Here is a 72,089-nt window from a genome sequence, read left to right as displayed (position 1 = left end):
CGGAATAAATCTTACCACACCACAATCATAAACCACTTGCAGTGCTACAAACATGCCCATGGCATTCATACATACTCATAATCCCTGCTCTTCCAATACTCAAACCATGCCTCCAACCCCAGCATGGAAATAACACAATCATATATATTCACAGAGCAGGCAATCATATGTTCACAGTCATATAAATATTCACGGAGCATATAATCATATAGTCAAGAACCAGGCTCTATCAGAATCTCATGCTCCCTAATACAATGTGCAGGTAAAGCATTCACATTTTATTCAAACATCTATGCACATAGCTACAGAAATATTTACCATTCCTTGAGTGAAGCTATCTTCAGTGATGAGTGTACATGCCCAGCTTGTCTTCAGGAACCATAAACCTTGGGTCGCTCTGATACCAAGTTGTAACGCCCCAAACTCCAGGGACCGTTACGGTGTGCCTTGTAAACAGTGCTAAACTCGCTAACCGAGTCATTTGGGCAAAATCATGAACTAAGTATGATTAGCGGTTTAGGGAGTAAAAACTTTGGTTAAGATGTAACGTTTCACTAGAACGTTTAATATATACATTGGGATCCCGAAAATATAATTTCAGAGTCTATTACAGAAAATATTTACAACAGGCCGTTTTAAGCGGCAAAACAGGGTTCAACCCTAGTTCCACTTTAAACCTCGGTCGTGGCGGACGAGCAGCTGCATATGTACACGTCATCACCTAAGCTCTCCAACTCAAAGATGGTCCAACTTCCTCTTGCCTTTACCTGCACCACGTAGCACCCGTGAGCCGAAGCCCAGCAAGAAAACACCACATAACATGATATAATATCAACAGATAATATGACGTAATATCAACAGATAACATGACGTAATATCATCAGGTAACATGATATAATATCAACAGATAACATGATATAATATCAATAGTAATTGTATTGGTTATTCAGGACCAACAGCTTAATCAAATAGGTGACAATAGCCAAAAGTCACAGAAATGGGTACAACTCAATTGATAGGTGGTTCCTTCATAAGCTTGATCAGGATAGGTGCATGGTGATAGTCACCAACATAACCATCCTCCTGACTCTAGAGTTGTAACTAAGGACAGCGTCCCCCAGCCATGTGACAAACAGTCACCGGGGTCATATACCTTGGCTGAAATCATCTGGTCTTAGACCAGGTAAGCGCTTATAGTTCTCATTGACCTTCCGGTCGGTCCAGCACTGATACCCTATATGGGTCATCCAATGCCGACCTCGATTAGATCTAATCTCCATTTGGCCCGGCGTTCACAACGCACTGCCACTTCTGACTGTTGGGTCGGTGAAACTCGACCAGTGTTCAGTCCGTTGTGAACTTAACTAATAAGTCACAGCTTCACAGACGGATCTGACACCATTGCCGATTCTGACTAATAAGCCAGCGCCATACACAAGTAAGCCATGCCACCAAACATATATCACATATCCAATATCCATAACCAAGGCATTCAGCATGCTTACTTAACAAGTACTAGTACAATTAGGTCCATGCACAACACAGAGGCTCAAGCTCTGAACAACATCATACCCAGTATACAAAGCATGTCCTAATCACATCTTTCTCGTGCATCACATGCATCATACTCAACAATCCAACATGCACCAATAACCGCCATGCATGTCACGTTCAACAATTAACCAACATGCATCAAGAATAGCCATGCATGTCATACTTAATAATCAACCCACATGCATCAAGAATAGCCATGCATGTCACATATACACAGGGTGCAGTTTTCTTACCTCAGATTCGAGCTAGAATGATTTAAAGAACAACCCTTGAGAACGATCAACTTTTAGTCCTTTAGCGGTCACCTAGTCATAACCAAATATAAGATATCATCAATAAAAATGATCAACATAAGTTCCCAAACCAATATCTAGCCTCCGGGACATCAATCCCCACTTAACCGGGTACTAGGTACAACCCCGAGGCCTAAGGATTGAATCCCCAAGCTTAAAACACCATTTTGGTCAAAAATGACCTTAAGGGCCGCAGCCCTCCCCAGCTGCACCGCGGCGCGCCCTCAAACAGAGAGGGCCTCCCTGCCAGACGCCAAGGGCCGCGGCGCTCAACCCAGACCAGCAAAAAGACAGCACGCACCTGAATCTTTTCCCTGCGTTTTCCCTTGAAACCAGCCCTTCATACCTGTCCCAAACTCCAACATAACACCTAATTCAACCACCAAACATATCTACAACTCACCCTCACCAAAACTCAAGTCAAACATCAAGCAAAACCACCTTGAATCCAAACTATCCCCAACAAGAACATAGGCTGAAAACCAAAAGGAAAACAGAGTATGGCCCAAACTCAGGTTCAATTCCTTACCTTAAACCGATTTGAATCCTTCCCAGTGGCTGAACTCAATCTATAATCCCCAAGCTTTAACTCCCTAGCTTGCTTCTCCACCTTGAGCTCAAAACTCCAAAGAAGAGATGGTGAGGGATGGTGTACGGGTTGAAGATGAAAACCCCTGTTTTGGCTCTGTTATTTCTATAACCTTCTACAGCCAACTAAAGGATAATATAAATCCTTCCAAATGACTAAAATACCCTTAAGTCATTAAAGGCTTCTAAAACCATTCCAAGGGTAAATTTGGTACTTTCCACTTACACCGTTAATCATAATTAACGCTTCTCAATTCCCGCTAATCTCAATATTCCCAAATACCAATAAATCATACCCCATTACCCTTTAATTCCCGGTAACACTCTAATCATTAAATTCACCCCGAGACTCACCCCGAGCCCCGGACTTAAACCCGTTATGACTAGACCGAACACTTACATCTCATGATCGTCTCATGCCGATTAGCTCGAACCAATCCACCTTATAATGTGGCTATATTAATTAATCACAACCATGCACCCAAAATATACAATTACGCCCACAGTGGCCAAATTACCAAAATACCCTTATAATTAACACATGAGCCCATATGCATGCATTCACCATCATATAATAATATAATTCACGTAAACATGCATATAATCATTAAATATCATAATAAATCAATTATGGCCCTCCCGACCTCCTAATCAAGGTCCTAAACCTTATTAGGAAATTTTGGGCATTACATATGGTTTCTTTATGTTTGGTTTTATGAGTTCCAATCCCGCTCTTGTCTCCAATATTCTGGTTTTTGGTAAGGAAAATTAGATAGTTTAGTATTATGATCTAGTTTATGTTTATATGATCTAACATTCAAGTACAATAAAGAGGTAAGTGTGTCTGGACCTAAGGTGTCCAATGATGTATGACGGACTATGTCCAGTAGGCTCGGTTGCCAAAACTTTATGACGGACCTATGTCCGGTGTATGACGGACTTTTGTCCGGAGCTTAATTGCCACCCATGTATAAACACTTATCTTTTTATTATATCTAACTTGTTATTATGACCTATGACCTATAGTTATGATTTATGATTATGAGTATGACTTATGACCTATGACTTATGATTTAGAGTATGATTTATGATTTATGACTTAGATTATGATGTAGAATTATGACTTAAGCTATGATATGACCTAGTGGTTTGTGTGTTGTATGGCTCTTGTGAATTTATGCTATGTTTGATTATATGACTAACTTTTGTTTGTATTTTCCTTACTGGGCTTAGAAGCTCACTCCTTATGATGTTGTTGTTTCAGGAAATTAAGGATAGAAAGGTCGGTGGCGAGTGGGGACCTAAGAGCTTCGTGATGTACTCGTGGGGACCATATAGTCGAGGAAGATCAAGCGGGCCTATTTTTTTATAAAAGCATATTATTATTTTTAATTTTTATTTAAATGTTGCTCATATTTTTTATGTTAAGGACAATTATTTTATTTTTGTAAAAACCATGGATCTATGTCATTATTATCAAGTTTTTATTTAATAAAAGAGCAATATTTACGATTATGACCCAACGCTGTGTTCTCGATAATTTATGAGAAATTAGGGCGTTACAACGTACAATTTTAAACCTTGTATTTTAGCCGATTACCTGTTTTGACCTTTTATTTTAAGAAATTAACTTTTGGACCTCATGTTTTGTAAAAAGTTTTTTTTCATAATAGTGTTCATTGTATAGCAAACCTCCTGCATGATTTCGATAAATTATGAATAATTAAAGTGTCAAAAATAAAGTAACAACTTGTTGTACGCATACTTTATTTATTTATTTATTTATTATTTTGGCCGATTACTCATTTAAACCCTTTATTTTTAAAAACTGACTTTTGGATCCTATGTTTTATTAAAAGTTAAAAATATAAATAGATATATTATGTATTTATTATTATATATATTCTTAATTGCCATCTATTATAATTATTATTAAAATAAAAATGGAAAAAGAGAAAATAGATAGTTCAAATTTAAATTGTATACATAGGTTGGTTGTTATTTTGAGATTTTTAATTTATTTTATTCTCTTTATACGAATATTCATTAAAAATAAAATTGAATGTGTATTGGTTAGGATTTTTCAATTTTTTTAAATTAGATATTCAATTGGTTTTATTTATTATGATTTGTCAATTTTTTTAAATTAGATATTTAATTTGATTAAATTTATGCTTGTATAGATTGTACATAGATTATTTAATCAAAATAAATATATATAATCAAATTTAAATCACATGATCTTAAGATATGAAGTGTGTATAGAGTAAATAAATGATTTTTAGTAATATTAATAATATATTTTATTAATAATAATACGTTGATTAGTTTTTTTTAGATTCTCATGATTCAAATGCTATTATGGCCATTGATGCAAATATGCTTACATTTTTTCTTTTTTTATAGGATATGCTTATTAATAATAAATGTACTAGTTACTCTTTTTACATTCCAATGCAAAACAAAATTACTAACACAAAAAAATGGAAAGAATTTATCTCTTTAACAATAGAAAAGGAAGCATAAATATAAATATAAATATAAATAAAAAATCAAGAAATTCTTGTATTACTAAATAATAGCAATTATGTTATTACTTTGATTTAAATATTATCTTCTAAATATCTTATTTATTTTTAAACTAATATGGTTTTAAGAGATTTTAGAATATCATATCATCTCCTCTGAATTTAAGTTACATTAAATAAAATAATACATATATAATATTTGAATTATTTGTAATTTAATTTTTAGATAATTTATGATATAAGATATTATAAATATCTTCTTACAATATAATAAACATTTAAATTTAGTTAAACATTTATTTGAAATTATGTTACATTAAATAAAAAAACCATCATATAAATATAAATATATACCAATATTCTCAAAAGTCATCACCATGGCACACAAATTACAAATTATTTACACTATATAAAGAACTCTCATTCAATATTGTCCTATGCTTGCAACAACTTTCAAATTATTTGCACTATATAAAGAACTCCCACTCAATAGGTACCTGAACTTAGATACTAAAATTTTCCTAATTGTTGAATGCATTAGATTAGCCTGTGACAAAAACACACGGTATATTAATTAAATATAAAAAATGATAATATAAAGAGAACTGAGGAAAATTTTTTTGATACAATCTTCTCATTTATAAAAATCATATTCATACTAATTAATTTTTCATTATGCTACTCTAATTGTTATCATCTAATTATCTTTATTATTGTTTAAGCCAAAAAAAAAGAATACTACATAATGAAAATTGTAATTGAATGAGATTAGAGAGAAGAGAAGAAAGAAAAAAAGAAATTAGAGGAAAAAAAATATGATTGTCGTAGAAAAGGTTTAAAATATATATAAAATCACGGAAATATATTTATATATAATATTAATAATTGAAATAGTAATTAAATGTTAAAAAAATAAATAAAATGAACATATGGTTACAACATATCGTATGTTAATGAATAAAAAAATAAATCAAATGAAACTATCATCTGAAATGGTTATTCAATAAAAAAAAATTAATCAAATGAAACTAACCATTTGATATTAATATAACCCTCTGTAGCATCCATTAAAAAGAAGAGTATATATTAATATATTAATTGTAGTAATAATTATTACTTTTGTATGAAAAAAAGTACGTACGGTGTAATATATCATTAATTTATGACAGACTCAGCTTGCATTTGCTGGTCGACGGCTACTATATATAATAACCATTATATTTCATAGATTAAGCTTTATCTTACCTATTTTATCAAACGGTATTTAAAAATGTAGTATGATTTAACAGAATTTGGTATGCTTTAACAGTTGTTTATTAATACTTTAACATAATTTGTAATTCAGTCAAGCAATGCAACAGTTGAGAAAGATACAACTTGTTAGAAATTTATATAAAGAGAATGGAGAAAATTAACAAACATAATAATATATTATTAATTGAAGAACAGAAAAAATAAATACAAAATAATAAATTATAAAACTGATAAGTGAAAAGAAAGCCGAGGCACGTAAAACACGCCAATCTTAAAGCAAATTTGAACTCATTTGGAGAAGACAAACATATTAAAGGGCAGAAAATATTTCAGATTTTTGTTTGTTTTGCCATTCAATCAATGTTGATTAGATTTCTTTATATATGTTTTCACTATCTTTTTACACTACCAATTTTGTTTATGTATGTATATCTTGTCAACTATATATTTGCACTGTTTTCGGGCAAGGTTAATTATTTTAATTTTGATATTTATAATACATTGTATATATTCAGTTATTTGCCACATTTATTAATCTTGCATATTTTGATTAACATGTATAGTATATATACATAATATATGTATTTTATTCACTTATTTAATTATTTTATGCATGTTAATTAATAATATATATGGAAGCATGTATACTTAGTATGTTTAGTATTTGATTTTTTATATTAGTATGCATAAGTGTATTTATATTTTTTTTTGTCCTTTATATATATATATATATATGCCTGGTATGTTCTCGTTTTTTTTACACATATATTTCTTGGGATACATATATATACCTTATATATACACATAAAATTATATATATATATAATGAATATATATTTCTTGGTATACATATATATATATATCATATATATATATATATCATATATATATATATCTTATATAGATATACAATCATATATATATGTATATAATTGAATTTTTTTTTAATGCATGTTATTGCTATCATTACCACCATATATGAGTTATTGATTTATTTTGTCTTACAAAATATAAATTTTAGTTAATAAACACGTTAATTTATTTATTCTATTGCCATTCTCCATTAAACTAATTCTGTTACGAGAATTATGATACAAATATTGATAAATTTGAAATTCTATAAGCCATTCTACTATATTATACACATATGCATAAAATTCCATATGTACAGTTACATATATATATTTGTTCGCTGCCTTAAACTATAATATCCATGTATTTATATTTGTTTATATATTAAATATATTATGCATGCTATATTTACATATTATGTTTAATGGATATGTAGTTTCCATATGCAAATTTATATTGTTTTACGATATAAATTTATATGTACTTATTTCTCCAAGTATTATGTATTAAATCAGATATGGCTGAAAATATGGATGTCATTGCTACCGGAAGCATTGAAGGATCTCCCCGAACTCCAGCTTCAACCACCAAGGACCAATCTAAGGGTCAGGCTATGCAAGTTTCGGTACCATTGGTACCAACGGTCTCAACGATTCTTGTGAACCATAATGAGAAACCAGATAAGTTCACTGGGGTGAACTTCAAAACGTGACAGTAGAAAATGCTTTTCTATCTGACAACATTGAATCTTGCGAGATTCTTAAAAGAGGATCCTCCCTTTATTGGAGAGGATGAAATAGATGTGCAAACTCAGCAAGCAATTGACGCTTGGAAGCACGCTGAATTCCTGTGTAGGAATTATCTTCTGAATGGCTTATCTGACACTCTGTATGGTGTGTACTGTGTGAAGAAAACAACCAAAGAATTGTGGAACTCTTTGGACCACAAATATAAGGCTGAAGATGCTGGCGCCAAGAAATTCTTGGTTGGTCAATTCTTGAACTTCAAGATGGTAGACTCCAAGAATGTGATAAGCCAAGTGCAAGAGCTTCAATTGATCATCCACGGGATCCATGCTGAAGGAATGGTTTTGAGTGAATCATTCCAAGTAGCTGCAATTATTGAGAAACTACCCCCTGCATGGAAAGACTTCAAGAACTATTTGAAGCACAAGCGAAAGGAAATGAGTGTTGAAGATCTCATTCTCAGACTTCGCGTTGAAGAGGATAACCAAGGTAATGAGAAGCGAACCTTGAATCCTAATGCTGCCAAGGCAAACTTGATGGAGCATGATAGAGGCTCAAAGGGGAAGAATCCTAAGCACAAGCAAGGGCCCAAGTTGGGACCGAAAGGTGGAATTGCAAAGAAGCCAAAGTTCCAAGGGAAGTGCTTTAACTGTGGCAAGATGGGACATAAATCATCTGAGTGCAAATTGCGCAAGAAGAAAGGCAATGAGAGCTATATGGTAGACGCGATATCCCAAGAGGTCGCTGAATTAGACTTATGTGTCGTGGTCTCTGAAGTCAACCTGGTGGATGCGAATCCAAAGGAATGGTGGCTCGACACTGGAGCTACTCGTCATATATGTGCAAACAAGTCAGCATTCTCTGATTTGACTACACTGGAAAATGGAGAGAAGCTCTACATGGGCAACTCGACAACCTCTGAGATAAAAGGGGAAGGAACTGTGTTCTTGAAGATGACGTCTGGAAAGAATGTCAAGCTGCAAAATGTACTGTATGTGCCTGACATTCGTAGGAATATGATATCTGGAACTCTGCTGAGTGTACATGGGTTCAAGATGGTGTTTGAATCTCAGAAAATTGTACTCACTAAAGCGGGTGTTCCTATTGGGAAGGGTTATGTAAAAGAGGGCATGTGGAAGATGAATGTAATGGCTGTTAAGCCAAATGCTGTTATTGATAATAATAAAGCTAGTACTTCTTCTGTTTACCTTCTTGAGTCTTCAAATTTATAGCATGATAGACTAGGTCATGTTAATTATAATTCTTTGCGTAGATTAATTAACTTGAATCACATACCCACGTTCAATATTGATTCAAAACATTAGTGCGAAACTTGTGTAGGAGCAAAATTAACCAGGTCATCGTTCAAAACAGTTGAAAGAGACACTGAACCCCTTGATTTAATTCACAGTGATATTTGTGATTTAAAATTTGTTCAAACAAGAGGTGGTAACAAATACTTTATTACTTTTATTGATGATAGTACAAAGTATTGTTATGTGTACTTGCTAAAAAAGCAAAGATGAGGCTATAGAGAAATTTACTTTCTATAAGCAAGAGGTTGAAAATCAACTTAATAAGAAAATTAAGATGATAAGAAGTGATCGTGGTGGTGAATATGTAGAACCATTTAGTGAACTTTGTACACAAAATGGAATCATTCACAAGGTAACACCACCTTATTCTCCTGAATCCAATGGAGTGGCAGAACGGAAAAATCGCACTTTAAAAGAGATGATGAATGCCATGTTATTAAGTTCTGGATTACCGCAGAACATGTGGGGTGAAGCTATTTTGTCAGCTAATTATCTTTTAAATAAGATTCCCCGAAAAAAAGATCAAAAGATACCATATGAATTATGGAAAGGTAGACTACCTTCATACAAATACTTAAAAGTGTGGGGATGTCTGGCTAAGGTGATTGCACCATTGCCAAAAAGAATGAAAATAGGTCCAAAAACAGTAGATTGTATTTTCATTGGTTATGCACAAAATAGCAATGCATATCGATTTCTTGTACATGAGTCTAAAAACCCGGACATTCACAAGAATACGATAATGGAATCAAAGAATGCATCATTCTTTGAACATGTATTTCCTTGCAAAGATAATGGGGTTGGACCAAGCTCTTCTAAGCGAACATCTGAAACGATGGATGATCGAGAACAAGAAGAGGAAACTGATGAAGTCCAAGTAGAGCCAAGGCGAAGCAAAAGGGCAAGGATAGAAAATTCTTTTGGACCAGATTTTCTAATTTATATGATAGAGGCAGAACCTCGAACATAAAAAGAAGCTGTGAGCTCTATTGAAGGTCCTTTTTGGAAGGAAGCCATAAGGAGTGAAATTGATTCCATCCTGCAAAATCATACTTGGGAACTAGTTGACCTTCCTCCTGGATGTAAACCTTTAGGTTCCAAGTGGATTTTCAAAAGGAAAATGAAAACAGATGGAACAATTGAAAAGTACAAGGCCCAATTGGTAATAAAAGGTTACAAACAACAAGAAGGCTATGACTACTTTGATACTTATTCTCCGGTGACGAGAATAAATTCTATCAGGATGATTTTGGCAATTGCTGCATTGCAAAATCTAGAAGTCCATCAAATGGATGTAAAAACTGCCTTTCTAAATGGAGATCTTGATGAAGAAATATACATGGAACAACCCGAGGGTTTTGTAGTTCCAGGAAAAGAAAGGAAAGTTTGCAAACTTGTTAAGTCACTGTATGGACTTAAGCAAGCACCAAAGCAATGGCACGAAAAATTTGATAGTGTCATGATGACAAATGGATTTAAAATCAATGAGTGTGACAAATGTGTGTATATCAAAACCACAAATGAGGGATACATCATTCTATGTTTGTATGTAGATGACATACTCATTGTTGGAAGCAACCAACGAATGGTTAAATCCACCAAAACAATGTTAAACTCAAGGTTTGACATGAAGGATATGGGACTGGCTGATGTAATTTTAGGGATAAAAATTATAAGGACGCCAGATGGACTCAGTTTGAGTCAGTCACACTATGTGGACAAGATACTTGACAAATTCGGTAAAGATGATTCTGGAATTTCCAGAACACCAATTGATGCAAGTCAGCATCTATCCAAGAATAATGGTGAAAGTGTGTCCCAAGTAGAATATGCTAGAGTAATAGGAAGTCTAATGTACTTGATGAGTTGTACTAGACCAGACATTGCCTATACTATAAGTACTTTGAGTCGATTCACGAGTAATCCAGGTGTTGAACACTGGAAAGCAATTGCAAGGGTACTTAGGTACTTAAGGTATACTCGTGACTATGGGCTAAACTACACCAGAGATCCAGCTGTGCTTGAAGGATACACTGATGCAAGTTGGATATCTGATATTCATAACTCAAAAGGTACTAGTGGATATGTCTTCACTCTAGGTGGTGCAGCAGTTTCATGGAAATCTTCGAAACAAACTGTAATCACTAGATCTACAATGGAATCTGAGTTTGTTGCTCTGGATAAATGTAGTGAAGAGGCAGAATGGTTACGTAATTTCCTAGAGGATATTCCAGATTGGCCTAAACATGTGCCTTCAATATGTATATATTGTGATAATCAAGCAACAATTGGCAGAGCAAAGAATGTTCTATATAATGGCAAGTCAAGACATATACGTCGACGACATAATACCATTAGACAATTGATCTCAACTGGATTTATCTCAATTAACTATGTGAAGTCAAAAGATAATATTGCGGATCCGCTAACCAAAGGGTTAAATAGAGATCAAGTTGAAAAGACATCAAAAGGAATGGGACTTAAGCCCAGAAGAAATAAGGTAGATATAAAGGAAAACCCAACCTAGTTGACTGGAGATCCCAAGATCTAGGTTCAATGGAACAACCTAATTATATAAACCTTGTAAGATCACTGTGGGGACTAACCCTACTCATTCTGTTGATGAAACAGTGATTCCCGTTGTGAAAAAAGGATAAGCATTAAGCTTTTAATGACCCTTATGCGTCGGAAGTCCGAACGAGGCAATGCGGGATTGTTCTTAATTAAGAGGTCACCTATGTGAGAGAGAAGTGGGGCCGCTTCAAAGGAGAATTGTGGAGGCTAAATTCTCTAAAACCTCTCGCAGAACCAGGCGGATGTTCATGGCCAAAATGAACATAATCATGAGAACCGATATGATGCCAGGAAGATATCTGTGTGAGATATATCATCATTTACATCAACAGCAGATAGTTCAAAGACATCGCGTCCACTGATCAGCTAGTAAGGTAAATATATTTTCACAAGGGAAGGTTCAAAGGTTAACACCCACCTATCCTATGCAGGTATCTACCGTAGAATTCTATCACCGTGTTGAGTCGAGTCGAGTCTTGTCAATTCATTGTGAGTCTTTTCTCTGTGTATTCCTTATCGTTGATCAATTTCATTCATGTGGGGGATTGTTGGAAAAATTATATTTTATATATAATAAATAGCCAATTTAGGCTAATGTGTGAATTAAAAATTGATGCCTTAAATGTGGTCCATTGATAGCTGCTAATAAATGCAGACTTGGTCAAGGATGTAATCATCGTAATAATGGTGAATATTCTTATTGATATCAGAAATTATGGTAAAGATTGTGATTGATCAGTATCACTAATTTTGTGGGATTTTTGGCATTAATTCCCTTGTGTCCACACTTGGTATTCCACCCCATATGAAGCCTATAAAAGGAGGCTTCACCTTTCATTCTAGACACACCAACAAAAAGAGTCACTCACTAAAAAGCTCTCTTGTCTTCTTCTTCTTTGTTTTTCGTAAGTCTTAAGGTGATAGAGTGAAGGTATTAATCCGAGTTCGCTGGAGTAGTGAAAGTGGTGTATTCTTCTACTCGTTAGTCGTTGCATCCTGGGAAGTGGTTGCTCACGTATCCTCTAACACCAATCAGGTAGAGGGAGAAAATCTGCTTTAAGATTGTTAGAAATTTATATAAAGAGAATGGAGAAAATTAACAAACATAATAATATATTATTATGTTTGTTAATTTTCTCCATTCTCTTTATATAACTTTCTAACACAGCCATTGCCATAAGACACAACTATTAGCATTCGTAGACACAATAAAAATCATCTCATCTATTTATGAATCCTAAATTAAGACAATTGTAAATTTGAGACATAAGTTCTTACAATATGCTATTAAACTTGTAGAGAAGGTAAAAAATAGATTTACATAAAAATACAAATTTTACCATTCATTTTCAACAGCTGAGAAGACTAAACACTCATCTATTGAACTATTTTTCTCTTTTCAAGGATGTTAAGGAATACATTGTGATTTCTTCTTTCAAGCTTTGAAGGAAAATTAAAAGATCAGTAAAATTTCTTTCTATATAGTTGAAGCATAATAATAGTAGTTCAGTAGACAAACCGCATCCAATATAATATTTATGCCAAAACTAACTTAAAATTTCCAAATACTTTCGTAAAAAAACAACGACAAAACATGCATTATTTAAAAACATTTCTCAGTATATGAGTTTGCATGATCCAATTGCAAACATATACTGAATCTCTAGCCTCACCAACACCACTAGCCCCCTCATACACCCACTAAAATCGATGTCTTCCTTAACTTTAGCAGTTGACTGAATCAAATGAAAAGAATAAAAGAGATTTAGGGTAATAAAATGTCAGAAAAACCTAATATCAAAAGTGGTTTGTCTTACCTTTGAAAAATAGATAAACCTACTAATTCCTAAAGAAATAATCCCTTCTATTCTTAAAGAAAACATTTACCTTATAAACGACCAAATATAACTAGGGATCCATCGATTAGAAAAAGAAATAGAGAGATAGTAAGTGAGACTTACCAGCCTTGAAACCATCAATCCTAACAGTGAGCGATACACTCTATTCTTGAAAGAAAAAAAAATTAGAAGTCGTCCAAACAAATAAGATGTGAGAGTGAGGAAGTGAGCGGAAGAGAGAGGGTGGCAAAATAAAGACAGTGTAAGAAAATATTGAAGAAAACCCTAACAAAATGGTGGGCTTGGGATTTTGTTCCAAATATAATTATCTATCTTAATTAATCGTGTATTTGGAAAGGGAAAGAGAAAGAGTAAAAAACATTATTGTTTTTAGAGTTAAGAATAAATAAAATAACACCCTTAAATGCTATGTATAGAGGATATTTTTTTAAAAACGATACTATCTTAACTATAAAGAGTGTGCTTATTTAGGATTTATATATTCTTAAATCATTGTTAGTGTTCTTTTAAAATTTTGTTACGTAAGAAAACATATATACAACTAATTAAAAAAAGAGCTCCTAAATATTACAAATATCATTATTATTTATTTATATATAAATTTTTTATAAAACACAACAACTTACTATCCAATTAATTTATATATTTTTTCTCTCAAACCCTAGCACATCCCCCTATTGCTCATTATTTGAATGTTTTTATGATCAATTTACTAATATTTTCCTTTCAAATGTTCAATTTCAATAGTTATGTTTCAATAGAGATTTTGTTTAAAATAATTATGGCGAATGAGGATTGGTTTCCATATTAGAGTAATATAGAGATTATTGATTTGAATCTAAGTGCCTACATAGTTGGAGAAGATGATAAGCACTTAGGGCAGAGTTGTCCCGTGTGTTTAGACAAATTTGAAGTGGGAACGAGTTGTGCACATATGCCTGAATGTATGCATTTGTTTCATATTGATTGCATTGTTAATTGGCTACGTCGTAATCCATCTTGCCTAGTTTGTCGATGTCAAATTTTTTTTTTTTAATTCGGTTATAGCCAACTATAGGTTGATGTGATATGTTCTTCAATCAGCAAACATTGTAAAAATAGTGTACTAATTTAGATTTATATTTCCAAATAGCTATTTTATTTTTTATTTTTTAAAAAGTAGCATTTATATTATATTAAAGATTGGAATTGTCGATTGAAAAAGATGCTGGACACATCAAATAAAAAACATCACTAAAACTACAAATATAATGTTTCATGAAGACATTTTTTTTAAAAAAATCTACAAAATTGTTATAATTTGTTAATAAATGTAAAGAGCAACCGTGAAATATAAAACCCAAAAAGACAATATAATAACGACAATTTATACTAACAACTATAGTGATAATAAATTTTAGAATATATTGTTAATTATGTCTTGTTTTTCTACAAACCTACCCTAACAACTATAATGGTAGAAAAAATTATAATATATTTTTATTTATGAATTCGTTTTATAAATCTTAATTTTTATCCACCCTTCTTATTCCAGTTTAATTCCTGTCAAATCGAGAGTGAAACCAAAGTAACGGTGGACAAATTTCTAATACTCTATAAAATGTTAGTTTATTACTTTTATAGACTTTATTTTACTATATATAGTGTATGAAAATATAATTTTACGTAAATTATGCTTATATTTTACTATTCAAAATATATTTCAACAATTTACGTAAATAAACAAAACAACTATTGCATATCATGTTATCATTTGATTATTTTTGTAAATAAATTTAAGCAATATATGTTATTTATTCATTTGTACTTCATTATGCATAGATTTCCACATCAAATGAGGCAAATATTTCCTCTATTAACATAATGAGAATTGGTAAGCTAATGTTAATAATTATTTACAAATAATAATTGTTATCCCCGTTTCCTCCATCCATTCGCGGCTTCGCACATTGAGTCCATGGGCCACCTTGAAGGGACTTAAGGCCCAGATCACGCCCAATAGACGAGGAAGGAGTGAGTCCCGACGGCCCAAATATCAATAAAGCCCAAACGTTATCCCAGAATGAAAGTCGAGACCATGAAGTTGGCATGATTCATCTTCCTGGACCCCTCGTATGGTGTTGTTCGGGGTGCGATAAGGATATTGTTTCCTCCAAATCTAAAAATGGATCAGGACGGTAGCAGATGAACCCGGGCTCTGGTAAACGAACCAGAGCCTTGGTAAATGAAGAGGGATGTTAGTAAACGAACCTGAACTGGGCAACCAGGTTGGGCGTGATAAGTTGTCCGCGATATCGACATCGCTCCGAGAACGATGGAGTTTTGTCCCCATAACTAACTTGTAGAAGAGGTTACATACGGAATGTACGCTGTTATTTCAGAACCGTACATCCACCACTCTCACAGATCCTGTCCCCCAGATCTCCTTAGAAGCCCACGCGAATCAGACTGAAGTTGCGTACTGCTGTCAGTCTTATAGCGTGGTTACACTAAGGCCGGCCTAATGGGCCCTGATTAGTGCACTTTATTTATTAAAATCCTTTGTATTAAGCCTCCATCAGTGAGCAATTAGTGTTTATACCCTTATTGGGCCCAGATTAGTCCAGCCCAAACCCGACCACTCAACTGCCTATAAATATGAACAGTTGTGCACTGTGGAAATGATCTGATTTTTCTCTTGTAAGCATACACTCTGCTCAAATTCAGAGAAAAACTCCATTACTAAAGCTCCTTAAGCTCTAATACAATTGACTCGTGGACTAAGGCTCTTTAACGCCCCAACCATGTAAAATCCCTTATGTGATTATCTCTAATCCTTTCTTCTTAAGCTCTCTTATCTTTTATAATTATAGTTTCTGAAAAAATCGGTAAACAATAATAATAATAATATAACCAGAAATTTTTTAAATTTGAAGTTATTTTATGTAGACAAGGATAAACAAACTCAAAAAAGAAAGCTTTATAGAGATTTATCATAAGAAAAGAAGGAGTCACTTTGTAGAAGACGGAGAGCAAATTATGCGAAACAAAAAGCTTCAAGAAACAATGTAATTCGTATAAATGAATCCACATCAATTAGCCATGATGATTCTAAAAGATTAGCAGGTGCTTCAAAACAAAAAGCTTCAAGAAACAATCTGATTCGCAATGAAAGAAGAAAACTTAATAGAGATTTATCTCAAGAAAAGAAGGAGGAGCTTCGCAAAAGACGGAGAGAAATATATGCCAAAAAAAAGCTTCAAGAAATAATTTAATTCATATAAATGAATATACATCAATTGGCGATGATGATTCTCCACGATTTGTGGGTAGTCCTAAACAAAAATCTTCATTAAATAATCCAAATCGTAAAGGAAAAAGAAAAGTTCATAGTGATTTATCAAAAGAAAATAAGGAGGATGTCCGTAGAAAATGAAGAGAAATATATGCTAGAAAAAAAATTCAAGAAACAATATGATTCATTTCAATGAATCCACATCAATTGCGCATGATGATTCTAATAGATTTGTGAGTGGCCCAATGGCTATATGGAATGCCTGTGAAGTCTCTATCACTAATGATTATAATGTTAGTGTTAATATCTTAGAGACCAACACATCTATCAACAATGATTCTGAATTTTCAAATCAACTATCGACAATGCTTAGAGGTAACAAATCAATACATTAGTTGTTTAAAATTTATACCATTAACTCAATATGAGGTCTTCTTGTTTGTACTACATTTTAACTTTCCATTGCATTAGGTGGGATGCAACAAAAATCTATTGTACGATCTAGAAAACTATTGGAGGTCGTACCATCTAAACCTTATTTGTTAAAATTAATGCCTAGATGCATACATTGCAAAGCAAAGCAATCCCACATGAGACAACAGGCTTTTGTTGTGGTAATGGAAAGATTTATTTAACCACAAATGATGTACCTAAACAACTTCTTGATTCGTTTACCGGGAACACAAATGAATCCATACATTTTAGGACATACATTCAATCACAAAAAATGTGTTATTTTTCCAAACGGTTCCAAACCCTCCCAAATGATTTTGTAACTCCCAAAACACATTATTGGAGTTAAAATCATATCTCTAATAGCCATATCACATATGGCTTTATGAAATTCATCTCAATATTGTGTAACAACAATTTACACAATAAAGGGTAATATTTGGAAGTTACAAATTTGTAACACCAAATATGTTACATTATTTGGATATATCTAAATATTGTAACTCTCTATTATATGTTACAATATGTAATACACTTTGTCACATTTATTTAATCTAAAACATTATATTATAATATAATATAATTTTACATTATGTTATAAAATAATATAACAGTAATGTCCTGTTTGTAGGTGTAGTTCTCGCTGTAACTGGGAGCCTAATCAACCCAGTTGGGGCGAGACCTTCGCCAGAAAAACCATAAATAGTTTGGTTTCATGGCTCCAGGTCCTTGACAAACAATTTCATTCTTTCCAGTGAAGACTTGTATAAGATGTTGACCGAGCTTCCTGTGTCAACCAATACCCTCTTAACCATCATGTTGGTGATTTGAACGTCAACGACCAACAGATCAGAGTGTGGGAATCGTACGTGTTGGGCATCGTCCTCAGAGAATGTTATCAATTCCTCCTCTGTTCGAGCCTTCTTTGGTGCTCGATCCTCCACACATCATCTCGATGTCCTGGTCGTGGCGTAAGGTTCGAGCGTATCGCTCCCTTGCCTTCCCACTATCCCCGGCAAGGTGTGAGCCACCACAAATGGTGAGTAACGTACTTGCCACAGGAGCTGGCTGTAAAGGTGGCGAGCGTTGGCGTGCAGGCGCCTGCTCATTGCCACCCTAAGCCTCTCGCTGAGACCCTCCTGCGGCTCACACGTATCTCCTTAGATGTCCCTGCCTGATCAGGAACTTAATCTCGTCCTTCAACTAGTTGCACTCATTGGTGTCATGTCCGTAGTCGTTGTGAAAATGACAGAATTTTGTGGTATCCCTCTTGGAGATATCCTTCCTTATAGGCGTTGGTCGCTTTTAAGGGACATTGGCATTGGTCTCCTGGTAGACCTCTAACCGAATTTCGGCAAGGGTCGTATAGTTGGTAAATCTCAGCTCATATCTATGGCCTTTGGGGCGTTTATTGTCAGATGTTGACGGCTCATTACCCGCCCTTTTTCCACCATTCCTGCCATTTCCGTTCCCGTTGCCTTTACCATTGCCATTGGGTTTATCCGACCCGTTGGCGACCTTGGTGGGTTCTTCCTTCGGTCCCTTATCTTTCGTAGGCAATTTCCCCTCATTGGCAATCGCGTCCTCGAGCTTGATGTATCAATCAGCTCGATCCAAAAACTCCTGGGTACTCTTTACCCCGTTCTTTCTTAGGCTGTTCCAGAGGGGAGATGGCGCCTGACCCCGGCAGTTTGGGCCATCATCTTTCCCTTGTCGCCCACTATTTTGGCTCCAGTTGCTGCTCGCATAAAGAACTGGACATACTCCTTTAAGGGCTCTCCCTCCTTTTGGCGTATCTCCACTAGCTGGTTGGCCTCAGTGGGATGTACGCGACCCGCGTAGAATTGTCCGTAAAATTCATTTACGAACATTTCCCACGATACTATATTAGTAGGAGGGAACTTAAAGAACCACTTCTGGGCGGGGAAGATCCTGCAGCGGGCATCATTCGACACCTTCTGAATATCCATTTGTATCTCAAATTTGTTGACATGAGATACTGGGTCTCCGTACCCATCAAAGTTTTGCAGTACTGGCATTTTGAATTTGCTGGGGGTTTCTGCCACAGCAATCCTCTGCACAAACGAAGTGCCTCTCCTCCGGTCGTACTCTATGTGGGATGTTCGACTCCCGACCAGCTGTTGTACTGCCTGGTTCAGAGAATCAATTTGAGCCTGAACCGCATCTGAGATTGCTGGGGTGGCTGGTGCCGGAGGAGCGTACTCACCATGCCTTTCACATCGGTCGTTGAGTATGTCCCTCAAGTCATCATCCCTGCGCCTTTGCTCACTGGCGCCCAGCCGATCAAAGATGTTGTGCTGTCGGGGTTTCCCCCCAACGTTATGGCTCGTAGGCCTATTTTCTCTAGGTGGGGGGTTTCTGTCTCCACCTCTTTCTTCATTCCCCCGACCAGCATCCTTCATGCCAGAATCGGCCTCATTATAGTCATGGCCATCTCTAAACTGTGGCCGACTATGGCGCGATCGGCTGGTCACGCTGTTTCCTCCTCGGGCTGGCATCTCCTAAGCATCAGGGGGAGGCCTGCGCTGGTCGTCGGGTCCCTGTGCATTATTATGTCGTGGGGGGACCCTGACCGCAGAGCCTGACTTGTTATGCCTTCTATTGGCAGAAGGACGTTGCCCCCTGCTCGGTGGATTTGGCTCTACGTCCCCTGGGCGTCTAGGCCTGCGGGGCGGTTGTCCGGCCCTATTCTGCCTCTGGCTCTGGGGATTGCAGCGACCAGCTTGAGATGGCGATTGCTGCTCAGGATCCCAATTTGGGACATCATCTTGAGCCACAGGTGGCTGCTCCGGCCTTTGAGGGCTTGCTGGCTGGAGTGGAGGACTTAGATTAGGAGCTCGATGTGGTGGCGCATTCGGTGGCTGATCCGGTTGAGAGGCCGGCGCAGCTTGTCGTCGAGCCAATTGAATGGCTACTTCAAGAGTGGTCGTGGCATCCCTCTACCGACGGTCCATGTCCGCCTGTCGCTCATTCAGCTCCTGGCGCTGACGCTCAATCTCCCTTTGCAGCAGCGCCAAGGTCTCAGCTGCATTCTCTTGATTGGCCCTCAGATTGGCCAATTCATTCTGCAACACCCCCAGTGCTGCCCTTAGCATCCCTGAATCTAATTCCTCCTCATCAAATTCTAAATGTGGTTCATTCTCAGCCACATTTGGAGGAGGAAGTTGAGATGATGCAGCGCCAGTGGTCTGTCCAGCTCTCTTGGATGTTTTCGCCATTTGATTTTCTTAAAGCTTTTTTATCAATCTCTCAATGAAAGCACCAAAATGTTGACCATTGATTTGGCCAACGACACGGAGTCAAAATAGCGACAAAGAAACAAAAAGGCAATCAAGATTGGAATCAAATGGTAAAGAAGTGACAAAAATGATTAATAATGGTTTGACCCCAACTATGTGGTAATAACCTACATCCACTTAGTGATATTATTGATGTTGAATCCCAATGCAGTGATCAAAGAACTAGGGTTCTTGAGTTTCACCAACCTTAAGAGAATTACAACTTTTTGGTGGATAACCACACTATGCTCTTTCTCTCAGTATTCAGATTCAAAGTTCAAAAAGTCTCTTCCTTGAGCCCTCTCATGCATATTTATAGGCTCAAGGGGGTTACCTGGGCCAATGAGCCTTAATTATCCTTAATATCAGCGTATTAAGGCAATAAAGAGAAAATATAATAAATGTAGTTATTACAAGATTACATATCTTTAAAGGAAATAAACCGAAGCATGCGACCAGACTGGTCGCATCTAATCGCGAGATCTGATGAAGCAATAAAGATCTGGTCGATAGGCGAACAACACCCCTTCACTTTGACGCTACCACATACCAACCACGTGTTATAAATTCTTGCCACGCCATCAGGAACCATTTTGGGGTAAACAATTATATATTCCAGTTGGTTTAACATCCAAGTATCTTAAAAAGTTTTAAAAAAATAATACTATATGAAAATATTATCAAATTAGTTTCCAAATATTATATCGTCCATACAAAAAAAAAATTACAAAATAAACAAAAAATATAACGTGCAAATTAGTTTTCAAAATATTATATATTCCAGTTGGTTTATTCATATTTGTAGTATTTATATTTAAAAATTACATAATTTTCATAATATATATTAAATGATGTGAAATAATTAAAATATATAACATGGTTTTAAAAGAAATTACTATGAAACATTATTTTTTATGGTTTAATAGAATTGGTATGGTTTAACAAAATTTGGTACTTTAACAGTGGTTATTCACACTTTAACAGAATCTGTAATTCAGTCAAGCAATGCAACATTCGAGAAAAGATACAACCATTGCCATAGGACACAACCATTCGCATTCGTATACACAATAATAATCATCTCATCTATTTATAAATCCTAAATTAAGACAATCGTAAATTTGAAACATTAGTTCTTACAACCTGCTATTAAACGTGCAGAGAAGGTAAAAAATAAATTTACTTAAAAATAAAAAATCATTTTTTTACAAGTTTACTATTCATGTTCAACAATTAAGAAGACTAAATACTCATCTATTGAACTATTTTTCTCTTTCCAGGGATATTGAAGTAATGCACTGTGATTTCTTCTTTAAAGCTTTGAAGGAACATTTAAAAGGTCAGTAAAATTTCTTTCCATATAGTTAAAGCATAATAATAGTAGTTCAGTAGACAAATATCGTCCAATAAAGTATTTATGCCAAAATTAATTTAAAATTTGCAAATACTTTCGTAAACTAAAATCCAAAACAAGCATAATTCAAAAACATTTCTCAACATATGAGTCCACGATCCTGTTGCCAACATATTCTGAATCCCTAACCTCACCAGCACCACCAGCCCCCTCATACACCCACTAAAATCATTGTCTTCCTTAACTTTAGCCACCAACTAAATCAAATGAGAAGAATGAAAAAAGATTTAGGGTAATAAAATGTCAGAAAAACCTTATCAAAAGGGGTTGGGTTTACATTTGAAAAATAGACAAACCCACCTATTCCTAAAGAAAAAATCTCATATATTCTTGAATAAAACATATACCCTAAGATGACGAAAGATAGAAGGAAATAGAGAATAAGTGACCGAAGATACAAGTAAAAATATAACCAGCGACCCACCGATTAGAAAAAGAGAGAGAGTAAGTGAGACTTACCAGCCCCAAAACCATATTCAGCCATCTCCAAACAGTGAGTGATACACTCCATTCTTGAAAGAAAAATAACCCCTTTAGAAGTTGTCCAAACAAAACAAATGTGCAGGACGGAGGAAGTCAGCGAAAGAGAGAGGGTGGCGAAATAAAGATCATGTAAGAAAAAATTGAAGAAAACCCTAACAATTGGTGGGCTTGGGATTTTGTTCCAAATATATATCTCAGGTCTTAATCTTGTATTTAGAAAGAGAAAGAGTCAAAATCGTTATTATTTTTAGAGTTAAGAATAAAAAAATAAAAACAAATAATATTCTATTATTTTTCGTATAACACCCTTAAATGCCATGTACAGAGGATATTTCTTTAAAAACGGTATTATCTTAACTATAAAGAGTGTGCTTATTTATGATTTATATATATATATTATTAAATTTTTGTTAGTTGTTCTTTTAAAATTTTGTTACGTAAGAAAATACATATATAACAAATAATTAAAAAAAAATAGTTTTTAAAATCATAAAAATATGAGACAAAATCGGTCAACCCTAATTTTGTTAGTTATTCTTTTCTAATTTTGTTCATAATCCATATGCAAGCCAATAAGAGATGCATATTGTTGACTGCCTTTTTCGCTATCAACGTTTACGAAAGAGATTAAAGAAATAGCAATATGAACACAAATTTTTATGTGGTTTAGGTTATAAAAGAACCCTAGTCCACGAGTTATTTGTATTAGGGAGATCGCTAGCTTGTATTTACAAGTTTTTATAATATCTTCTCAGGCAGCGTTTAGATTGCTATGAGTCTCGAGTCTTTCCTTATCAAAAGTCCAACCCTTTACAATGAAACTTCCAGTCCTATTTATAGTGGCAGGGTCATTAATGTTAATCATACATAACTAATGCCCATTCCTCTCATAATTAAGGGATTAATACACTTCAATGCATTGGGCTGAGATGAACGAAAGATACAACCTAAGCGGGATTTGCGGGGCCCACAGCAGAAAGGTAATCACTTTATGGGGAACATGCCCCTGGGACTGTCAGGACGTGCTGCACATATTTCCATGTCATGCGGCGTAGTGGGCATGCGAATTGTCGAGTCGTACCTTAGCAACCCTATTGATGGATCGCCCCCAACAGTAGCCAGACAATCTTCTGACTCTAAGGACCTGCAGTCATTGACACGTTGCTCCACCTCCTCGACCTGAGGCCTAGAGTCTCGGGCCTGGGAGATAACCGAGACACCACACTAATAGCCTTAACTGCCCGAGCGGGAAAAACTCTTTCTCCGAGACTGGAACTCGACGATTGCCTTACCAAGGCGAGGCACCCACTATCTTCCTTGGACTCTTCCTAAAATAGGAAAACCCTTTCATCGACTACAGGCCTCGAGGAGTAACAAGCCTCGAGTATGCCCGCATGCCACGTAGTCAGTCACCAGGGACTGCCACGTGTTGTTCACTAGAAAATACGGACAACACATACATTAGTTTAAAATTCATTCAAAAATAAATTGTAATGTGCATTATCATATTTATAGTGAATGTTAGTTTTTAAAAACATACTATTAAAAAAATATTTAATTGTATTAAAAAAATTAATAATAAAAAATATAAATAAATAGAGTAAAAGTATATTAAAAGATCATAAATATTTGAATTATTTCTATTATCCTTATTAAATATACATTAATAAGTTGTTTCTATAATGATTCATTTATATCTATATTTTAATCATGTTATTTCTTAATTATAATTTATAATTTACTTGTATAATAAAGATAAAATCAAAATATGTATACTATAAATTTAATTTTTTTTGTCAAAAACATAATATATGTACTATAGTTTATAATTTAGTATAAATTTTCATGTTTTTTAATATTTAACTATGTTAAAAATATATATTTCTAATTTTAATTAAATTTAACAATTTATAATCTTATACATATAATATTTATGTATTTCATAAAAGTTGAGAAATAAACAGCATGATGCACACATCAATAAAGGATATTGATCCAGCTACAAAAGACTGAACAATCAAGATGATAGTTTCTGAAAAATCAATTCTACGAACAAGCCCACAAAAGCAATTGAAATATCAAAATTTAACGCTTATTGATAAATAGGTAAAATAATTATTTTCTTCACTAATTTTAAATAAAATATTTATCATTTCCATTATTCATTTAGAAATAAAATATATATATTATACCTTAATAATCTTAATGTATTCTTATTTTTGACACAGGGAAATAAAGTACAATTTATAATTTTTGAGTCTGATATCCACACTTGGGAGGATTCTTTAAATGTTTACCAATCATATTACATTAGCAATACACGTGTTACACAAGCAAATCCTCGTTACAAAATTGGAGACCATCCATATCAATGGACAATTAACTCGAAGACCAAAATAGAAGAATTAGCAGAAAATGACGTCCATGTACAACAACCAAAATATGAATTAGTCAATTTCAAAGATTTGGAGCCTTACAAAATGACACCTGAAAACATAGGTAATCTAATTTAATTTTTGTTATAATAATTTTACTCATTTTTATTGCAGATTCGTTATCGAATCCCTAATATTTGAAATTCCAAAATACAGATATATTAGCAATTGTAATAAAAATGAACTCAGCTAAAGATGTAACGACAATGTATGGAATAAAAAGAATCCAATAAATATATCTCATTGATAAGAGGTAAGCAACAACCTAAAATAATTCAATTCTTTAAATACATAAGAAATATATATTTTTATTTAAATATTAACTATTTGAAATTTTCTTAAAATTTAGTTTCAATCCAATTTGTTTAACCATGTGGGGTCAATTTTTCAAATATGATGGCGAAAAGATATCTGAAATTATCGATGAAAAACCAATCATATTAGCAACAAACATATCTGTCAAATCATACAGAGGTAACTATTATAAGTCACAATCTTATAAATTATATGTAAAAAAAACATATACTTTTTCATTAACATTATTTCATTTTGAAAGAGGTTTAACTTTGTCAACAACTTCATCGAGTAACTTTACCATAAATCCTGCACTTCCACAAGCAACAACAATGAGAAAATGGTAATTCTTAAATACATATTGATTAACTTTTAATTAATTAAACCTAATTACATTATAACATTTTCTAACATTTATCTTTATTTTATTATTATTCAGGGCAGATAAAAATAAATTAAAAATAAGAAGTATTATTGCAAGATCTTGTACATATCCATCTGTCTCCCTATCGTCTGTTGGGATTCGTGAAATTGTTAAGGTTGGAAATATTGCAGATTTGATGAAAAGCTTACAACCAATTGAGGTAAAGTGATTTTTATTACTTTCCAGTAAATTAAATGTATACCAACATTTTTACTGACTATTCCACATAAATTGATGTAGATAGCAAAATTCTGAATTCAAGGAAAAATAATTCTAACAAACTCAGCGCAAATATTCTACTACATATCATGTCCTGCATGTAACTCGAGAACTTCAAAAAAATACAACGAAAACTTTTTTTGTAAATGTGGAAGTGAATCAATTGCAACACCACAGTGTGTATTTAATAATTTAAACGTTTTAAAAAAATGTATCTTCTTAAAATAAACCAGTGCTTAAATGAAAAACATATCAATTTCAGTGTCAGGACATATGCGGAAATCAATGAGAACACTAGAAGCATATTTGTAATTATGTTCGACTATGTAGCAGAAGAGGTGTTGGGTTGCTCTGCAGTATAATTAATAGAACATTCTAAAGAGGTTTGTTGTGTTTTTAAAAAATCAACCAAAAAAATGTTCGTATATAACAAACAAATTTCAGTAATATCATTTTTCAATACTAACATAAACCTATAAAAATTACTTCTCAGGAGAAGAAAGAATATATTAAAAGTGTAAGCAAAAAATTGTCAACAAAGAGTTGGACAATACAAATTTACGCTGATCCAGAAAAGCTAAAGAAACAAAAATATAAGAATTTTAATGTCTACTCTATTCAAGAATTGCAACCAGAGGAAATAGTTGAATTTTTGTCTTAACTTATAAATTAGCTAAACTAAATATTTTAAATATCAAGAGAAAATTTTCCTTTTAATACCATGTAATATATTTTAATTTTTTTTTTTGTTAACTTTGACGGAATATTTTTATATTTAACAGAATATTCTTATATTTAACGGTAGATTATAAACATAACTTAAACTTAAATAAATAAATAATTAAACAAATTAAAATAGGATATTTTTTAGATATTTTACAAGAGTTTATACATTTTTGGACCCTGTATTTTGTCCCATTACCTGTTTGGACCCTGTGTTTTGACAAATTATTTTTTGGACCCTATGTTTTGTAAAATGGTTAAAATAGAACCCTAAACTCAATTTTGATGAAGAAAAAATTGAATATAACAACACAGTTTTTAAGCAAAATAATTTTATTTTTGCTCTGAATTGTTAGTTTGGTAAATTATTTGTGATTTAAGTTGAGAAAACATTGATCAAAATCGGATTTATGGTTCTATTTTAACCATTTTACAAAACATAGGGTCCAAAAAGTAATTTGTTAAAACCAAGGGTCCAAACAGATATGAGATAAAACACAGGGTCTAAAAAGGTATAAACTCATTTTACAATTATAATTATTTAAAAATAATAAAATCATATATTTAATAACTTAAATAAAATTTAATTAAACTTAAACTTAATAGCATATTAAAATATAATATATAATATTTTGTTGTCACTGCAAAATTCAAAAACTAAAATAAACATAAACTAACAAAAATAAATTAATTAATTAGTTAAAATATAATATTTTTAAGATATTTTATGATAATTTAAATAATTAAATCATATTTATTTAAAAATAATAAAGGCATACATATCATTTTTTTTATCTTATTAATTTGTGTGATAGTTTGTTTTTTATCAAGTGATTGAAGCTCTTTTTCTTCATCAAAGGACATTGTAAGATACATTAGAAGCTAAAAATAGTTGATGCATGTATACTATTGTTTACACTATGACTTTTTTTATTCTTATTTTATTTCTATTATTAATTTCTTTTTAAATATTATTGTATTATATATATATATATATCATGTAGTCATATAAATATATATATATTCAACGTTGTGTTTAGATATCATATATGTAAAGATTATTAATATAAATATTTATATATACTATAGAACTATAATTCATTCTATTATATATATAAATATTTTATTTAAAAAAATAGTGAACCATTTTTTATTAAAATTATAGACAATGTTTAAAATTTTAAAACTAAGCATACGTGCACTGTATGTTGCTTCTACCTAGTATATATATATATATAGATAGATTATTTAATTATTAATTAATAATCATAAATTTGAAAAAAAATATTTAAAAATATAAAAAAAAATTAAATAATTTTAGAGAATCACATCATTTCTTTAATACTCTCTTTTATATAAATATATAAATTATTAGGCCACATGCCACCCCCATCTCTGGCTAACCCTACAGAAATATTATATATATATATGGAAGACTTCTCAATGGTTACTACCCATAGATGAGTACTAATAATTATGGTGTGTGGCAATATAGTGACTTGGTATAGGACTGAGCATAAAATCCGAAAAACCGAAAAAACCGGATAAACCGACCATCCGAACACCGAAAAAATCGAAACCAAAAAAACCGCCAACGGCGCAAACCGCCACTGTTCGGTCGGTTTGGAAATATTGTCCGAACGGAACCGAAACCGACCGAGTACTATTATATATAATAATATAATATTATATAATTATTAATTAAAAATTAAATAAAATCTGTTTTTTTTATTTTTACTAGGGCATCAGAGAAGAGTCTCTCTATCTTTTCCTTCTCTACGCACGGCGCAGGCGCACAGGTCTCAGCCCCCTACTGCACTCATCCTTCCTCCCTCCTGCGACTGCCCAAACGAACGGAACAGCCCAGCCCAGCCCAGCCTCTTCCTCATCTCCTCGTCTGCTCTTCCTCTCTGTTTTGCGAACGGAACGGACTGAGCACGTCTCAGCGGCAGCAGCACTGCCCAGCCCAGCCCACTCCGGCGCGGACACAGTGCCTTCCCTTCCCACTCCGGCGACCACTTCACGGAGGTATGCCATTATTGTATTATTATATATATATATATCATTATAGATTCGTGAAAACAGATTGACATATATTATATATATATATATAGATGAGCATAATCTTGAAGTTGTTAAACTTAAATATACTGCTTTAGCTGAGCATAATTTAGAGAAGAAGAAGAAAAAATAAGTAAACACTTCAGCGACCTTAAAAATACTGCTCAGGACCGTGTTTAGTTGAAATGAAAGAGTAAAAAATTTGTCTGTATGTGTACCCTTCAACAACCTCAGTGAAAAATGAAAGAGTGACATATATATATATATATAGATGAGCATAAGTTGGGCTAGAGTTTGCCCCAAGAGTAAAATCAGATTCCATGGATTAATTAGATTCAGGTGTTTGTTCTAAGCTCTTTGGAAGCTTATTTCTGTTCTTTCTCAAATGCTGAGTTTGTTTGAATGAAATTGTGTAATATTCCTTAATTTTACTTCGGTGAAAAATTGCCTTTTAATTTTCTTATCTTATAGTTGTCAACATTGTATATGCTAGCTAGTTTTGTTGAATATATTGAGATCAATATAAGGGTAGTGTAGCTATAGCCGGTAGTATTATTATATATATAGAGCTATAGCTATATAGCTAGCTAAGAGTAACTTTCAACCAGCTTGTAGTGAGTGAGAGATGAGTCTTTTCTTTGCACTTTCTTTATGGCTTTGGTTTGGTTTGTTGTCAACATTTTAGAACAGAATAAAGAATTAAGGAATATTAGAACACTTAATGAAAGAGTGAAAACTTGAAAGTGAGGATCTTGTAAAATTTGCAGACATTTTTATTGCTTGATGATGGCCACACGTTTGAGGTATTGATGATGATGATGATGATCACCATCATTCATTATCATCATTTTTATGCTCTCTTCAATACCCCTTTTACTGATTTCATCACCCTTTTAATAAAACTGTTTCACCTTAGCCCCATTATGAATTATGATATCACTGTAGTTGGTTGATGTTGAATCTGGAGTGATCTTATTATTATAATTAATTATTATCTCCCAAAGTAAAATAGAACAAAAACTAATACATAAAAAGAGAAGTAAATTTATGTTCTCAAATATAATGTAGTTATTAGATGCATCAATATGTAATTATAATATATATATAACTACAGCATTATATTTTATTTTTCGAAGAAAAAAACATTATAATGACATAGTTATATATATATATTTAATTGTAAATTAAATATGATATTCTTGTATATATATGCACATTAATAGTGTCTTCAGCGCTATTCTTAATATTCAAGCTTGGTCTTGGTTTTGATCTTAACCTTATTAGCTTGCCTTTTATAAGCACTAGTGATCCTCCAACTTGATAGTCATATAATTGAATAAACTTACTTATATTTATTAAAATATAGATAAATTATAATGATGGAATTGGAAGTCATCAGCTTTTGCTTCCTCAATTAAGCAAGCATTAATTACTAATCTCTGTTTATTATTTTATTTATCACTAATCGGTCCTATATATTGTGTATGTAGTTCAATAAATGACGATTTGTGAAAAATATATAAAATTGCCAATTATATACATATACAAAGACTTGTCCTTGAATGATCATAATAATCATGCCTTGTTATTATGTTTTATGAGCACATTCATATTATGTTTTATATTTGTTGCTGAAATTGTGTTTATAAATATGTAAATAGATCGTTAATATGGATAACGAGGAAAATTTAGAAGGGATGATGGGGGAGTGGTTGGAGTATGCTGAAACTAATTTGTCAAGTTCTGATGGAGAAGAACAAGCGAAGGAAAGGAAAAAAGAGAACGTACGAAAGAAGAGGAATGATCAACAAAATCAAGATAAGGAAAAAGACAAAGAGACCGAGAAAGAGGATAATGAAAAAGAAAAGGAGAAAGAGGTTGAACGACCAGAAAAGAAGCAAAGGGTTGGAAAGAAAACATCGAGCGTGTGGGATCATTACACTATGTTGCCTGATTGTGATCCTAAGAAGCCAAGAGCTGCTTGCAATTATTATGGCACCGATTATGCGGCTGATACAAAGTTGAATGGGACTAGCACACTATGGGCACATGTGGAGAGAAAATGTAAGAAGTCTCCTTTCAGTGACTGGGTTGAGCAAAGTAAGAAGCAACAATCAACTATGGATAGATTTACTAAAAAGACAACAACCTGCAATGAAGAAGAAGTTGCTTCAAGTGGGCTGCCGCTAAGGTTTAATCAAAATGCTGTTAGGAAAGTGATCGCCGAATATATCATTATGGATGAGTTATCCTTTAGGCACGTGGACGGAAAAGGATTTCAAAAGCTCATTAAACATTTCTTTCCCACATTTCAGTTCCCATCAAGATTTACTGTTGCGAGAGATATTTACAATGCGTTTATAGATCAGAAGAAAGAGTTGAAGTCGATTTTGGTGAAGCACAGAGTGTCGTTGACCCCTGATTGTTGGACATCAATCCAGAATATTAGTTATTTGTGTTTGACTGCACATTGGGTTGATGATAATTGGAAAATGCAGAAGAGAATTATCAACTTTATTCAAGTTCCTAGCCATAAAGGGGACTTGGTGGGGAAAGAGTTGATAAATTGTCTTAATGAGTGGGGTATCTCCTCAGTTTTTGCAGTGACGGTTGACAATGCCTCCTCAAATGACGTTGCTCTTAGAAAATTGAAGGGGCACTTGTTGGACAAAGACAATACCATTCCATTGAATGGCGAAATGTTTCATATGAGGCGTTTAGCTCATATTTTGAATTTGATAGTAACTGATGGGTTGAAAGAGTTGAATGATGCAATTTCAAGCATTCGAAATGCGGTGAGATATGTCCGGTCATCTCCAGCTAGACTGAAAAGATTTAAAGAAAGTTGCAAGGATGCAAACATTGAATCAAAAGCCTTGTTATGCTTGGATGTGGTTACTAGGTGGAACTCCACCTACTTGATGTTAGAATCTGCTATAAAATTCAAGAAGGCTTTTGAGAATTTGGAAGCAGATGCGAACTACACAAAGTACTTTGATGAAGAAAGAATGGATGGCCTACCAACCAACCTAGACTGGGAAAAAGCAGTTGTATTTGTCGACTTTTTGAGGAGATTCTATGATCTTACTAATCGATTTAGTGGGTCATTATATGTCACATCCAATCTATTCCTTCCAGATATTTTGAAGGTTCAAGCTGATTTAACTACTATGGCTTCTAATCCTGATACTTTGTTAGGGGCTATGGCAGTTAGTATGAAACGAAAGTATGACAAGTACTGGGGAAGGATTGAGAAGCTGAATATGTTGACATTTATTGCCAATATCCTTGATCCAAGGTATAAATTAGAGGTTGTGAATCGTGGTTTAAAATTTGTGTACACTTCAAGTGAGGCTGAAAAAATGATAAAGTTGGTGACAAATACTTTGGCACAGCTATATGCTTTTTATAAACAACAACAACCATCTCAAGCTCAACCATCTCAATCTCAGTCTCAGCCATCTCAGCCTGTTATCAATTCCACTACAGAATCATTTCGTCAAGGGCAATTACAACTTAGTGATGATATTGAAGAAGATGATCTTGAATACTACTTGAGTGATCGTCGTGAGAAACTTGATCCTACCTTTGATATTCTACGATGGTGGAAACAGAATGGATTCAAGTATCCAATAGTTGCGCGCATGGCAAAAGATGTATTGGCTGTTCAGATGTCTACAGTAGCATCTGAATCAGCTTTTTCTACTGGGGGAAGAATCTTAGATTCATTTAGGAGTTCCTTATCCCCGAGGATGGTGGAGGCTTTGATTTGTTCTAAAAATTGGTATACTTGTGAGTCTGAAGAGCCTGTTGTGCTTCGACAATACATGGATGAGATTGATGGTTTAGAGGCATGTGAACAAGTTTTTCCAGGTATTTATTTACTTAATAGATTATTCTAATTGAAATATTATATATATATTATAGCTTATTTGTATTAATTGAATATTTGTCAGGTGATGGCTCGTGTATTACCTACCTGAGAATCTTGGCAGTGGGTCTGGGAGTGGGACCGATAAGAACAATTGAAATCTCAAGGTAACTAGTTGAATTCTAAGATTGTAGTTTAGTAGCTTTATTTCTCTAAAAAGCACCATGTAGCATGTGTTATATATACATTATAATTTTATTCTTTCTTTTGTCTTAGGAGCAGGTGGTCATGGTTGCTTGATGCAGGCCATGAAATGAATGAATGCTGGATTTTGGATTGGACTTTGTTTTCTATCTATTCTTTTAAAATTTGAACTTGATTTGTGTTGTTGTAGTCGATTAGACTTAGATTTAATTTGTGTTGTAATGGACTATGGATGGACTATGGACTTTAAGTTTAAACTTTAATCATGTGTTGAGATTTGTGGTTGTAGTCTTTTGGTTTTAAATTTTAATTGGGTTGTGTCTTGGATTGAACTAATAGATATTGGAGTATTAGACTTTTGATGATGTGTTGTGATTTGAGATTATGTTATGCTCTTATGGACTTTTAATTATGTTTCAAACTTTAAAATTTGTAAATGTAATTATGTTCTATATATTTATGTTTTAAAAACGCACAAAAATGGATTCCAACAATCCAAAATTTTTAATTTTTTAACTAAACCTAAAAAAAAAAAAAAAAAAAAAATCAATTCGGTTTGGTCGGTTTAACCGACCAAACCGCGGTCCAAAACGGTCGGTTTTTTTTTAAACTGGTTTGGTTCGGTCGGTTTTCGGATTGCACCAATCCGAACCGAAAACCGAATTCTGGATTTTTTGTTGTGAAAAAACCGCTCAAACCGACCGTTGCTCACCCCTAACTTGGTATAACAAGTCACCAACAGGTCATTTTGATTAATTTAGTTATTATTTTTTTTATCATAATTAATCTTTATATAGAAATTTTAATCTTTACATAGAAATTGACATAATTTTAATTAGCCAATATGTAAGTCCATATTGCTTTTTTAATCTCTGTTGTGTGATCAAATGTAATACTAATATTGAGACCATTATATCATGTTTATATTGAGACCATTTTTTTTATTTCTTCATTTATTATCTTTATTTTTTTCTCATATCTGCATTTACATTTTTCTTTGTTTTCTAAATGCCTTTTCAGAGACTCTAATTCATTTCTCATCTCTTTGAAATCACGATCGATTCGTTTCCTCCATTCGATATCGAATTCCATCAAGAATTTCTATTAGAAAGAAGAAGAAGAAGATTATCACTTAAAAAAAGGTTATAAATATGTTATAATTTTTTTTAACAATTAAAACATTTCAAAATTCTATAAGAAAGAAAAACAAACAACAAAAAATGATTGAATATCTTACAAGAAACACTTTGAAATTGAAGCTTCCTCGCGTAGATAGTTAAAAAAAAAATTGGACATTTTTCACTAAACAAGATTTTCATGAAGATGAATGGTTAAAAAGATAATGAAAATAAATAAATAAATATATAAAATAAAAAAAATTGGAAATTTTTATAGTGTCAATTAATTTCGAAATTGTGGATATATTTATATAAAAGAAATAAAAATGGGTTTATACTTTTTTGGATCTTGTGTTTTGTCCCATTACCTGTTTAGACCCTGTGTTTTGACAAATTACTTTTTGGACCATCTCTTTTGTAAAATAGTTAAAATAGAACCTTAAACTCAATTTTGATAAAGAAAAAATTGAATATAACAATACAGTTTTTAAGTAGAATTATTTTATTTTTGTTCTGAATTGTTAGTTTGGTAAATTATTTGTGATTTTAGTTGAGAAAACATTGACCAAAATTGGGTTCAGGGTTCTATTTTAACTATTTTACAAAATATAGGGTCCAAAAAGTAATTTATCAAAACACATGGTCCAAACAAGTAATGAGACAAAACACAGGGTCTGAAAATGTATAAACCCTTACTAAATAGGCAAGTGATAAAGATGATAAAAAAAATAAAAAATAAATAAATACAAAGAATTTCAAAATTTAGTTTAATTAGGTAATAAATATTAGTTTGAATGATAATTGTCACATTAATTATTCTTGCCAAAAAAATTAGGTGATAGTTTATTTCAAATAAACATTTATGTAAATTTTATTATTTAATGTTTTATTATAGAAAAAACCTATTATTAAAAATATATTGATTTTTTTAATAAAAACTCAAAATAACAAAAAGATGTTTTAACAAATACTATATTTATATACGATATGTTAATGAATAAATTTTTTTAAATGTATATTACAGGCTATTAAATATATCAATCACCATTTTTATTTTTGGAAACAAATAAAATAATAATTTTTCATTAACTACTGAAGGGTATTGAATAAACCAATAGAATTATAATTTTCATTAATTAAAATTTTAAAATAATAAATATACACACACTAATGTTAAAATTATTAATTATATATAGAAACTAAAATATGTTGCAAAATGTAACTGTTGCAAAACTATATTTTTTTTAGTGGCATTTGAAAAAATGTAACTAAAAATAATTAAATACCATTTTCAAATATTACGAAATTTTTAATAATAATGAATTACATACTTGTTTTTTATATTAAAAAATCTTTTTAGTGACATTCTATAAAAATGTTACTAAATGATATTTCAGAAAATAATTTCCTTTTTAATGTATATTTGTAGACATTTTGATATAATACTTTCTAATAACAATTTAATATTACAATATTAGTTTATGTATAGAAAACAAATAGGTAATACACATAACATATAAAACGTAAGTAATTATATTTACAAAATACATAATTGCAGTATAGAGCTTTCCTTCTTCTTCTTCGATTTCTTAAAAAAAAAAGTCTTCTAAGCTCTTAATTTTCTTGCACAGGTAATTCAGACACCTCCCAATTCTTACAGAATGATACCTAGATATGCTCCCTCCATCAAACTTTTTCTTGCTAACGATGCTATCTTTGCAACACTAAATTGAAATAATGCCTGCAAATCCAATGAAAATGAGGATGATGGTGAAGATTAAAATCGTACACTCAAAGAAATTTCATTACCAATATTCAATATCTTCGACATATCATAAGAAAATTATCTAGAAAAAAAAAAGATAAAATGAAAAAAATATATGGATAGTAGATCAAGAAAACTATATCACGAAACTTGCTAAACAAAATCAAATTCAAACTAGGAGTCCAAAATAACAAACACAAACATATATATAGATAAAAAAAAATCAAATACGACAAAAGTATATGAGAGCATTACCGCACAATGACAAGTATGGGAGGTGCGAGACACTGGGCTTTTGAAGTCTTAACCCTAAGGTGTCCTATGATAGTGGCAGTGACTTTCATATTTGTCTATAGAGCGAGATCGGAGCCGAGAATCCCAGAAACGCCGGCGACATTCAAAGCCAATCTTTTTGAAAACCCAAAACATAACCAATTTTTCTTTTTGAAAATTAGAATATAACAGTAATAACATTCTTGACTTATTTTTTTATTAATATATAATGCTTATTTATAATGCAAATTTTCTTTATAATGTTTAGATAAGATTTTATTTAATTCTTTAATTTAATAATTATACGACCGACATGTTATCAGGTCACTCTTCTAAAAATTTGAAAAAATCACAATTTATTTTTAGAAATTTTAATTAAAAACTATAAATGTAGACCATTGATCTTAATCCAATGATTAATATCAAAGTAATTATCCATGGGTAGTAACCATTAAAAATGTATATATATTTATATTTATATATCCTTAACAACCAAACCCAAGATAAGGCATGATTTGCAAAACTATGAGTAGCAACATCTCAGGCTCTAATTTAATATCCTTAAGTAAAATGCCAATGTTTCCAATGTCCTCATCCTCTTTTGGCAAGGAATCTAAAAATATCGCTAGATATGTTCTTAATCCAAGAGTCTTCAGCCACCACAAGTTTGAAAGGACTTTTGACTTTGGGAACCAATAATCTTGTCTTTAATCTTGAACCACCACACCACCACACACTATTTTCCAAATCGACAGTAGCATCAGCATTGATGGCTACCAATAAATTTAGAAGTGTTCAATATCATCTCTCGTGGAATATGTAAATTTTATATCAAATTTGACAAAAATAAAATAAATATTTAGGATTGTATTTCAATATACAAGTTTTAAATTAACTAAAAAAAGCTGGCAATTCATTTAATATTTATTGATAATATAGAAAAAAAAATATTTTTTTTTTCATTTTTTATTGTAAAAAAATAGTCATTAATTGTTAATTAATAAATTAGTAGTAATATGTTAAATAAAAAAGTGACATTTATTTTGGGTCATGCTATATCTTGTGTCATATGTCAAATTTAGCACAATTTTTAGTATGTGACAATTTTTAGTATGTGTCAAATTTAATGTATTTTTTAGAATACTATTAGAGTGACAATTTTACTAAAATGTAGTAAATATAACAATGCTTCACTTTTTTGGCACTCTATTAGAAATACTATTAAGATTTAAAATGAAAAATAAGATTGACAGGCGGAGAGATTTTAGGCCTGAATGGTATAGATTTGGAAGCATTTTCGGAGTCTAAAAGTTACTTTGAGAACTGTTTGAGTAAATGTAAGAAATTGTTTTCTAAAAATCTATTTTTGGATTTTAAAAACTAAATTGTATTTTGAAAATAAGGAGAGGTATTAGGCATTGCTTTAAAAATAATTGTAAAACAAAGTTACCTAAAAGAGAAAATTTTGACAGCAACAAAAAGTTGTTTCCTCTTGTTTTCAATTTTTTTGTCTAATTTTTTTATTTATCACATCACTTTTTTAATTATGGGGTATTTGCGGCATAAATATTCAATATTTTATACTTGTTATAGTTAAATACCTAATATTTTATTTTTACTGCAAAAATATTCAATGTTCAATATATGTTAAAGATAAATACCTAATTTTTTTCTTTGCAACAAAAATACCTAAAGTTGCCAAAACATTACTTTTGTCAGTACCTTATTTGTTGGAATTATTAAGCATATTGACTAAGCAGACATTTGTCCCTCTATAATCGGTCTATTTCATATTTATTTTTTTTACAAAATATTTTAAATTAGAAAAATGAATTGAAAAGACATTTTAAATTAATATAAATTTTAAAAAATACATATTTTGATAGCAAACATACTTAAATTACAGAATAATACATATTTGGTGAGTTAATACTTAACAATTCCAACAAATGAGGTATTGAAAAAAGTAATGTTTTAAAAACTTTAGGTATTTTTGCCGAAAAGAAAAATGATTAGATATTTATCTTCGACATATATTAAACATTGAGTATTTTTGCCGTAAAAATAAAATATTAGGTATTTTACTGTAACAAATGTAAACATTGAGTATTTATGTCGTAAATATCCCTTTAATTATTATCTCACTTCACTTTCTCTCTCATCATTTTCTACTTCCTTATTTTATCTCTCATCACTTTCTTACTCTTCATTTTCTCCCTTCTCATTGTTTCTCTCATTATTTTATCTATCGTCATTTTCTCTCTTTTCACTTTTTATTTTCTCATTTTCATTTCATCATTTTCTCCCTCCTCATTTCTCTCTCATCACTTATTATCGCGTCATTTTCTCTCTCATCACTTATTATATTATTATTATCTCTCTCCTTATTTTTTCTATCATCATTTTCTCTCTTCTTAATTTATCTTTCCTCAAATTTTCTCTCATTACTTTTTCACTCCTTATTTTTCATCACTTTTTATTTCACATTATTTTATCTCATTATTTATTACAAACTTTTAAAATATTTTCCTCTTTATATATATTTATTAATTTTTATTTAACATTTAAAAAAAACCAATAAATTATTTTTAGAATACATTAATAAAACACATGTTGTATTTTAAAAACTACAATTATATTTTATATTCTCATTTCAAAAAACACAACTTTGAAAACAAAAAATAGATTTCTCTAAGATACTCTCTTGAAAAAGCAAAAGAAGCTATTTTAAGTTTTAATTAAAGATGTATTTGCAGCATAAATACCTAATGTTTTTTTTACTTTATACATTTATCTACCCAATCTTTTTTTTCAACGACAAAAATATCAAACGTTATGTTTTGAATAGTTTTGTCACTACCAGCTTCGTTTTATACACTAAGGCTAATTGGGATGCCACATGTCACTCTGTTATTGGTCCACCTTATCATTTTTTTTAAATCTAATTAATTGATTTTAAAAATAATAAATAATTAAAATCTATTTTAAATAATAAAATATTAAAATTATAAAAAAAAATAAAATCTATTTCTTTTTTATTTTTCTCTCTCTCATTTCTCTCCTTCACCTGACAATTCTTCTTCTTCCGACGTTTTGTAGAACAGTCTCATAGTGTCCACCTACTGTCGACCTCACCGGACTGCCCACCTACCGTCGACGTTGTAAAAAATAAATCTTTAATATATTTTATTTAGGGATATTTTCGGATAAAGTACCAAAATTTTCACTTTTTTTACACTTAAATAACATTTTTTTTATGGTGATAGTACCAAAATATTTTTTTTCTTACATTTTAGTACTAACCGTTAAATCTGACTTTTGACTAGTTAACTGCCACGTGTCAACTTAAGGTTGAACTACGTTTTGGTACTTTCACCACCAAAAAGAATAAAGATTTGAGATTTATCCATAAGTAAATACAAAGTTTATGTATTTTAGTCGCAAATTCCTCTTATTTATTTTAGAAGACAAAAATTAACTTTAGGATTTAATTTTTATTTTAATACATATTTAATTTTTATTTTAATTAAAATAGATTTCTAATATATTTTTTCATTTTTAAATATTAACATATTGTTTTTCGTAGCATAATTAAAATTGAAAAAATATATTAGAAATCTATTTTAATTAAAATAAAAAATAAATCTGTATTAAAAATAAAGTAAATAGTGAAATCATAAAACTTATTTTTTATTCTAAAAAATAAATAAGAAAAATTTCAAACTTTGTGTTTTGCTTACGGATAAATACTAAAAGTTTGTTCTCTTGGTGGTGAAAGTACCAAAATGCAAGAAAAAGTAACATTTTAGTACTTTCACAAAAAAAAAATAGTATTTAAGCGTAAAATAAGTAAAAATTTACTTTAGCCACAAATAAAAAATAAAAATAGACTCCAAAAATTGAGAGCCTTTAAGCAATGATCTACCTTAAGGATTGAGCCGGCCCTGGCTCTTGGCATTTTCCTAAAGTAAACCATATCTACCAAAAGAGGCAAGCAAATACATACTTTACACAATAAATATGACATTATATATTTCCTTTACAAATTACACAGTCAAAAATGGAAAGCCATGGAAAAACATGACATTTTGTATAAATATATTTGCCTTTTTTTTAAAGGAAATATTATCATTAACAAGGCTAAACATCAGCCAACAACTAAATAAGTTCAGAGTCCTAAGAGAGAGCTAATTTTGCAATAGAGTGAGCCACTTCATCGGCTTCCCTTGAGCAATGACTGTAACTGACATTGACAAAATCATTTCATTTAGCATGAATATCACGAGCTACCACACTATAGTAGGAGGCATCCGAAACTTTATTCTTGAGATGGTTGACTGCATTAAGGCAATCTGATTCCGAAACAATTGAACTATACTATACCCCAGTCTTACTAGCCAAAATCGCCCCTTGTAGTACTGCTTTGAGTTTTCCTTTTAATCTACACTCTCTGCTATATCTTAATTTTGTTGGGATGTGAAATAATGTCTACAAAGTTGAAATGGTCAAAATTCAGAATACAACCGGACCAAACTCAGGGAATCAAAGGGTGTCTCCAAACGCCACTCTCTTTGTTTTTTATTGAGAGGTCTTCCTTTACCTGATTTCTCTCTATTTATTCTCACGTCTGCTATCCCCCAAGTGCAATACTTTATCTCCATATCAAACGAAACAAGCCTAAAAACACCATCACTTTCTGAGGATGAACCAGCAGTGGCTGTCTCACTCGCATATTTTACGTACATAACTCGATCTTTGAACCGGTCAAGGTCTTGTGGAATCCGAACTACCCTTTCGACACCTGGTGATGACACCTGCCATGGAACCATTTCATTCAAATATTAGCTTTGTTAAGGCTCAGCCAAACCAGAAGCTAGAGAAAGGAACCATGTGGTCCTGGTCTAGAAACAATTGTGCTTGACTTTGAGATTTTTATGGCTAGTGTAGACAACGTGTTTCATTGCAATGCTAGCTGGTCATAAGCTCTAATTCTACTGAGGACGCACTGAGATGATAGTGACCTGAAATGAACACTCCCTAAGTCGATTCTTATGTTTGGGGGAGGTCTTATTCAAACTAGTCGAGATTTTTAAAAGCATAAGCACATCAATTGGCTCAGTCAACACAACACCTAAACTAGAGAAAGATCAACATTTGGGCTTGACTTAAGGTTTATATGACTAGTCTAGACAAAGTGTACATTGCAATGCTATATAATTTTCCTTAAAATCTGCATAAATTCAACCAAGTGTATCAGTCTTTCAAAGTATGTATTCTCTATCACAAAGTGCTTAAAACGTAAAACTAGAGAAAAACAAAGTAAATGAGACAGAAGATAAACTAATAAAAAACAGTGAAATGACCTCTAACGACACATTCTCAGGAACAGATTTAGCCAGCTCTGCTTCATCTAACCGTGCCCGATATGTTGTGGTAAAAGCTTCTATGTCTTCCATGGTGGGGGAACCAGATCTGTGACATATGGTTAGCTCAATAGGAATAAATAAATTTTATAGACACCTCATAAAAATTAATTAGTAGCCAAAGAGAAATGTCAAGAACAAAAAGTATGTACTTGTCACATAAGAGATTGAAATATTTTATGTAGCCTTTTTCCAGTTGCTTTATCTATCGATGATGAAATGTGGATACAATGTTCCAAAAAGTTTAAAATAATTAACTTAACATTGGAAGACATTTGGTGTCTTTATATTAGCAGGTTTGTTGATCTTCATGTGTCTGTCTATAAGAAAATGAGACAGTACTTAATGCAAAATGCAAGAAGGCGAAATTAAGGTTATGAGAAAAACTAGAGTGAAACTACATGCTACTTTAAATGATGAATGTTTGAATTGAATAAAGCACCAGCATCACAACATTGCTACAGAATTAACTTGAATATGCGAGAATGGTTGACACCATACAGCATTTGTTGTTTGTGGTATCAATATATGCTATATTATCATGAAAGAAGTACATAAAATATAAGTCTTCTCTCTGTTCACTTAAAAATGTATGATCTTCAGTACCATTCTCCAAGAATAGTTTCAAATAAAGCTTACTTATTTGCAAGTGTCTCGATGCGCACTTGAATGGTGGAATTCAACAATGTCTTGAAGGCATATATTTTCAGTTCACCATCAAAAGAAAGAGAAACTTCTTCAGCAATCTCTAATGCCTTTTTGTCCCACCATGTCCCTGCCAGAGAAATTCCACCCCCTGCACCTCCATCTCCAACCTAGACAAAACAAAAAACTCAACAGCATACAGTCAATCTTCGAACTCTTAATGTATTCAAATTTGAGGTGAGCTAAGCTCGTGAACATCTTCATCATGAAACTTACATAGGTCTCAGCATCATCCGACGCATACTCATCTTCACCATAATCCTCATCATCATCTATGATGTCTTCTACAAATGGTTAAGAATTTCAGTCAGACATGAAACACTCAAAAGCTTTTGTTTAAATTCTCAGAAATTAAAAATAGTTAGTACCCAATTGCTTAAATTTATTGACACATTACAAATTGCCTTAAACAACTACTACATGTGGGGCATATTTGGAATGGTGGATAGGAGAAGATTAGATTGAATAATTTTATCATGTGTTTTGGTGAGGTAATAAGAGAGCATATAAGAAATGGTTAATCTACCACTGAATTGAACCTCCTAGCTTACTCAGTCCTCTCTCTCTATATATCTATGTATATATCGTTGGTGAAACAAGAAGTTGAAAATGAACTATTTTCATCTCTTTTTCTTTTTATCAAAATTTCAACTTCTTTCTGGTTTTTTTTTTCCTTCATCCCATTTTAACTAATAATCCTTTCATATGCTATCCAATTCTACCCAACAAACAATATTTCGTTTCACTCAAGCATTTATACAAGAAAAATTACATTACATTAGCAGTTTGATGTCAGTGTAGACTTGACAAGAATCACTTTTAATTGAGCATTAGATTATTTGTTGGTCAATTGTTTTCAAATATGTATTCATCTAAATTCTATGCTTAACAACTTCTATACTACTCTTTACCAAACTATTTCCTTGTCAAGAAAACTCTTTGTCATGCCAAATTAGCCAAATTTTCATATCAGCCAAACAAAAGAAAGAAAAAAAAAGAATTGGGTGTTCACCATTTTCGAGGTCGTCAAAGAGAAGGTCTTCTTCATCGTCTAGTGAAACTTCATCAACGATAGTTGGGCTGAGGACTGGTTGCTGGGGCTCCGAACGTTTTTTGCGGGAATGGAGAACATGGGAGTTGTCTGGGACTATATGTGGAAAAGGGTATCCCCAGAATGAGAAAGAAGGCTCGCCCACTGAGAGAGAAGGTGCCCTCCTCAAGTGGAAGGAGGCAGTTGTAGTTATGATTGGTGAAAATGAAACCAAAGAGGCTCTCATGCTACAAGCTACGCTTATGTTCATTTCTTCTGTTTTGTTTTTCTCTGGGAATTGAGAGAGAGAGAGAGAGAAGATGGAAGCTTTGCTCTAAGTGAGAGCTGTGAGCCTGAGTTGAGTTCAGAAGAGAGGATTCGGATGACTGAGAGAGGGGACGAGACTCAACCGGCGAAACGACGTCGTCTTTGTCGTTTTTTACTGGGAAAAGTGAAGTTCCTTACTGTTATTTGATTTAGAGGTTTTTAGCTTAAATATCCATGAGTTTCATGCAGATTTTCTAAGAAAAATTGTTTGGTTTTATAAACAATAACAATTAATTTCTTACAAACTTTTCAATTCTTGAATGAATTTTTTTATATACGTAAAAATATTCGAAAGTGTATAATATTAATAAAAAAAGGGTTAAATTATTCATAAAAAGGTTAGATTTTTATTAAAAAAAATTAATTAAAATGACTTAATTGTTACTATTTTTTTAAAACTCAAAGAATTTTATCTTTTGGCTTAGATTTTCTGGTGATAAATTTTAAGCTGACTGAAGCAAAGTATGATTAGGAGAAATAAAAAAAAAGAGAAAAATAAAAGCATTCTTTGTCGATTAAATTGTAAATAAATCTAACCAATTTTCCTATTCATAGAGCATTGACTACTTTTAATCAAACTTTATTTGATCAATTATGACTTGAGAAAAACAGATATGAACAAAATCTAGAATTATAGCTCAGTTTCAGAACTCAAAACTTTCTAACTCTCAGTTCCCACCAAGATTATATCATAATGCAATACATTACATTTCAGAAACAAGGAATTATGTTCTCATTAAAAGTAGCCCCCAAGGGCTTCAAAGTATCCAAAACCTCTGCCACTTATATTGAATAAAAAAAATGAGTGTAAACTCTGAAGAATGGATAATATTATAACATATAATAAATACTTTATCACATCTCAAGAATGAAAAACATAATGAACTGTATCCCCTAAAGAAGTGTACAAGTATGAAAGTAAAGAAGAAAAAAAAATTATGAAGTGAGTGATGCTTTAGTAACTGCAGGAAGTGCTGGAGTAGCAGTTGCATTGTCTGTCCAGTTCTTTTCACCCCAGTGCCACAACATGCTCTCCCAGAAGCAGAATTCCTCGAAACACGCCTTCAAACGCGTGTCCTTGATCTTAATCTTCCAGTGACCATCTGTGTAATTTGCTTTCTGGGCCTGCATTCGATCCCATTCCAGTGCTGCTTTCTGCTTGGACCGAAGTAAGCAGTACTTGTGCAAGTTTTCTGGCATGGCGTCGTGAACTTTCCACCATGTTTTGTGTGCAACATCGCTCGCAAACTCCTGCAGAAAGTCAACGTTCCAGTTGCAGTCATAGTCGCGGAAACAAACCCATGGCTTGTTCCCCAGATAGTGTATGACATAAAGTATTGGTGGATCAGCTCCGAATAGTCGAGTTTTCATCTCCTTTTTCTCTGGCTCATCGCCTTCCCAGTAGTGTTTTAAGAAGTTCATGTGTTTTGGGATCCTATGCCACCATGTAAAGATCTCGTTAAGGTATCCTTGGTCCCCACCGTTGTAGGACACAATTTCATTGATGTGATCCATTAGCAGCTGAAATGTACAATTTGATGGTTCAATAACCATAACACCTGAGTTAAATAGAGTAGCATTGTTTCCAATGGCTGATATTTCTGGCATCTCAAACAGGAAATCAATGTTCCTAAGTATAAGCAAGTCAGCATCGATGAAAATAATCTTGTCATAATCCGTCAACTGCCAAAGGCGGAACTTGCTGTAGTTCCACTCGTTGTACGCCTCTGGTTCCGCTTTCGGGTTCCTGATCCTTTGGATTGTGTGAATCTTCCAACCGGCGGCCTCCAACCCTCCTCGGTGATAGTCACTAATTGTTTCATCAACGAGTATCACAAGATCTCGTGTTGAGCCAGCCATCCGAATACTCTGCGCTGCAACAATGGCTCCACAAACATACACATGGGCGGAGTGAAGGATTGTAGCATATGCTTCCCGGGGCGCTCTTTCGGAGTGAAAGTTTTCTGCTTACAATTACTTGGTTAGTTTTCTCCCTCTTCAGAATGTTATACAACGTACATACCAAAATAACTAATATGAAAGTTTGGGCTGATAGACTAGTGTACTAATGTCTATAAAACTAGAAATGTTGACTAAACTTCTGATTGTTTTTTAAAAGAAAATATCAAAGAAACAAATTTACAATAAAGAGTAAATGGTTGAAGTCTAACCTTTAGCATTAAGAGGAACTGAAAGTTCACATGATCCAACTGGGAGCTGCACCTTATCCCTCAATTTATTCCGATCTGGTTCGTATAGCCACGCATTCCCTTCTCGTGTGACGAGATCTTTACAAGTAAATAGATTTGGGATTGGAAAGCATTCAGTCACAAAAAGCACATGAACTGGATGATACCCTTTGGCAGATGAAGAAAGCCTTGCTGCTTCTAGCTGCAAGTGCAAACGAGCTACATCTCTCGACCACCTCCCTGACTTGTCGCAGGGGAGCTTGAGAGCGATAAGATCAAGCCGAGGTTTTCCAGGAACTTGGATCTTGGGCACATAAGGACAAGTGGGAAAGTCAAAATCTTCTTCTTCATCTATCCATTCAGGATACAAAGATTCCCATGTTGTGTTATGTGAAACATGGTCCAGATGCAGAAGCACATGTTCAGCATCAGGTATCAGCTGATTCCATTGCACAATCTCACTGCTATTAAAGTTCAAAAGGCCTATTCCCTTGAATGTATCTCGGTCAGTCAGCTTCTCTAGGACGTCTGAAATTTGGTCCCAGTTGATGTCTAATGATGAAACATAACGTAAATCTGCAGCAGGGCTCTCTCCAACCCATCTCTCTATATAATTAGGCCTGCATACAGATACAGTAACCTTATAATTTACAGTAAGGAAAAAAAGTACGAGGCTTTATGTTTCAAAACAAGGAAAATGAAACCTATCATATACATTCTCGACAACTCTTAGCAAAATGGTTCGGGGAAGGCTATTCCCTCCAACAACCAGACCAAAAACCGAAGCTATAAAGTGGTAACAAGCAATGAAAACAAGATGAGTAGCCAGATTTAGCATACCGAGATATAGAATGTGATAGATGTTCTGTGTTATAAACAGCCGGAGAAAGGAAGAGTGTCACAAAAGTTCCCAACAGTATGATGACGAGCACAACTTTCAAAGTAGGTTTGTAGTTTAAATTCCGATCTTGTACAGGAATTCGGAATGCTTTCTCAAAATGCCCAAAAACTCTATTTCTTTGGGGTCTTCTTTTGTTTGTGTCATCACTGTAAAAAGAAATTATGGCCACATGAGAAATTTTCTAGCAAGTAAAAGAATGTTCAGACAGAAACCATAGCAAAACTAAAACCGAGGACCAAGCACATTGCTGAGACATGTTTCCATTACTTAAATTAGGAGCTAATCACCTTATTGGAAACATAGCTCACATAATTTTTCTGGATTTTAACCAAGTTGACTTACTTTAGGTACCAAAGTAATTAAAAGGTGGAAAAAGAATCTAAAAGATGTAAACAAATAATGGTATAAGAAAGAGCTCAAACAAAGAATAAAAACTCAAAGGTTATCTTGTTTTCCATCATAGAAGAGACAAAGAAAAATCTATAACGAATGGCTTCTTCACCACAATATAACAGCTGTCATAGAGTTCAAAGAGTTTCCAACACCAGTTTGCTGATACAAACAGATAACCCCAAAAAAGAAATCTCTTACAGAAAAGGTTCCCCACTCACAGGCTACATCATTCACCAAACACAATTTGACAACATATAAAGTTTGGTTAAGAAGAACAAACAGTCAATACAAACATAAGACGTGAGTTAACCAATTAATTTTTTAGGTCTCAAATTGGTTTAAAAAGAAAGAAGTAAAGCTTTATGGAATAAATTAAATAAACTCATTTCCTTGAATGTCATTCTTGTCTTGTGCAAAATGCAGATTTATGAGGCATTTATGCCCAATTAATAAATTTTCTCCCAAAAACAAAGTCAACACCTAATTATATAAAAATCTACATGAGGGAATATAATCATATCAAAATGCACATCAACTTCAACAACCTAATAAAGCAACCCTGTTGTGCTGCCAAAAGAGAAGAGAAAAGAAAAGGTCAAACACTTCAAACAGCCAGATCAGAAAATGAAATGATTGATATACACAACAGCAACAACAACAAAAACCAAGACTAAAAGTAAAATTTCAGAAAGCCCAAGTAGAGAATAGCTGAAGAAGTTATAACTAAACTCAGAATCAAAAGCACCCAGCAAAACAAAAATCCCAGAATTATAAAGATCTAGCATATAGGATCCAGCAAAAAACAGTGGTAGATTAACTACATTCATGGAGACTAGTTTTATGAATTGAAATCATATTCCATACATAGATTAAGACAAAACCCAGAAAGAGAAACAGAGAGAGAGAGAGAGAGACTTGGCTGAAGCAGACAAACGAAGTCGGGGCTCAACGGGACTGGAAGAAGTGCCTCTCATGTTTATGGATTGAGTAGAAGAAGAAGAAGGGTCATCTCATCTCTGGTTCCTGAAATTGAGAAATGGTTTAGTGTTTATGTTAGTTCTTCTAAGAAACACAGAAAACAATTCCCCAAAACATATGACATATATATATAGAATCAATGGAAATGGAATTTAGAAAAACACAAAACCCAAAAGACAAAAAACAAAAGTAAGGGAGAAGGAGGTTACAACAGACCCTTGTTGTGAGTTGGTTGTGATCTGTGGCGGGGTGAGTTGTGGAGCGAGCAGTGTGTGACTATACTATGTTTGGTTGTTTTAGGACACAACTGTAGTTGTTCGTTTTAGTCATATGCTTTGTTTGGATTTGGTGAAAGTAAAAGACAGACTTCAGTGGTCAACTTTTGGAACCCCTAAAATCTAACTCAACTTGTTAACATTTCTCTTCTTTTTACTGTTATATTTTCATCTTTCAATTTTTATTTTTGTTTTTTTACTTTGCATTTATCTAAATTTACCACATGGTCCTTTTAAGTTGGAACTAATTATAATTTATGAATTGGACTTTCACTTAGATTTAAACACCTACCTTTGACTAATTTTTTATTATCTATTGTGGTTGTATTGAGGTGCATAATAAAATTCACGTGACATTCACATGGATCACAACTTCTTCTTCTATAGATAATTAATGAAGATATGAAGTTTATAAAGACATACTACATTTTAATAAAATTATAAATTTTTAGGGGAAATGGTGATTTTATTAAAAGGTCATTAAAGAAAAAAAGTTCAGTACAGGTTTTAAATGCACAAAGTGGTAAATACAAATCTAACCGAAGATGACCAACAATGACTAATAAAATCGTTTATAATATAGAATAACAAGAGGCATAATACCATTGAAGATTAACAAATTTAAAACTCAAACACATAAACAAATTTGGTAAGTAAATTGGCAATTCAAATTGAATCACCAAACCCAAATGTAAGGGTAAAACACCCCAAACTATTTGAGTGTAGAGAAAAGATCAAATCAAAATATGGTAAAAACCAGGGTGTTTGAAAAATATGGGTGATAAACATCATTATTAGATACAACTAAATTTTAAAGAAAACCCATAAAACTAAACAATCAACAAACAAGCCGACACAAAAAAACCTAAAATCCTAATAAATAGTAAGGCATCAAAAATTACCAAAACGCAAAGCGGCAACCTCAAAAATAGTAAGGCATCAAAAATAGTAAGGCAACCTCAAAGCAACACCCAAGCCAACCATCAACCACCAGGCACTAAAACCATCAACCAAGAGGTCGAAAAGAGCACCCCGAAAGCATTGCCAAAAAACATCACAACCCAAGACTGGGACACATTGTCATCTTAGGCCACCAAAGTCACACATACGCCTCCGCAACAACCATGAAAGACACCCTCCAGCGACTTAGGCGACCAGCAAAATCCAAAACCAGTGCCAACTCTACAGATCCTTCGATTGGAAGAACTGTCACCACCAGAGCAACAAAGATCAACCGTAACATCAAAAGCCAAGAGAGAATCCCAAGCACACCAAAAGTCACTAGCCTCCATGGATCATGTCGCCACCTGCAAGAAAACAATAACATCTAGGCCATAGCAACACCAATACACAACACATGCGCCAATAGCGCGCTGGCCAAACTATTTGAATAGTTCAATAATTAATAGTACTCCATTATGAGTCCTATTGAATAAAATTAATTTTTAATCTTACTTTACTTTTAATCATATTATGAAATTAACCAATTACGTTGCGTCACGTGAACACCCAATCAGCTTTTAACGAGACTGTTAGAGTGGATACTAACAGATACACACTGAAGTTGACATTTAATATTTTTCCCACAAACAAAAAAATATCAGGTACTAAATTACAAGAAATCTTAAATATTTGGTACTTTTCCCGTCTTTTCCCTTCATTTTATATAGTTACAAGAGTTACTTAAATAAGCTAAAAAAAATTACATAAGAAATTTATTATTATTAGAGCAAGAGAATAGGTATAATACCTAATATTTGAAATTTAACTCAAATTTAGCTAAAAATTATTAAAAATAACCTCTAGTTGATGAGCTAAATTAATGTTCAATTTTACATATACATTCATTTATATGTACATGTAGTTAAATGTAGCTAAGACTTATCTCTCATTTAAATATTTTTTATTATTTTTTTAGTCCTTTATATTCATTCTCTTTCTAAATAAATTATTTTGTTATTCTTTATCTCTTTATTTTATTTTAAATAATAAAAATATATTATTTAAATGATATAGAGAAAAAATATAAAAAAACTGGTGTATAGTGTAATGTAAAAATTAGATATAAAATAAAAAAAACAGTGTTTTGATGAAGTATTTTAAAAATAAATGTGAGAATATATTGAAAGTGCTCTAATTAGTTAGCAATTATTTAAGAGATTTTTACATAAAATACTAATTTTCATTAAAATATTACGTTTTTACGGTAAAACTTTTTTTTTTCTTCAATTTTACAATTTTAAGGAAATTTTTACATTTTTACAGTTTTATCTTTTTTTTTTCAAGTTGTTTTTATAGTTTTTTTTGTTGATGTTTAGTTGTTGTGATATATATATATATGAGGTGTGCTATTTATGGTTACTACCCATATATAGTTATTTTAATATTAATCAATAGATTAAGATCAATTGTCTATATTTATAGTTGTTAATTAATATTTCTAAAAATAAATTTTGATTTTTTTCAAATTTTTTGAAGGGTTACCTGATAAAAAATGTATATTTATTATGAAAATATAATATTGTAAACTTTTCATTTTTCAAATGCATGTCAATTTCTAAGTATAGTTAGTGTCTCTTATTAGTTGGAAACAATACTAATTATAGCAAAAAAATAAACTAAATTCGAAATTAATGTAGAAAAAAAATACTTACTTGTTGGTAACTTGCTATACAAAGTCACTATGTTGCAATATCATCATAATTGTTAGTAATCATCTATGAATAATAACCATATAGAAGTCTTCCATATATATTATTTTTGTTATTTTTTAGATTTTTTTTTTGTCTAGTGAGTTATTTTTTAATTGTTTTTCCTAAAAATTGTATTTTTCATAATTATGAATTTTGAAAATCATATTTTTGATAATTTTAATGCATATTTTTTTAAAAAAAAAATAGGAATAGTAAAAAAATTGTGTATTTAAGAAAAAATCAAATTTAAAGCTAAAATTTTGGAAATGTTATGAAAATGATGCATATACGAAAAAAAAAATAAACACTAAGAAGAAGCGTATAAGAAAATAATATAATTTTACAAAAATGTTAATATATATTAAATTTTGTTCTTAAAGGGCATATAAACAAGGCCAAGTAAAAATCAACAATGATTTTGAAAAAGGAATGATTACAAACTTTTTTAATATCATAAGCTATGCTTATTTAACTATTTTTCTCTTTTTTTTTTTTTAAAAAAAAACTATTTTTCAAAGAATAGCATGAAGTAAATGTACTGCTACTTGAATATCAAGTTAAAGGTAATGATAGCAAAACTTTTATCTTTTTGGAGTTATGTGTTTAATTAATTTTAAAATAATAGCATGAAGAGAATGCTACCGAACATGAATCTCAAGCACTATTCTATAAAAAAATCACTAATTATATAACAAATTAGAGTTGTCACAAAATAATCATGCTCTATTATTTATTAATCAATTTGATGACACCTCGTTGTTTTGATGATTCAAATTTTATATAGTTTTATATGTTCTTTGTTTTGGATAGATATTAAAGAAATATATATACATTCACAAAATTTAAACAAATTTTAATTTCTTTTGGAGAGAGCAAAGCCCACAAGTGGAGATTCTATATAAGGGACTTATAGCCATTTATTATATGCCAGATACCATAAGAGTGGTATCTAAATACAGTCAAGTTAAATAAAATAAAAAATTGATGAAATAAACGTTTTTTTTAAAAAAAAAAAAAATTGCTTTCTCTTAGAGAACATGGTGCAAGTAAGTAGCAATGTAGCATACATGATCAACTTTATCATATGTGGATGATTAAGAATTTAAACTTGGTTGAAATTGAACAATAGTTTTTGAATGATAATCATCACTAACAATTTTGCCTTTTACCTATATATATATAAATATATTAAAAAAAACTTTTTGGGTTTTTGTTGTTAGTAAATGGATTATGTTTTAAATTACTATTTAACCTCTCAAACTCAGCAGCTAAATGATTGGATATTAATAGTTGTATAAATTATATGTATTTAAAAACATTTCAAGTGCACATTATGAATCTTTGGCAAGGTCCCAAACACCACATAATTGACTTTTTGTATTTTAATTTGTGTGATTTTTTTTTTAGAAATGAGTTGGAGGAAGGGTGAATCTTCTATTTAAAACCCATCTTTGATTTGTCAGCCATGTTAGTTGAATTTGCTAAACATCATATAAGCATAAAATAATCCCATGATTTCAACTCATTTCACTTAATAGCTGGAATCTTTTGTCCTTTATTTATATTTGTGCATGGAGTTAATAGGAATGGTGATGTTGCTAAGTAGTTCAAGATTCGCTTGAGGTCTATACCAATCAATCGTTGATTCAAAAAAACAAAAACAAGTAAACAAATACAAACAAAAAGTACCTCTCTTTGTTCCTAACATTCAAGATTATTTGTTTTATTAAACTAGTGGGATTAACTGTAACTCCTATTTGATTAGTTTTTAATTTTGCATATTTAAGGGTTTAATTAAGTAATAATAATACATTTTTATATTTATTTTCATAATTTAAATTGAAAAACTAATTATAATTAGAGGTGGATAGATTTAATTTTAACTTAATTATGTTATTTTTCATGTTCGAAAAAATGGTGTCAAAAGTGAAAAATATGAACTGCAAATCATTAGCAAGCCCATGGTTCAAAAATCAAGGAATTTTTCATGGGAATTTTTAAAAAATATGGCTTTTATACTATCAGTGTGCAAAAATATAAAAATTATATTTTTCTTAATTTGTATGGGAAAATTTATTAAAGACAAAATTAAAGTATGAGAAACACAATTAGTAGCTAACTAAAATATGGAAATGTCACATATTTTATCATAGTTATATATTTTTTTTATTTTGAATGTGATTTTATTTATTTTTATTTTTTATTTTTATTTTTTCCTCCATTTTCTAATTATTTTTTTTCTTTTTTTTTTCCTTTTTTTCTACCAATTTTTTCCTTCATCCTTTTTTTTCTTCCATTTTCTATTATTCTTCTTCTTTTCATTTTTATTCATTTATCTATTTTTTTTATTTCATTTGTATTGTTTTTTTTTTGTTCATTTTTTTTTTTTAGATTTCTTTCTTTTTTTTCCTTCTATTTTTTCTTCATTTTTGTATTTATTATTTTCTCCTTCCATTTTTTTTCTTCTTCCATTTTTTCTTTCTTTTTATTTTCCTTTTTTTCTACCAATTTTTTCATTCATATTTTTTTCTTTCTATTTTTCCATTATTTTTCTTCTTCTTCTTTTCATTTTTATTCATTCATCTATTTTTTTCCTTCATCATTTGTTTTGTTTTGTTTTTTTCATATTTTTTTAGTTTTCTTTCCTAAGTTTTTCTTCCTTTTTTGTACTTATTCTTTTCTCATTCCATTTTTTTTTCTTTTTTTCACACATATTTTAACACTACATAACTATTTTACTATTTTTTTATTTATTATCTTTTATTATTGTGATTTTTTATAGTTTTTTTCACTATATTTAAAAAAAAAAATCAAATCAATTTTTTCAGCATTTTCTTTTTATTGTAACCCTTATAGGAACACCAAAATTTGGAAAGAAAACTAATAAAAGTATGAAAACGTGAATGTGTAACTAGTTACCTTGATGGGGACATTCAAATCTAAAAAAAAAATTATATGAAGAAAATAGGAGAGAAGGGAAAGGGGATGGATCTGATTTTTTTTTATCTTCAGATTTGTGGAAACTAGTTACCTTATCGTTATTTGTGTGTATATTTCTGGGGGTAACTGGTTACATTCACGTTCTTTGTATGTATATTTCTGGGGGTAATTGGTTACCTTCACGTTATGATGTGTGCGTATATTTCTAGGTTCTTTATGGTAACTGGTTACCTATGTTACTAAAATCATAGTTACTTCTTCCTTTTTTAATGAAGTGTTCTTCCTCTTTTTCATTCAAATTTGATGTTTCTTTTCATATTTAATATGAGTAACCCATCACCCCTCCTATGGTAACTGGTTACCCCTCTTATGGCAGAAGGTTACTCCTCTCAGGATAACTGGTTACTCCTCTTGGTAAATGTTATTTAACCTAGCTCTAGGATTTTTTTTTACATAATTGTCAAAGATCAATCAAGTAACTGGTTACCTTACCCGAGATTTGAAAAAAGAAACGTACAATATAAAAATAAGGAAAAATATTTATAATAAATAAAAATAAAATAAACACAATTCATATAAAGAAAAAAAGAAAAAAAATTTGCAAAGCAACCAAAGAAAAATTTAATATAATTAGTTATATTAAAATAATATAAAAAAAATATAAGCTAAAAATAATAATCAAATTACAAACATACCCTTCCAAATTAATAAAACTTGATTAATAGTAAAACTATGACATAAACCAACTTTTATACAAAAATATGAAAAAATAAAACCATAAAAGTAAAAAATCTTTAAAAAAAAAAGTCATAGATGAACTTTTTTTTTTTTAAAAAAAAAACTATATTTTTGCACACTCTATTAAAAATCCCATATAAAATGTAATTTCCTCATTTTTCATTGTGTAAATTAGACTCAATACCCATTTAAAATGATCCCTTTTAATTTTTACACACTATTCATTTTTAGGGAATTTAAAAAAAACAATGCTCATAAATATTGGTGACAACTTTCCTTTGTTAATTATATAATTTTAAAAAATAAAATTTTGTCATTGTTAAAATGTAACTAAATTCTATATTAAACAAATATGTTAAGATTTAATGTACTGTGACTAGAAACACATTAATAAATTTGTAATTGATCATTACAAATTCATAATAGGTATTAACAAACTTGAAACAGATCATTATAGAACAAAAAAATTATTAACAAATTTGTAACAAATCCTTACAAAACCATAATATGTTTGTAACATATTGTTACGAAACCGTAATATAGATTAAAAAAGAGTTGTAATGTATAAATTTATCTCTTACATCGAAAAAATATAATCAAACTACCGTACCAACTAGCAACTCTTTACAAACAATTATAGAATCAAAGCAAGCCATGAAATATCACAATCAAAGCATGCTAACTCGTAGAAACACAATCACTAAGTCGCCTAAGGTATCACAACGCCCCAACATCATAGCAGAGTATCTCCTTTGCTAGCCCCAACTAGAAAGTTGTATATATCAACAACACACATATATACAGATCATTATAGAGGAATGAATCTATTTTAAAACATAATATCAAATACCAAAGAAGAAATGAAAGCAAACTTATCATCATCAGAAAACATATTTTACAAATATGTAACAGATCACTATAGAAATAATATATTTAAACAAAAAATTCACAAAGGTTAAACATATCAAATTGAAGCTAAGATTAGAACAAGATGTACCAACAAACCATAAAAACAATTAGTTATACTCAATGAGAACTGAAACCCAAATAATGGAAAATAAAAATTAAAATCAAGAGAAGGAATTTTGAAACCCAAATAATCAAGCTCAAACAAATGAAAATGGCACCATCGAGGAGTACAAATGGTCAGATCACTGAGAAAAATAGAGAGAGCTGACTGAGAAAATGGGGAAGATGAAGAAAATGAGAGAGAAAAGTAGAGAGATAACATAGGGAAAGAGAATAGGGGAGCAGTTTCTACACACATTATACTGCACTTTCTTCCTTTACTTTTTTTTTTAAAAAAATAGGATTTTGAAAACCCTTTAATTTTTTTAAAGAAACGTATATTTGAAATAATTTACCGTATAAATTGTAAGATACCGTATGTTCATATTTTTTTTGTTTTATAGTGTATTCTGTAATTAGTCATTTATTATTTTCTCCTTCCGTTTTTTTCTTTTTTCACGCATATGAGCCTTTTTTTCTTTCTTTTTTCCTTCTTCCATTTTTTCTTTCTTTTTTCATTTTTTTCTATCAATTTTTTTATTCATATTTTTTTCTTTCTATTTTTCCATTATTATTTTTTTCTTCTTTTCATTTTTATTCATTCATTTGTTTTTTTTCCTTCATCATTTCTTTTGTTTTGTTTTGTTTTTTCATATTTTTTTAGTTTTATTTCCAAGTTTTTTCCCTTCCTTTTTCCTCATTTTCTGTACTTATTATTTTCTCATTCCATCTTTTTTTTTTTCTTTTTTTTCATACATATTTTAACATTACATAATTATTTTACTATTTTTTTATTTATTATCTTTTATTATTGTAATTTTTTTTTATAGTTTTTTCTACTATATATAAAAAAATTAAAATCAATTTTTTTCAGCATTTTCTTTACTGTAACCCTTATAGGAACACCAAATTTTGGAAAAAAAACTAATAAAAATATGAAAAAGTGAATGGGTAGCCAGTTACCCTGATGGGAACATTCAAATCTAGAAAAAAAATATTTTAATAAGATGGGAGAGAAGGGAAAGGGGGTGAATCTAATTTTTTTTCTATCTTCAGATCTGTGGTAACTGGTTACCTTCCCGTTCTTTGTGTGTCTATTTATGGGGATAATTAGTTACCTTCACGTTCTTTGAGTGTATATTTCTGGGGATAACTGGTTACCTTCACGTTCTGATGTGTGTGTATATTTCTAGGTTCTTTATGGTAGTTGGTTATCTATGTTATTAAAATCATAGTTACTTCTTGTTATTTTTTTAATGAAGTGTTCTTCATCTTTTTTCTTCAAATTTGATGTTTATTTTCATATTTAATATGAGTAACCCGTCACCGATCTTATGGTAATTAAATACCCCTCTTATGGCAGAAAATTACTCCTCTCAGGATAACTCATTATCCCTCCTGATACATGTTATTTAACCTAGCTCTAGGATTTTTTTTACATAACTGTCAAATATTAATCAAGTAACTGGTTACCTTACCCAAGATTTGAAAAAGGAAACGTACAATCTAAAAAAAAGGAAAAAAATGTTTATAATAAATAAAAAATAATTTTAAACACAATTCATATTACAAAAAAAAGGGAAAAAAATTGCACAACAACCAAAGAAAAATTTAATATAAAATTAATAATATAAAAAAAACAAATAAGCTAAAGAAATAATAATCAAATTACAAACATACCCTTCCATATTAATAAAACTTGGTTAAGAGTAAATCCATGACATAAACCAACTTTTATAAAAAAAATATGGGAAAATAAACCTATAAAGGTGAAAACTCTTAAAAGAAAAGCCATAGATTAACTTTTTTGAAAAAAAGCCATATTTTTGCACACTATTAAAATTTCCATATAAAATGTAATTTCCTCTCTTTTTTAACTCTTATTTTAGTACCCCAAAATTTCAATTAATGTATCCATTATACCCCTTCAATTACATGCTTTTTTTTCTCCTTAAACAAGCGCAGCAAACATCAGAGTATAAGTCTCCCATACTCATCATCTTCTACGCCACCTATGAGATTCTCCACTACTCCAACTTTGTGACTTGATCATATTCTACCCTACAACCCAGTTGAACTCATGACACAGTTAAGCAAACTCAAGAAAGATGGCAGACTCGTCATCTTTTTCACCACGACACACCCAAGTTCACGATACTTCTCCACCCTTCCGACATGGTAAGCCATGAGTGAGCAGGGCCGGCCCTGGGCATAGGCGGGCTAGGCCCGTGCCTAGGGCCCACCCCTACCCAGGGCCCATTTTATTTAAAATTAGTTTAATTTTATTAGTTTAATTTTATATTACTAAATATTAGTTTAATTTTATTTAAAATTACATATTAAAATTACATATACAAAAGGGCCCATTTTTTTTCAAATTTATTAAAACTGTCTTAGGCCCACTTTTTTTCAGGGCCGGCCCTGTGAGTGAGTTGCTGAAATTGAGCTATTTCTGAATCCTGCCATTTTGAACCAGAGAAAGTTTAGTTTCTAGTCAGGTATGTAAAAGACTTTTGAATTATTTGTTGCAATTCATGTGCTTGATGGAATTCCTCAACCAAACATAATGACTATTTCTAATTTTTCTATAGCTTTTTTCATGATTTTTGTTTAGTTTTAAATATAAATCGATTCAATAGTTTGTATATATCCTGGGCAAGCTTTTTTTCCTCTTATAAAGTATCATGCATTTTTTTGTATATCTATATATATAGAAATTGTTTGCTCGTTTGCTTGAGTTGACAAAATATATGTTGATAGTCTTCTTCTTTTGTACTTAGAAAACTATAGTGGAGATTCTATAATGACTTTTGTAGTTGGTCTGACTTTATGTATTTGGGTGGATTGAGCAATTATTATCAAACATGAAGGAAACTTAGAGCTACAAGAACAATTAATTTGCTACGATTTGTGATTTAATTATTATATATGTACAATGAAAATAACCTTATACATAGAGTTATAGGATCCCGTCATATGCTTCAATCACTCTAATTGATCATTCAAAAGTTCACTATTACATGCAAGACATTATATATAAATTTGTGTATATATGTATTGATGTCGTTTTTCGTCAACTTAGATATGAAGAGCACTAAATGCAGATATAGAAAAAATAAAATGATTCAAAGACTTTTTACATGGTTCAATAGTTAAAATCTGCCTAGTCCGGGAGTCACTATTATTACTCTCACTACTCTTTCAAAGCTTTTTCAGAAATCAATTTGGCAGAGTATTCTCCAATACAATTTGTCCGTGTCTACAAATGAATCAGACCAGGCTATTTATAGACCTGTTCATGAGAATATCTTCCTCTCATTCACGGAAGTTACTGTTGACGCCGTTTTTCGTCAACAGTGAAAGAAGAGCACGTAAACAATAATCAGTAATGGCCAATAAAAATATGATAATACAAACACGATTTTTTACGTGGTTCAGCAGTTAAATCTGCCTAGTCCACGAGTCTTTGTTATTAAACTCAAGATGATCTCTGAAAATTCTTCAAGGATGAATTCTTCAGAGTTTTCTCTCAAGATCACAAAAATTCGGTCCTTTACAATAGTGCGTGACCTCTCTATTTATAGAGAAGATTTCATAATACTATCCCACATATTTCGGGTAGTTACTCTTTATATGCAAATAAATTAAATGGCATTAAATGCCTGCAATCCGATATAAAAGGAAACGTCCCTTGAAGACCAGGGGGCGCATAACTAATCAAATAATATCCCTTGATTGTAGGGGATTTACAATAATAAATGTAGACCGCGTCTCTTATAGATGACTCATTAGGATATTCAAAGTTATTATCCTATATCGCCAAGGCCATATTCTCCCAGGTTTCTTACTGACTTTCGAGCTATAACATATCCCGAGGCCACATGACTTCGAGCTCGTACGTGCGTCAGGCTCGGAGCCCCTGATCCGAGGTCATCCCAGAGAACAGATGCACCTCGGGGCCTACCCTTCGAGCTCGTGAGGATTTTGAGGCTACCATCTTCGAAGTCGTCTCTGCTTCGCAGGTTTGTTGTTTAGATTTCGAACATATTCCAGACTTTACGAGTTCATTCATTATGAATCCAGCTTTCGAGGTCACAATCCTCATGGCTCAAAATCTGGGTATAACATCTTGCCCCCTCAAAAGTATCTGTTCGAATCCTATGAGAAGGAAACTTTTGAACTACCTTCTTCGGGAACCGTACCGTCACATACTTGAGAATGGACATGTGTCAGTTGGGTATTGCTTATTCAGGGTACTCGAGTACCTTGGAAATCTGCCCACGATCATTCGCCTGCCACCTTTATGGTACCATCATATCAGTAATCCCTATCCGTTGGATCTTGCAAGGATTTTATTCAACGCCCCAGATTAATCCCCTTTTACCGTCTATATATAAGACCTCATTCTTCGTCTTCCTTCTATTTTTCGTTCATCAAAAGAAAGAACAAAAACAAAACCAGAACTCTCTCTGAAAACTCCTTGCTTGTGCATGTTCTCTCAGCCGAAGAAGCAAAGGACCGCCGGTTTGTTCGAGATCGTAAGCTCATACCTGCAGCCCCTCCTTCAATCAACGATTTCTCTGCAATCGCCATTATTGTGTAAGTGTCCGATTTTTATTTTCCCTTATGCCAGTTTCTGTCCATATTGTTCTTGTTATTTCTGTGAATGTACTAGTTTATTTTCTTAGTATGATAAGTTAGGGAATTTTTGACCGATAGGCTTTCACGTTTAAGTCTCCATACTAGGTTTAAACCACTGGTTCCATACCCAGTTTTGGTGTTTGAGCAAGATCTCTTTTTTCTGGGTTTTAAAATTTTAAAAGACGTATCTTGCACACCAAGATATTTGGGTGCAAAACCTTGGTTTTGAAGAATGCACGATACCCAATGTTACCTTTTCTGAATAATAGCCACCTTTTTTCCCTAATAATTCGGGATTTTCAAAAGGTTATGCCCACTCTCCTCCTTTTTCCCGTAGAATACACGTTCTGACTCTTTAATAGGGTCTTAATATCGAGCTCGTTTTGTTCTTAAACTCCGAGCTTGTCCTGTCGAGCTCGTAATTCTTGGACTCTTGCATGCATGGCCCTCACCATTTTTTCTTTCTCGCTAGATGTCACAGAATCTAGAAAGACGGTGGGGGTCGTTGCCGGCAATCCCTTACTCGCCCAAAACCCCGAGCCCGGATTCGTTGTTTGCTCGGAATCAACGTCGAATTCGTGAGTACAACCTCGCGCGAGAACATGAGGATATTCGAGCTCATTATCGCCGCCAAATAGACGAGTTCATAGAGAAGAAAAGGAGGATCCTTCGAGAGGCTATTTATCCAGAATCCAACTTAGGGCCCAGGTCAATCCCACTTGACCCTAAATTAACAGTGACCGTTGCGTATAGCCCGGGAGAGCTCCAATTTTCACTCATGGGGGAGCCTTCTACCTCGCAACCGAGGAGAGAAATCTTCGAGGCCGAGCACTATTGGAGCTCGGTTACCTCGATAAATCAGGTAACTGATATTCTGGCTTTCCATGGCCTAAGGTTGTCAAGCTCCTTGAGATGTCGAGCTCCGACCGCTAACGAACGTAGCTGCTATGCCCCAGGGACTGGAAACCCTGACAACAGGCTGAGGTACGCGGCATGGAGTCAGGAACACATGAAGGCAGGAGCGCTATTGCCTTTGAAGTCTTTTTCAAGGACTTCACGGATTTTGTTGGGTTGGCTCCGTTCCAACTCAACACCAATTCTTACAGGGTTCTGTCTGCCCTGAGGTCATTATACCACGAGCTGAAGTGGGAAGGACCTTCCCCGCAAGAGATTTTATATCTCTTCTGTCTGAAAAGTAATCCTTCCCGAGCTCGGGGAGGAGATGGCTTTTACTACCTTTCGAGCTATCCCAAAGAGAAAAAGGTATTTGAGGATCTCCCTAATCATCCACTTGATTTCAAAAAAGCCTTCTTCTGGACAGATGGCCTGTCCCCGTCTCGATGCTACTCATTCAGGCGGATTCGTAAGTATTCCAACCTTCTTTATCTCTGTGCTCGGGTTCTTATTTGTAGGTTCGTACTTAGTTGCAATGTGCCTTATTTTCCAACAAATTTTCTCTGCCCTATACCCGACGACGCCATGAAGGAGCATAGAGAGACTTTACTCCAACTCCCTTACGGTCGGAGGTCTCTCTCGTACCTCTTACACGAGAGCAAGCTCCGAGCTTGCGGGCTTTTGGGAGATGGCCAGTCCACCTCTGACTGGTCCAACAAGAAGTATGATCATTGGGAGCAGGTGCCTTTGCCCACAGGCATCCTCCCCCAGAGGAGAGAGGTGAGGCCTCCACCTCCAGCTCGCCGAAGGAGTCCACCATCGGGGAATGAGGCTAATGATGAAGCCTCGAGCTCAGACTCGGATGAAGAAGGTAAAGTCATCCTTAGCTCGAGAATGTGGTCCCCCACCTTATTAAAACATAAACCCGATAGGTTAGTTTTATGCCCGGATGATAGATACCACTTCTACATATGGACTCGGGTAGACGACCGAGTTCATAGGTTTGATAGTTGGCTCGGAAAGTATGACACCATGTACAGTCTAAATGAGGTGTGGAACGGGATAGCCGTCCAATATGGGACCAATGATTATAGGGACATTTCGAGGTTGACGCCCACCTATAGGGAAGGTACTCCCCCCGCCTCTTCTGAAGATGGGGGAATTTCGTGGTCCCCGAGCTCTAGTTCGGGGGAGAGTTCCAGTTAGGTCTTTCTTTACTTGGTTTTTTTTTTCTTTCAAGTTTATTAGCATGATGTTTAACTTCAATTGGAACTGTGCAGGTGCCATGGATCTCGACCTTGACGCAGTGCTCTTTAGTGATGAGGGAGCTGGAGCTCAGAAGAGTAAGCGCTCGAGAGCCTCGCGGAGGTCCAACCGACCATCCAAGGTCCCCAGACGCTCTGAGAAGACCCCAACGGCTCAGGCTACTGCGAGCACAACCGAGGAGCCGATCGTCCAGGTTGATGCATCTGGTTCAACCGCGCCCATCTTGCTTCCTCCAACCGATACTCAAATAACAGCGGTCGGCCTCCGAATAAGCCTTCCATCTCCAAGGTCCTACTTGTTAGAAACGAGTTTCCTAATACGCAGCGGAAAGGTAGTGTGGTTGGCCCAGTGTACAACAAAAATTTTGTAACATATTTAAACTACCTTTAAATATGCGGATCCATTAATATACACACATTAATCATAAGCAAGATAGTGATAGAAATCATACCTCTTGAAGCCTATCAAGTGTCCTTGCTATCTTCTCGTATTTAGAACGATCTTCCTATCCAAGCCGCTCCCACGTACTCACACCAAGATCTTCCAAAGCGTTCTCTACACCTCAAGAAATGTGTGGGCACTTAGAGAATGAAAGATAGTTTATTTGTGATTCTTCTTGATGTACTCAACTCATGAGATCAAGAGAATAGGCCTGAGAATTGGTTCTTTATTTTCAGGGAGAGAGAAAACTATCGTTCTATTTTTCACAGAGCGAATGCTCAGAGTAGTCTCATTCTCTTTACTTATCTTATGTGAATAATTTTCTGATCAGTCATTCTTAACAGAAAAAATTCAAAATTTAAAAATTAAATCTGTAACCATTTTACAATTTAATTTTTAATTAATTAATTATTCCATTAATGAAAAAATCCAAAAACCAATTTTTCAATTATCCATTAATTAATTAATTAAATAAATAAAATTGAAAATCCCATCCCTGAAAAATTCTGTCCTACACGCCACACACAGTCTGGACTGTGTGTGAACGTGTAGTTTCCTAATTTCTAAGGATATTGGTTTTTCAAATTTTATTTAATTATTTATTCAAATTACTTTGTCAGATAAGTTCTAACAACCTGATAACTAATTCAAATTTGAATTCAAATTAATTATCTATTTAATTAATTATCAAATATAATTAATTATTTGAATAAATAATAATCTTTTAAATTCAAATCCAATTTGAACTTATCAGATTATTTTCTCCCACTCAAATAAAGATATTTAATTAATTCTACCAATTAATTAAATCCAAAATTTTCGAAAATAAATATTTAATTAATCATAATTTCGAAAATTACAATTAATTAATTATTTAATTAAATTTCGAAATTTAATTTAATTATTTAGTATAATTTCAAAAATTATACAATAATTAAATATTAATTAATTTTGTTAACTACAACTAATTTGTAATTAATTAATTAATCACCATTATCATATAATTGCATATTTGGCCTGAAGAACAAATTTCTTCCTAAATATGTCTTTAAACTATTTTCCCTTCATATCAACTCTTACCTTGAACAGTGTTGATAGAGCCGCTATGGGGACCTATGGACCTATAATTCCAAGCTCCAATAAATTTGAGATTATTAATTAAACTCTTTAATTAAATAATCTTAATTTATTAATCTCATGATTATTCCACTATAAATATGAGATTGAACTCTTGTAATTATAGACATTTCATTTACTGAGTACTTTATAATCATAAAGCGTCCATTGATTTAATCATTGCATACAACTTGACCCTCTAATAATGGTTCATAATTAATCGGGAATAAAATTATTGTTTTACCCTTTTAATTATGTCTTGTTTCCTTAAGTACCATTGACTCTACTAGTGAAGGTTAATTCATAACTAAATTATGAATTTGAGCTCAATAACCTTTCAGTCCCAAAAGTCAACCCTTAAGAGAACCATCATTCAATCTCTTGCGAGAAGGTATAGATTCCATATCTGTATACTATGTCCCCAGCCATCTATATTAATGAGTTCCCAAAACAAAAGTTTTTAGCCTGATCATTCTGACAGACCCTAACAAGTGAATCAAAGAACTCATATAACATAAACAGGAGTTCATAGTAACCTCAGGATTAAGATCTATTTGTATATGATCATCAGTTGATATATTTAATCAATACTTCGAAACGATATTTAACTAAGTATTAATAAACATATCTGGTCCAGTTCTATATATTCTCTAATATATAAAGCACCTCCACTAAAGTGTCCTACCACACTAGTGATCCGGATCTAGATCACGTGTATTCATAATACTAGTGGACCGTACTTGCAGTAATTAATCTAAAGATTTCATAACTTTATTTTACTGCGAACTATTCAAGTTCATTTATCTCAAATACAATCCTCTCGTACTAATACGTGTTTGAGATTACATTCATGAACTTAGGAATTTTCCTGATATTTACATAATATTATCATAGAATAATATAGTCCATAAAATATATGCATAACAAATTCAATTTATTTATTTATTTCATAAAAACAATGTCTACTACATATGCTTTCAGGGCACATCTCCAACACTACTGTCGACGGCTCGACCTCATGTTGAGGAGTTCGTGCTTGATGGTGCTGCTGGGACCCAAGGGGCTGTACTTAGCTCGGACGTCCTCTCTCGAGTGGATCAGAGTTTTTCAGGCTTCGGCGCCGACCATTGGGACCTTGTGCACAAGGCCTCAGACTGTAATGCTCTTTATGATAAGAGTATTGAACTTACTGCCGCGGTAACCTTCGCAACTCTCCTTTAATTGTTTGCGTCCCAGCTCGTGATCTAATTCATTCTTTGTATTTCAGGCCCTTGCCGTTTCAGCACAGCTTAATTATAAGCTGACCAACGAGGTGCACACGAGTATGTCTCTGGCCCAAGAGTCGAGGGATCTCCAGCTTAAGATGGCTGATGAACTCAAGGACTCGAAGACCGAACTCAAGAATGTGAAGACCCGTCTCGCGGAGCTGGAGAAGACGAAAGCCGAGCTTGAACAGGCGAAGACTCGTCTTGCTGAGCTGGAGAAGGCCAATGCTAAGCTCGAAGAGGAGAAAGCTGCTACTTTCGACATCATGGAAAGCGAGAAGGCCCGCCTCCTGAACGAGTTCAAAGAGTAGAAGGAGAAGGCGGTTAACCAGGCTATGTACAAAATTTGGGTTGACAATGCCAACCTCGATACCAGCTTCCTGGGTCCTCTCGAGGCCAAGTATGTAGAGTGGTGGAGTGCCCGTCTTGAGGCAAGTGAAGCCGCCCGAGAGGCTGCTCAGAAGGATAGTCATGCTATTCGTCCTGGGGGGTCTAGTGTCGTTGACGCTGGAAAAGCCAAGGGAACTGCTCCTTCCTGATCCTCACCTCGGGGCTGCGTCCCTTTATTCTTTGTAACTATTTTAATTTATGCCCGTAGGGCTGATACAATTTCTTTTTATATTAACTTATATATGCTTTACATTTCCTGGCTCGAAATATTTTGCATATTTTATATTAATGAGTTGTTTATGCTTATTTCTTCATACAAACATAGTTTGGATTTAGGCTCGAAACTCGATGCATTCACGCATAGTTTGTTCGAATTATCTGCTTCCGATCTCGTTATTCATCAAAGTCGGATATTACTTTAACCACGAACTCGAAAGTACTTGTATGGTGTGTAATATAAATGGTCTAGTTATATCCTATTGCTTAGTTACTTTTTCTCGTCCTGGGTTATTTCTCCGATGTTATGAGTTCGAAACTATTTTCCCATAAGATATTCCAGCCTCGATCTCGACTTATCTCGAAGTAGGTTTAAATTTCAACTCGTCGATTAGTTTTAGCTGGTTTGTCCCAAACCTATTAAGGTCGTGTTTGGTTTGTAATCCATACACTTGTATTTTTAATCTGGTTCGCACATTTGGTTATACCCAAACGTTTTTATCTGTTGACAATTTGGTTACGTCCAAACTATCTAAGCTCGCGCATTTGGTTATATCCAAACACTTGTATGTTTTTGACAATTTGGTCGCGTCCAAACTATCTAAGCTCGCACATCTGGTTGTATCCAGACACTTGTATGTATTTTGTGTATGTTATTTTATTTTTTAAGCTGATGGTATATGTACCAATGATGCCCCCTTAATATCCTATGAGTGTGACCATAGGTTATTAAATTAAGAGAGATTGCAAAAATAAAAAGAGATAACATATTGAACGAAATAGATCTTTATTTGACGAAATTCAAAAGCAGACAAATTAATACAGATAGAAAATCATGGTTACAGGCAACACTTTTCCTATACTATTGGTAGTAGGGTCTTAGGTGTTCGCCATTCCATGCTCGCGGTACCAGGCTCCCATCCAATCTTGCTAGCTTGTAAACTCCGAGCCGGATGACTGACTCTATCTAGTATGGTCCTTCCCAATTAGGCCCGAGCACACTAGCTGTCGGATCTCGTGTTGCTAAAAATACGTGTCTCAACACCAGGTCTCCCATTCCGAACTTTCGATCTCGAACCCTCTTGTTGAAATACCTGGTAGGCAGCATTTCTCAGCTGAGCTTCTTCTCTCTTTTCTTCAATCAAGTCTAAGGTTTCCTCGAGCTGAGTGTGGTTTGAATTTTGGTCGTAAATCTGAGTTCGGATTGTTGGGATTTTGACCTCAATAGGCAACATTGCCTTGCAGCCGTACGCTAAATAGAACGGGGTATGCCCTGTTGATGTTCGAGCTGTGGTTCTATATCCCCATAGGACTTGGGGCAATTCTTCGGGCCATCGTCCCTTCGCCTCCTCCAACTTTTTCTTTAGAGAACTCTTGAGAGTTTTGTTCACAGCCTCGACCTGGCCATTCGCCTGAGGATGAGCTACTGAAGAGAAACTCTTTATTATGCCGTTCTTTTCACAAAAGTTGGTGAACAAGTCGCAATCGAATTGGGTTCCGTTATCGGACACAATCTTCCTTGGCACCCCATATCGGCATACAATGTTCTTTACCACGAAGTCAAGGACTTTTTTGGAAGTTATTGTTGCCAACGGTTCAGCTTCCGTCCACTTTGTGAAGTAATCCACCGCGATTACAGCATATTTTACACCACCTTTGCCAGTTGGGAGAGAGCCAATGAGGTCGATTCCCCATACCGCGAATGGCCATGGGGATGTCAACATGGTCAGCTCGAATGGTGGAGCTCGAGGAATCGTGGCGAATCTCTAGCATTTGTCGCATTTCTTTACATATTCGAAAGAATCTGACTTAATGGTGGGCCAAAAATATCCTTGGCGTATGATTTTCTTGGACAGGCTATGCCCCCCAGTATGGTCTCCACAGAACCCTTCATGAATTTCTTCAATGATCCTCTTGGCTTCGGGTGGGGTTACGCACCGTAGTAATGGCATGGAATACCCCCTTCTATATAGCTTTCCGTCCATCATGGTGTATCGGGGAAGCTGATACATTAACTTTCGAGCCTGGTTCCGGTCTTTTGGAAGGACGCCGGTCTCGAGATATTCCACTATCGGGGTCATCCATGTTGGCTCAGACTCAATCATACATACGTCTTCCTCCTCCGGCTCGTTAATGCTAGGTGCCGAGAGGTGTTCTATGGGGACAACGTTCAGTTCATCATTCTCAGCGGAGGTAGCGAGCCGAGCTAAAGCATCTGCATTTGAGTTCCGTTCTCGGGGAACCTGTTCGATTGTATAAAATTCGAAACACTCCAATGCGGATTTTTCCTTCTCCAAATAAGCTGCCATTCTCATGCCACGAGCCTGGTATTCTCCTAGGATTTGGTTAACAACGAGCTGGGAATCGCTGTGGCAATGTATTGCTTTAGCTTTGAGCTCCTTAGCTATACGAAGCCCTGCCAGCAAAGCCTCGTATTCGGCTTCATTATTCGATGCCTTGAAGTTGAATCTCAAGGTAGAATGAAATCTGCTTCCTGCAGGGGTAATCAAAATGATTCCTGCCCTCGATCCATTTTCATTGGATGAGCCATCGACGTATAGTTTCCACAGCTCGTGGGCCGGGGTTATGACTTCATCGTTGGTCATACCAGTACATTCCACTATAAAGTCCGCCAACGCCTGCGCCTTAATGCTCGTCCTTGGGTGGTAGGTGATCTCGAACTGTCCGAGCTCAACAGCCCATTTAAGAAGTCGACCTGAAGCTTCTGGTTTAGACAAGAGTTGCCTAAGTGGTTGATCAGTCAACACGTGGATGGGATGTGCTTGGAAGTAAGGGCGGAGTTTATGAGATGAATGAATTAGACTAAGTGCTAGCTTCTCCATCAAGGGGTATCTCGACTCTGCCCCAAGTAATCTTTTACTGATGTAGTAAATGGGTCTTTGTACCTTATCTTCTTCTCGAACGAGTACTGCGCTTATTGTGTGTTCGGTGGTGGAAAGGTATAGGTACAGTATTGCTCCCGTTTCAGGTTTTGATAAGATAGGGGGTTCGGCGAGGTGCTTTTTAAGTTCCTGGAATTCCAGCTCGCACTCCTCTGTCCATTCAAATTTATTTCCACCTCTCAAAAGGTTAAAAAACGAGAGACAGCGGTCCGTAGATTTCGAAATAAACCTACTTAGGGCCACCATCCTGCCGGTCAAACTTTGGACATCCTTGTGTCTTCGAGGTGAGGGCATGTCAATCAGGGCCTTGATCTTGTCGGGGTTAGCTTCTATTCCACGAGCGTTTACGATAAAGCCCAAGAATTTTCCTGATGATACCCCGAAAGTGCACTTCTGAGGATTCAGTTTCATGTTATACTTTCAGAGCACGCCAAAGCACTCTTCGAGGTCATCAACATGGTTATCGTTAAGTTAAGATTTGACAAGCATGTCGTCAACATAAACCTCCATGTTGTTGCCTATCTGATCTGAAAACATCATGTTCACGAGCCGCTGGTATGTGGCCCCAGCATTTTTTAGCCCGAATGGCATGACATTGTAACAGTATAGCCCCTTATCCGTTATGAAGCTCGTATGTTCTTGGTCGGGGGCATGCATGGGTATCTGGTTATATCCAGAATAGGCATCCATGAAGGACATCAGGCCATGCCCCGTCGTGGCATCCACGAGCTGGTCAATCCTTGGTAATGGGAAACAGTCTTTCGGGCAAGCTTTGTTGAGGTCTGAATAGTCAATACAGGTCCGCCACGTCCCATTGGGTTTTGGGACCAACACCGGATTGGCTACCCAGTCAGGGTAAAAGGCATCCCTAATGAATCAGTTTGCCTTTAACCTGTCAACCTCCTCCTTTAGTGCCTTCTTTCTGTCTTCGTCTAGCTGTCTTTGCTTTTGTTGCTTCGGAGGGAAGCTTTTGTCTATATTCAGGGCATGGCTAGCTATATTCGGACTTATTCCCACCATGTCCGAGTGTGACCACACGAAGACATCCTGGTTCTTCTTCAAAAAGCAAATTAGTTGCTATTTTGTCTCATCTTGGAGGTATTTTCCAACCTTCACCTTTTTCGAGGGATCAGTTTCCTAGAACTGAATTTCTTCGAGCTCTTCTAAGGGTTTGAGGTCAGCTTTCTCCTCAACCCTTGGATCGATCTCTTCATCAATCTCTAAGACTGTCCCGTCTTTATTTTGAATAATGACGAGTGTTTGTGCACTCGTCTGTTTCTTTCCTCTTAAGGAAATGCTGTAGCATTCCCTCCCAGCCAATTGATCTCCCTTCAATGTTCCAACGCCGCTTGGGGTCGAGAACTTAAGGGCCAGATGCCTTACTGATGAGACTGCCCCCAGCCCAACCAGGGCGGGTCTCCCGAGCAGAACATTGTAGGCTGAAGGTAGATCCATTACCACGAATTCCATCATCTTAGTTGTCGAGACTGGGTAGTCTCCTAAGGTTACGGGGAGCTTGATGGAGCCCATGCAGGTGGTTCCTTCTCCAGAAAAGCCGTATAAAGTAGTTGCACATGCTTTCAGGTCACGAAGGGAGATTCCCATCTTCTCGAGGGTTGCTTTATAGAGGATGTTAACTGAGCTCCCATTGTCTATAAGAACTCGGTGGACCCTCTTATTTGCCAGCTGGAGAGTGATGTCCAGCGGATCATGGTGAGGAAACTGAACATGAGACGCGTCTTCCTCAGTAAAAGTAATTGGTTGGGATTCAATCCTCTGGCTTTTTGGAGCTCTAGGTTCGGGTTCGTAGGGAGACCCGTCCCCAGTCTTCAGCTCGTTAACATATCTCTTTTGGGCATTTTTGCCCGTTCCTGCGGGGTGAGGCCCTCCCGAGATGGTTATCACATCCTCTCCATCAATCGGCGGGGGCCTATCCTCTTCCCGAGTTCGGGAATTATTGTTTGGTGCAGGCTGCGATGCGGCAACTCTCTGGTTCGCAGTCACCTGATTAGTACTCTGGTTCTTGACATATTGTCTAAAGTAACCTCTCGAGATCAATCCTTCGATCTCGTCTTTCAACTGTCGACATTCATCAGTAGTATGCCCGGTGTCTCTGTGAAATCGGCAATACTTGCTTGAATCCCTCTTGGACTTCTGATTTCTCATCGGGTCTGGACGCCTAAAGGGGACCTGGTTTTCATTAGCCAGGTATATGTTCTCCCGAGGCTCGTTGAGCTCGGTGTACACTCTATACACGGAGAAATATCTCTCCCCCTTCTTTTTCTTTCCTCCTTCGGCCTCGGGGTTACTTCCTTCGTTCTTTTTTCTCTTGGAAGGGTTTTCCACAGCAGGCTTTGAAGCTACTGGGTCCGTCGAGGTTGAGGCAGAGTTTTCGTTTATCATTGTAGTTTCGGGCTGGGAAGTCACATTAAGTGTCGACCTCGCTTCCTCTACATTGACAAACCTCTGCGCTCGTCTATTAAACTCGGTTAGGGACCTCACCGGTTTTCTTTGCATATCGTCCCAGAGGGCACTTCCTGGCATTACTCCAGCCTGGACAGCCATTAAGTGTCCACTGTCATCCACATTCCGAGCTCGGGCAACTTCCAAGTTAAACCTTGTAAGGTAACTTTTTAATGTTTCGCCTGGTTGTTACCGAACATTAGTTAGGGCTGACGCCTCAGGTCGAACCCCCATCATGGCTTTGAACTGCTTTTTGAAGTCTTTAGACAGCTGTTCCCAAGAGGTTATTGAATGTCTCTTATATTTTTCGAACCAGCTTTTAGCTGGTCCTGTCAATGATGCTGGAAATAACATGCATCTGAACTCGTAACCCACGTTACTGGCTCTCATTATGGTGTTGAACGTACTCAGATGACTATATGGGTCGGTCTTTCCCTCGAACGTCGGGACGTGAGGGATCCGAAACCCTTGTGAAAATGGAGTGTTGGAAATATGGGGAGCAAACGGTTCAAGCTCCTCATCAGAATCTTCATATCGATCATGCTCTTGCTTGTTTTTCAAAAGCCTGAATGCCTTTTCCAGCTGATCGATTCTCTCTTGGACTGGGTCCGCGAGAGGCAAAGTTTGGAATCGGTTGTCGTCGATCACAATTCCAGGCTCGTGTCTCCGTAAAGGATCTTTACGCCTATTCAAGCGATCCCTCAGGTCCGGATTTATCGGGTCAACATTACCCCGACTCTGATTCAGGTGTTCTCGCAGGTCGGGGCGATTTCTGCGGCCTCCAGTATTCTTACGACCTCGGTCATGCTTGCTGACCGTCCTGGTGTCTCCAGAATCGTCGCTGGTAAAACTCGTCGCATAGTTATTTCGAGATGGATTTCTTCCATGCCACCTCGTCTCCGCCGTGCGAGACCGGGATGTTTGACTTCTTTCTGATGGGGTGCCTCCCCGTTCCTGGAAAGCTTCCCTGTTTCCTTGTCTCTCTCTCGCACGCCTTTCTCCCTGATCTCGAACTGGTTG

General features: G+C 33.7%; 2 protein-coding genes across 3 annotated transcripts; both read right to left on the bottom strand.

Moving 5' to 3' along the window:
- Nucleotides 1-39,880: 39,880 nt before the first annotated feature.
- LOC133807064 (uncharacterized) lies at nt 39,881-43,483 on the bottom strand. 2 transcript variants are annotated; one of them, XM_062245208.1, is made up of 5 exons: nt 43,015-43,483; nt 42,219-42,283; nt 41,937-42,112; nt 41,238-41,346; nt 39,881-40,688 (listed from the first exon to the last, which is right to left on the bottom strand). In XM_062245208.1, exons 1-5 carry the CDS (start codon nt 43,301-43,303, stop codon nt 40,380-40,382), a joined length of 948 nt encoding a protein of 315 aa, XP_062101192.1. In that variant the 5' UTR covers nt 43,304-43,483; the 3' UTR covers nt 39,881-40,379. The 2 variants fall into 2 exon arrangements, with proteins under 2 accessions (XP_062101192.1, XP_062101191.1); XM_062245207.1 differs by having other exon boundaries at nt 42,219-42,286; nt 43,015-43,482.
- Nucleotides 43,484-44,001: 518 nt separating this feature from the next.
- Nucleotides 44,002-48,206, bottom strand: LOC133807063 (putative UDP-glucuronate:xylan alpha-glucuronosyltransferase 3). Its single transcript, XM_062245206.1, has 5 exons — nt 48,037-48,206; nt 47,758-47,865; nt 46,389-46,595; nt 45,531-46,168; nt 44,002-45,323 (listed from the first exon to the last, which is right to left on the bottom strand). Exons 2-5 carry the CDS (start codon nt 47,814-47,816, stop codon nt 44,296-44,298), a joined length of 1,932 nt encoding a protein of 643 aa, XP_062101190.1. The 5' UTR covers nt 47,817-47,865; nt 48,037-48,206; the 3' UTR covers nt 44,002-44,295.
- Between the last annotated feature and the right edge of the window lie 23,883 nt (nt 48,207-72,089).

Source organism: Humulus lupulus, chromosome X, assembly GCF_963169125.1.
Source record: "Humulus lupulus chromosome X, drHumLupu1.1, whole genome shotgun sequence".
NCBI lineage: Eukaryota > Viridiplantae > Streptophyta > Magnoliopsida > Rosales > Cannabaceae > Humulus > Humulus lupulus.
This window is presented reverse-complemented; position numbering and strand designations above follow the sequence as displayed.

Coding starts and splice junctions, on each gene's coding strand:
- LOC133807064 (XM_062245207.1), bottom strand. CDS start 43,303: ATGAACATAAGCGTAGCTTGTAGCATGAGAGCCTCTTTGGTTTCATTT. Junction 42,287..43,014: donor CTTTGACGACCTCGAAAATG/GTGAACACCCAA, acceptor AACCATTTGTAG/AAGACATCATAGATGATGAT. Junction 42,113..42,218: donor CGGATGATGCTGAGACCTAT/GTAAGTTTCATG, acceptor TGTTTTGTCTAG/GTTGGAGATGGAGGTGCAGG.
- LOC133807063 (XM_062245206.1), bottom strand. CDS start 47,816: ATGAGAGGCACTTCTTCCAGTCCCGTTGAGCCCCGACTTCGTTTGTCT. Junction 46,596..47,757: donor CGTTTGTCTGCTTCAGCCAA/GTCTCTCTCTCT, acceptor TTCTTTTTACAG/TGATGACACAAACAAAAGAA. Junction 45,324..45,530: donor AGTTCCTCTTAATGCTAAAG/GTTAGACTTCAA, acceptor AATTGTAAGCAG/AAAACTTTCACTCCGAAAGA.